The 60,948-nt window shown below is 47.9% G+C and overlaps 3 protein-coding genes across 3 annotated transcripts; 1 reads left to right on the top strand and 2 right to left on the bottom strand.

Annotated features, from left to right (window-relative positions):
- Nucleotides 1–13,582: 13,582 nt before the first annotated feature.
- On the top strand, nucleotides 13,583–15,343 carry LOC306805059 (C-type lectin domain family 2 member B-like; the record flags this gene model as incomplete). Its single annotated transcript, XM_079312374.1, has 5 exons — nucleotides 13,583–13,751; nucleotides 14,129–14,224; nucleotides 14,327–14,505; nucleotides 14,687–14,787; nucleotides 14,878–15,343. Coding segments are annotated over 5 exons (660 nt in total), but the record flags the coding sequence as incomplete, so codon positions are not given.
- An 8,265-nt stretch (nucleotides 15,344–23,608) lies between these two features.
- On the bottom strand, nucleotides 23,609–24,552 carry LOC306804948 (C-type lectin domain family 2 member B-like). The gene is made up of 3 exons (XM_079312178.1): nucleotides 24,395–24,552; nucleotides 24,113–24,213; nucleotides 23,609–24,022 (listed from the first exon to the last, which is right to left on the bottom strand). Exons 1-3 carry the CDS (start codon nucleotides 24,536–24,538, stop codon nucleotides 23,908–23,910), a joined length of 360 nt encoding a protein of 119 aa, XP_079168304.1. The 5' UTR covers nucleotides 24,539–24,552; the 3' UTR covers nucleotides 23,609–23,907.
- Nucleotides 24,553–50,112: 25,560 nt separating this feature from the next.
- LOC306805429 (uncharacterized protein) lies at nucleotides 50,113–52,003 on the bottom strand (the record flags this gene model as incomplete). Its single annotated transcript, XM_079313166.1, has 6 exons — nucleotides 50,113–50,554; nucleotides 50,645–50,745; nucleotides 50,927–51,105; nucleotides 51,208–51,303; nucleotides 51,681–51,855; nucleotides 51,914–52,003. 6 exons carry the CDS (start codon nucleotides 52,001–52,003, stop codon nucleotides 50,440–50,442), a joined length of 756 nt encoding a protein of 251 aa, XP_079169292.1. The 3' UTR covers nucleotides 50,113–50,439.
- Nucleotides 52,004–60,948: the final 8,945 nt, after the last annotated feature.

Genomic DNA, 60,948 nt, shown 5'->3' with positions numbered 1-60,948 from the left:
ATCTGGGGTTGGAATCAGATATGACAAACACGAGAAAGATCACAGGAGCAGAAATACAAATTTCCCAGCTCTCTCCCTGGGAGAGCAGTATCAGTTAGGAATAGAAGCAAATTCCCACATATGATAGTTCAATATGGCTGCTGTGAGTGTGCAGCATGGAGGACAGCTGGATTAAACTAGAATATATCCCAAAACTGTAACTATTTGGCCTTGTAACTGCAGGTGAGGTTAATAACCCTCACCAAATCAAAAAAGGGAAATCTGCTCTGAACTAATTTAGATTGCCATCCCTGCAGCCATTAGCTATCAGTGCTCCTTTTCCCTACCAAACCACAAAGACTTGACTGGAAATCTCTCCTTTTCTGCTTCCTAGCTGTGCCAGTGCTGCAGTGGCCTGGGTGATTTCTCTGAAGGAACTGAGCTTTCCCTTGGCAGCAGCTTTGCTCTTCACTCCCCAGCCTCGTAGCCTTGTGCATTCCCATCTAGGAGCGTTGGCCTGCTGAAGGAGAGGCTCTATTGCCAGCAGAGATCCACAGCTGACAGGAGTAACACAGCATGGGATGTTCTCCTGCCTGCACTAATCCCTTTGCTGCTCAGCTGCAGCTGGAGCCCAGAGCCCTGGCAGTGGTTAAGGACACACTTTGCCATGGCATGGCCCAGCCAGGCTGATTGCTGGGCTGGCAGCACAGCGGGCACACATTCCTGCACCTGCCCCTTCTTCCCATCCCGTGTCCAGAAGCTGTTCCCGTGTGCTCCTGGGAGAATCCACACCCAGCTGTGTGTGGGATTTGGAGGGGCTCTCTTGGGGGAATGTGGGGGTGCTCTGTGGGATTGGGGTGGGGGGCCTGAGGTGTGTGTGGGTGTCTCTGGGATTCCTGGTTTTCCCACTTAAATTCCCTATCCTTCTTCTGCTCATGTTTCACACCCTTTTCTCCTCTCCTTTCTAGTGCTTTCCTTTTTCTTTAACACCACGTTCTTACTATTATGTCTTCTCCATTTTCTCACTCTTCCCAACCTTTTCCCCACTGCCTTTTCTCCCCATATTTTGGCCCTATTTTTTCCCTTCTTTTTTTTCCCCACCCTTCCCCCACTTATTTTTGCTTTCTTTTTCCACTAATTCCTTAATTTCTTTTTGATTTTTCTCTCTTAACCTTTTTTTGCCAAGTTTTTTTGCTGCCTTGTGTCACTGCACATTGTTGCTGTCTTTTCTCTACCCTGCACTTGACTTTATCTCCCACCTTTTTCTTTTGCTGCCTGGAGTATTGACCATCCAGGTGACCTTTGCCAAGTTCATTTCCCAATCCTTGAATGTCCCTCCACCAAGTGCCTTCAGGGCAGTCCCAAGTGCTCTGTTGCACTGTTCTACTTTCCCTGCAGCTGGTGCAGGATAAGGGATATGATACATCCATTCAATGCCATGTTCTCCGGCCCAGGTGTTTCTGAGGAGAGATTGAATGGATTCAGGCTGTGGGAGAGGCTGATGTAAAATTGAACAGTAACATTGAATACAGAAAGGGGCCAGGGAGGAGCCCAACAGGTTCAGCTCTTGGGGTTCCTCTGGTGCATGCAGCAAAATCCTTGTCCCCCATCCCAGGTATGCACTGGGTTGGGTTTTTTACCTGCAGAGGGATGGTCTCTTGGTGTCAGTGGAATTCCCACCAGGCACGTGGCTGGAGGGTCACTGAGGTCACCCATGGCCAGGCACAGATTGTCCTGCTGTAGAGTTTGTTGCAGGGTCACCACACATTTAGTTTGGGCTGAGGGAGGATCCATCTGAATGCCGCTGTCAGGAGCAGGAGCATCCAAAGCTGAGCGGTGTTGGCTGGAGGCAGCAGCATCATTGGGTTCATGGGCTCATGGAGGGAGGGGCTGGACATGGGTTACTCTGTTGGGATCAAAGAATACTTAAAATCCAGAGGTGTGAAGTAGTAATGTGCAAGTGGATCTTACAGGGTACAGGGATGGGATAAGAAACATTGTTCTTAGGGCAGAGGGTAAGAGGGAGGGTGTGTGACTGTAGGAGACAGGGTGAGGGGAGAGGCAGGGTGGGGCAGGGGCATAAAGAAATGGATAATCATTGTAGAAAAATCTTGTCCATTTTCTTCTTAGCTCAGTCCAGTAATGACATAAACCAGGTAAGTTTGGTTCCCTTTTCTTCTGTTGTGGTGTCCATCCAGTTGGGGTCAGGCAGGTTTTCTCCTTCTCCTTGCCACATACATCTCATCTTTCTGAGGTTTTTTTCTTGTTCTGGGCTCTCTCTGGATGCTGTGTTCAGTGCTAGAGACAGGGCTTGATGTTCTCCCCTAGGATCCACCTTGGGCCTGATCCTGTGGAGACACAGGCATACCTATCCCCCAGGGGATGAGTGGCAAAGGCCCATGACCTACTTGGGCTCAGGGTCCTTGATCAGCACCAGCAGCTTCTCTTCCAGCTCAGCTCAGGTGTTATTAGAGAAGTGCTGGCTGACAGGGGGGCTTGGCTCCATAAATTAATCCTTTAAATAATTGAAACACGGATCACCTTACAGAGCCTCTCAATGGGAGGAATGGTCTCTGTCCCTCCTCTCTGTTGATCAAGGAGCCTTTGGATTGTTCCATGGGCCCTCTCTGCAATGGATTGTCCTGTGGGACAGTGGAGCATACCTGTGTCAGGCTTCACTCCACACTGATTTAGAAACTGATGGAACTTTTGGCAGGTGTAGGTGGGACCATTATCTGTTCTGATGTTCTGGGCAATGCCCAAGGTGGAGAGCACAAGGAGGAATTGCTGGATCACATCCTTGGCCTTCTCTCCTGCCTGGGCTGAGGCAAACACAGCCCCAGAGAAAGTGTTGATGGGCACAGGTACATATTTGAGTTTTGTGAATGGGGTGCAGTGTGTTACATCCATCTGCCACAGCTGGCAGTTCTCCAGCCCTCAGGAATTTCCCCCGGTGCCCACGGATGGCTCGGCATATTGTTGACAGCTGGGGCATGAGGCCACCACTGCTCTGGCTTGCTCTCTGCTTAACTTAAACACTCTTCCCAGGGCAGGGCTGTTCTGGTGGCAGAGCTGATGGCTGAGCTTGGCTTGGCTAAAGGTGTGTGGCAGGGTGGAGCTCTGCACTGCCATGGCCAGAGCATCAGCTCTGCAGTTCCCTCCTTCAGTGGGGCCTGGCAGATCACTGGCTGACCTTACATGCATTATATGGCAGGGCTGCTCTCCATAGCAGAGAAGATATACTAGTTACAGAGCAATTTATACAAATTTGGACTCACAACCTCTTTTAATAAAGCATCTTCAGCCCTTTCAGCTACACCTGCAGCATCAGCCAAATTGGTGACCAAATTAATGGTTCTTTGAGAAGCTCTAACGACGGCTGCCAGTTCTGTGTTTTGTGGGGATCCCTGAACAATTTCAACATCAGACTCCCACTTCTGAGTGTTGGGCTTTTTCCAAGTCATAACTGACTTGTGGGATCCTCCAGAGCAGTCACTGTAAACAGTCAGAGCTTTTAAAGGTGTATGACTTTTTTAGAGGTTTTGGTGTCAATTTGAAGACTGAATTAAGGAGTTGATGTTTTGGGAGGTGAATGGAGACTTGTCCAGGGCAGCTGTCGAGGGTAATCTGGAGGTTCTCACTGGTATGGAGCAAAGATCCAAGGTCCTGACAGCCACTGGTGAATAAAGGTATGTCTAGACACTAAACAAGGAGCCTGTCACTTTAAAACTCATCCAAATACTTGTCAAAAACTATGCTTGTATATATCCCCCAAGGCTGTGCATGCCTAAAAACTGCTTGTGCTTTCATAAAAATAGATAACAGCAATTATGTAACTTTGCCTAAGAAGAATCACTCAAATATTTGTATTTATCATTTTGCTGAAATCGTTAGATTTGACTTGTCATATTTTACACCCACTATATCCCATGAACTAACAAGATCAAATTACACAATGTATGACGAAGTATTACCTGCAACTATTAAAATAAATCTTACAATTGTAAGACAATTAACCAAACATCAAAACTTGACTAAAATATTTTAAAAATCAAAAAAGTAGACAAAAAACTCTAGTTACTGTCTCTCATAAGAGGAAAAGATTACACAAAGTTATACAAAAACTAAAACAAAACACAAGTTATCACTAGTGAGATGCACTTTAAATAGTCACCAAAAAAAAAAAAATTATACACACTATAGAACTCTATAATTGTAATATTAATAGTAGTTAGTATAAGCTTGGTAGTATCTATTATAATATGTGTTTGAAATTAAAAAAATTTAAAACACATATCAATTTTAACCTTGCTGTCAAAAGTGCATAAAAGACCATTGAAAGACATCCATCATAATAATTAGCTAAATAAAGAACGTTTCAAGTAATGAAAAGGATTTACTTTAAATTTCCCAGAAAAGGAGGGAAATAAAACAAAAAGTTAAAGAATATTTCATCAATATTAGCCAACCAAAATAATGAAAAATGCCTGACATTTACCATGCTTGCAAAAATCAAAAAGAAAAGAAAACACCCTTGCAATAAATGAAGCCAAAATTTTCAAACAAAGTAAAGGGTGCAAGGCTAACTGTAATAAGTAATAAACCCAAAACCTTAAACCAGCAAAAACTCATCTCAAAGTCTAGAATGTGCCCAAAAAACAAAGACACATGCTCCCAAAACAATTTTGAAAAGTACAAATGCAATAAAGAATTTGAACACCTTTGTCAAAAACCCCCAATAATCCCCAAACTGGGGAAGCACAAGCACAAGAGGAGTTTTGGTTCATTTTAATCTCAAGTGAATATAGGCAAAACTAAGCAAAACTAAGACATAAATATGTGTAAATAAGATCTCCCAGTCCACCTCAGCCTTCCTTAACATAAGCAGCCACTGCCTCCCCTTTCTGATCTTCTTCCCTTCCATCATCGTCTTTTCCTCCTTGTGGGCTCTGGTTCCTCCAGTGTCCAGTTTTCTCACACAGTGCACATTGGTCTGTCCCTGCCTGGGCTGCTCCCTGCCCTGGTGGCTCTTGTCTACACCTCCCTTTGCTTCTTCTTCCCTTCCTCCTGCTACCAGTTTCCTCATCCTTTCTTTGCACCCTTCTTTCCAGCTGCTAAAATCTTTCCATGCCACTTCTAGCCAAGTCCCTAAACCTTGGGATGTCGGGCCCTGTATATTCTGAAGTTTGTGCTTAATGTCTCCTGTAGATTGTCGTAGAAATAAATCCACTAGTTGTTGAATCCCTCCCTCAGATCTCTTTACTTTGGTTAGCTCCCATCACTCCTCCTCCCCTCAACAAAACCAGCACTCTAATTCTTATTATCTCCTCCTTTGCTTCCTGTCTCTCCCACCCAAACCGAGCTCCACAGCTCCTTACAGCCCTTTCCCAGCCTTCCTCTCACACAGCCACAGCTCAGGTACTCAGTGTGACTTTCCACACACCAGCTTTAAAATCCTTGGTTCTAAATCAGCTCCATCAGGGAGCTGGTGGCCCTGAGCACACTCTCTGTACAGTTAGCAGAAGAACAAGAACAGCATCCCGTGCCAATCTTACACTGCAATAGCACCCACGCACCATGCCAGCCTCTAGATGCACCAGAAACTGCAGGAAACTCCCCACAAATACAAACTATTCCATTCACCTCTTCTTGACTTTCTAAATTCTCTACACACGGTTGTTCCTAATCCAAAGCCACCAGTTTTCCAGCAGACATTTGACAAAAACCTTCGAAATATATTCTTGAATTTCCCCTGTCTATCCTCCAGTTTACTGAATTCACAAACTCCCACGAGTCCAGCCCAAACCACTGAGGGAAGGGAACTCCCTCTTTCCGTGTGCCTAGGTTGGATTCTCAGACACAAGTTACCCTTATTATTTACAAACAATCTCTGAGTCTAGAATCACAACTAAGCCCTTATTAAACGCTTTCACTCTGCTCTGCTAAATCGTTCCTGTCCTTTGTCTGTACTAATTTTCTTCAACAACGTCCATGTCTCCGTTCCCAAAAAACCCTACCAACTTTTAACTCAAGATGGCAATGTTACATCAAAGAGACACGACAGGTCTGAGGCACACGAGTCTCCGTCACTCACTGACACGCAAACGAACATCTCTTCCACGCAAACCAGCATCACAGCCTGATTATTCCCGCGGGAAACACTCACAAACACCCTGTACTAAAGCCCCCCCAAAGTATTCCAGGTCAGCTGAAGTACACACACCACACACCACGGTGGGGAGGGGGCTTTCTTTTCCTCACAACCCCTCTCAGAGCCACGATACATTCACAGCAGCATAATGACCATAGACAAGGGTTTGTCCTTAAAAGTGCTAGCCCCGAATTGGCAGCAAACTGAGCCCTTTACGGCACAACAAATGGCAAAATCCCGCTCTGGCGGCAGCCAAAGGCCGAGCCCGGCACAACAGCCCCGACACCAAATGCAGCGGGCAGCTCTCAGGGACACGGCACAGGCACAGCTTGTGCAGGGACGCGTCCCACGCCTTCCCAATGGCCTTTCCTCACCACGCCTTACAGATCACTACTTAAAACTGTTTCAGTTTTGAAACACACGGTTCTGTCCGGAGTTCTTTGCTTCTGAACGGACACTCCAGGCAGCGGAACCCTCTCTTCCAGGAATATCCCGGGGGCAATTGAGGTGTTCACCTCCCCCCACCCCCCCCCGAGCTGATCTTACAGCCGAGAGAACCTCGACCTGCCGTGGTGGCCAAATGGAATCGTTAAAACCGATATGTTCACGGACAAACACTCTCTAACTAGGCAAATTTACAAAGTGGTATGTTAATTAAGACCCCGGCGGGTAATCCCCTAGAGATGTGGCAGCCCCGTACAAGGTTCCATGTCCTCTGTTTATTTCCCAAAGTCTTACATATACATATGTATAATCCCAGCACCTCCCACCCCCGCTCTATACTAAAATGAGGCCAATAGTCCATGACGGGTGTGCAGTTCTTCTCTTGGATGTGTTGGTCTCGAGTTGAGTCACTGGTCTTGAAAATTGAAGTAAGGCAAATCTTCATCAGGTTTCTGTGACCCCCTGACACAATCCGGAATATCCCCTGCTTCATGACAGGTTGCTATAAAGTCCAGGTGTCAGCCAGTGTTCTATCGGTTTCAATCTGTTCTTATAACAGTTCACTTACTCCACTTCTTTCTATAACGAAAACTGAAACAAGCTCATAATGGCAAACAAAACATCTATTATCTCTAGCTTAAGCATCAAAAATCTTTAACCTATCGTTTGTTTTTCTAACTTACATACCGATCATTATGAATCGCTTCTAATCCTTGGCAACAACTTTAACTCTTTAAAATCACGATTTATTTCGCCGCCGCCCGGACGCTGCGGCAGCACCCGCGGAGACAAGCGCAGCGTGCGGGAGCCGGGCAGGGACACCTCCCGCCTGAGCAGCGGCGCCGAGCCCGGGGCGCCACGGCCCAAACTGTGCCGGGCACGGAGCAGCCACCTCCGGGCTAGCGAGAGCCACCGGGATGAGCCATCGCTGCTGCGGCACCGGCTCGTCGCCAGCGATCCGCGGCAAGGAGGAGACCGCGGGCAGCCGCTCCCTCCGCCAGCTCAGGCCAGGGGCACACGGGGGAAGCCGGCGCAAGGAACTCGCCAGAACCGCCCCGTTCCCCTGAGCGCGGCCCCTCCGGCCGCAGCGAGCCCGGGCTGGGGCACAACCGAGCGGGGTCGTACCTGTGCTGGAGCCGCTCCGGGGTCGCCGTATGCCTGAACCGCCGTTTCGATCGCATTTCTCGGTCCCGCTGAAGGCGACACTTGCAACGTGTCATTAATGACTAAATCCGTGGAGCGGTTTTTGTTCCTTTTGTCTGTTCATCGTGCCGAGCGCAGCGGAGTTGGGCGTCCAGAGGAATCCACTTGGAAATAAGGTCAGCAAATCGCTTAAGCTGGAATTACAACAATGTCAAGATGCAATTCTTTTGATATAGATATGAGGAATGTGAAGTTTGTATGGTGCTTACTTCTGTTAAACTCAGCTCCTCTGAACTACAGGAGCAGTTATCTTATTGTAGACATCAACAGAAACAATTAATTCAGCCTCTTTAATACTCCCTTTTTAACTTGTTTTTGCTTTAATGTCATCTATATCCTCAGAGAAAAGTGGAAAATATTCGTTTATTCAACGGGCAAACCCCTACACCTCTCGGAAGATATGAAAATTTCACAAAGTTTCTCTCATGTGGGTGGTAATGGTAACTGCTTTTCTCAGTTCTCAGTTTCTCCAGCGCTGGGAAATGCCGCTGCTCAGGCCAGACCGCGGTATCCACAGGTGCAACCTCCTGCTTCTCCCTCCTGATTCCCAGTCCAGAGCAGGTTCATGTAATTCCAGGAAAAACTGTTGGTGGAACTTCTGTGCTTCATAGTCAAAGACGAACTAAAAGCGAAGGAGAGCTCCTCCTGCTGTCCCCCACAGTGACACAGTCCAATGAAACTCAGATCTCCGTGTTTTGAAGACAACCCCCTCAGACATTGTGCCGCTCCCGCTTGCCCCCCTTCACTCTCAAATCCAGTCTTAAAACTACAATCCCTATTTCTGGGCTGAATAATCAAACGGGAATATGTTGAAACTATCTTATATAAGTACTGGTGAGCTCATTTAAGGCTGTGGGAAAACCCTCGCGGTAGTGATGAGTAAAAATCACCCTCAGAATCATTCAGTTCCAGTATATTGATCATTGCCAGAAAGTTCTCTGCTTTCCTTGTTGTAATTAGTTCTTTTTTTCTGCAATAATGTTAATATTCCTAATTATCCTTCCCTCTTGGATCTGCTCCCTAAATTCCACCCTAATTCCTCTCCTTCCCCACATTTATAAATACTCCTGACATGTTTTAACAATTCTTTTTGGCCATTTTACCCCTGTGAATGGAGCTGGTGTCCCTGTACCATCTTTCCCAGTTTGTTCAGTAGAAACTTTTCAGTTTGCTGTTTGTTATTTTCTAGTATTACAGTTTTTTAGTTCTCAAACAATCGGGTCAGATTTTCTTTCTACATAAAATCGCCGAATTCAGTGCAGCCACTGACCCTAACAGCTGGGCTAGGATGGGTTGGAGGCTACAGGGACACAACAGCACAAAGTCAGCCCAGCACAGCACTCCAAGCTTCAGTGTGGCCTTGCATTGCTGTGGAAAAGCACAGCTACCAGCTGGCTCTACAGCACGTAAAGCCTTTCTCACAGCGCTCTTGGCATCTCCTGAGGCAGCTCTGGGCAGCACAGCCTGATCCTGGCGCTTGTCATACGGTGAATCCCCAGCCAGCTGAGCAACTGGGAGCTGAGCATTGGCACTGCCAGCACAACTTTCTCTGAGCCTGCAGAGACACCTTTCCACTGCAAGTCCCACAGGAGATACTGAGGATTGGTTAAAGTCAGGGAAGCCACATTATGACAATCTGCAGGAGTGAGATCACAGGAATTAAAAATACTTTTTATCGTGTTCTCAAAATCAGACAGACCATTCTCCTTTATAGCTTGTCTGAGTTCTTTGATTCCATGATGAGAGAGGGCCTCCTATTGTGGATTGAGATCATTTCTACCATATCTCACAGGCAGAGCAAGAAATTGCCTCTTTAAGGAATCAAAATCCTTATCTGGGTCAGGATTCAGTCTGATTTCTGACTAATTAGGTAAACGTAATGGAGTATTTTCACTTTGGCTCTTAGAATCAGTTTTAGGGAAGGCAGTATTTTCGTTTGCTGTCATTCCCAGATCTACTGTTTGAACAATGATCCCAGACTGTGTCCCAAGTCTGGCACTGTCTGGAACATGTAGTACTACTCTGAAATTCTGCTCCTGAAACTTTTACCTGCCGAGACCTGGGCAGTCTCCCTTGTATCTGACAAGGAGGAATCAGTGTCAGATTTTTAATATTGACACCTTGTTATACCAATAAGAAAGTATATGCATCTGTGTGAAACACTCATGTAAAGCCAAAAAATCCCAGCAAAGCTCTGTTCCATTTCCAGCCTCTCCAAAGAGAACTGGCCTGGCTGGGCCGGGGCAGGGGGGGCTGAGCCGAGCTTTTCTACTAAATGGAATGCAGCCAAGAAATTAATCACCATTTGCTGGCTGAACCCTTACAATCCTTGCCCCGCCAAGCATGGCCTTAGAAAACTCTGTTATCTTAAAGTAACCCACAGCCTCGGCCTGGAAGAGATCACAGAACTGAATCATCTGCTGCCCCCGGAGGGTATTCTCACTTTCAATGAGGAGAATAAAACTTTGCAGATACTTTCTTCTCACTCATAAATAAAAAAAATAAAAAAAGAAAACCAAGACAATGATACACACAAACCCAGCAAAAGAACAAAAAGGACAAACTAAAAACAAAACAGAACAAAACAATCAAACAAAAAAACAAACTCTAGTCTCAAATAAGGAAAAGAGCAAAGTCATAACCTGAAATTTCTCTTTTTTAATGCTATAGGAAAGAAACCTCTTGCTTCCCGGTAACACATAACAATATCATGGAGTGAATATAATTGTTCTAACTTTAAATATGAGCAAAGGCATTAGTGTTAAAGAGAGCAGATAATAAAATTGCTTTAATCCCCTAAATTTAAATAGTAAGAAAATCCCTACTGTTTTCCAGGGAAGAAGAAGAAGAAAAAAAACCCCCTCTATTCTCAAATATAAAGGAACCTTTGTTTGAACTGTTATAATCCTTACTGTCTGCCTCATAAGGTAAGAAAGTCCTCGGTAATAATTAAAGAAAAAAATATTAATATGAAAAAAAATTTTTTTTGCAGAGTGATCAGATTTGCATTCTCCCGTGCAGTTAATCACTGTGACATCACAGCCATGGAAAAATTGTTTCTTCTAAAAAAACTCTAAAAATTAAAAAAAAATCCAAAAAACAAAAAACTTTCAAATAAACCAAACTTTCAAATAAATTAGTAAAAAAAATATTTTAAAGGCACTAAACTAGCTGATTTGTTTTGTACGTTTTCAGTGTGAAATAGAAGATGCGTGAAGGAAGAAGGAAAGTGATCTAAAGCTTTATTCTCAGGGGTTTTTCTTATAGTTTCTACCAATAAAGTTTTTCTTTGCACCATTTAAAGTTGAGCCTGTTTTTGCCTTCCTCCTGATCCTATCTCACAAGAAAGTTTCAAATTAGTAAACCAAAACCACTGCATTAATAAGTATTTCTGCCCAGTTTTGATCTAAAACCAAAACAGGAATAGGTTGAAACATTCTGTGAAAGTGGAGGAGGAGAGACGCTGAGCTGAGGGAGAAAAGAGAATAATATTCATTTATAATCCAAAAGGATCATTCCACAGGTGTCCCTTTCAAGCATCTGGGGATTCCAAGAGTTGTTTCATAAAACAAAACAGGGCAGCACACGGGGCACCAGCACTGTTGGGTTTTTCTGGGATATTTTTTCTTTTACCTTATATTTACCTGTATCTATGTGCACAAACAACAGGTGGAGAATGCTGGAGCAGCTGTCTCAGAGCTTTATTGCATCACAGTCATCAGCCTCATTTTACAGAACCAAGCAAGGGAGATGGAACAGCTCCAGCTGCCTGCACTGCAGAAAAAGTTCTCTTTGTGACAAAGTCTTTTAACAACTTTCTAGCCAATAGCATAATATTAAAAGCTGACAAGTGTTTGCTCATCCTGCTTTGAACAAATCTTGCCTGTAATAGATTCAAGCAATGGATAAAGCTCATTATTAACCTTCCGTATTTCTACTGTCTTGCTTAAGATATTTTCCTGAGGCCTGTGTCTACATAGCCCTGTTGTTTCTTATCCTTGCATCTTCAGCATTCTTGCATTTCTCCATCCTGAAATTTGCTTTCACTCACCTTTCTGAGAGTTCTGTAACTTCCCTATTTCCCACAGAGCCCCGCAGGGTTTTGCCGTCGGTGGGAGCGCTGGAAGAGATACTGGGAACACTGGGAGGGAACTGGGAGCACAGGGAATGCTGTGAGGGAACTGGGAGGGCGAGTGGGAGCAGCGGGAGTGAACAAGAAGGAGCTGGGAGGGGATGAGGAGCACGGGGAAGGTGCAGCGCTCGCAGTTCCTTGGCAGTGCTCTCCCCATCGCTGCCGGTGCTTGCCAGGCAGAGGGACACTGCGAGGGGCTTCTTTTCGGGGATTGTGTTTGAACTGGAGAAAACGCCGACTCACCTATTATTTGAGTCTTCTCATTTGAGGTAAAAAACCTCTTTTTTATGACTTTTGGGGTTTCAGTATGCGGGACATCACCGTTTTCCACTAATATCATGTTTGAATGGCAGGAGAATGGCACCGGCACTGTACAACGGCTTCAAATTGAGGGAAAGCGCTGGATTTTACTGACCGTAAGTGTCAAAGGCCGGCAGACTCCGAGGTCCCTGGACGATCTCCAGCATTCTGACATTTATGGTGCTTTCGCCAACCCTGGCTCAGCCCACCTAGGGAAAAGCCCACAATCATCCAGAACGCAGAGAAATGTGCATGAGCTCTACGGTTCCCGACAATTGCTTTGTACAGGATTCCCCGCACGATGAATGATGAAAAGGTCACAAAGCCCATGAGTCCCCAGCTGGGCTTTCACGCGTGGCGCCCACGCCTGGAGGGTCTGATCGGGTCAGAATCGTCGGTGTCGGTCCTGGCAGGCGGCCCCAGAGCTGGGAGCGGCTCCAGCACAGGTACGACCCCGCTCGGTTGTGCCCCAGCCCGGGCTCGCTGCGGCCGGAGGGGCCGCGCTCAGGGGAACGGGGCGGTTCTGGCGAGTTCCTTGCGCCGGCTTCCCCCGTGTGCCCCTGGCCTGAGCTGGCGGAGGGAGCGGCTGCCCGCGGTCTCCTCCTTGCCGCGGATCGCTGGCGACGAGCCGGTGCCGCAGCAGCGATGGCTCATCCCGGTGGCTCTCGCTAGCCCGGAGGTGGCTGCTCCGTGCCCGGCACAGTTTGGGCCGTGGCGCCCCGGGCTCGGCGCCGCTGCTCAGGCGGGAGGTGTCCCTGCCCGGCTCAGGGCTGGCTCGGCATGAACTTGAACGTGCCTCAGAGCCCAAAGCACTGCAGGCGCCGAGTGGAGGCACAAAGCGCCGCATCCTGCCTGCCTCGGGCTCTGGAGGCTCCTTGGCGCTGCCTTCTCGCCCAGGAGCCGCTTCCCGTTCCCCGGCAGGGACCCAAAGCGGCGGTGACAGCGCTCGGTGTCCCCGGACTGACAGTTCTGGTGATGGTCGTGAGGCAGATCAGATAAAACTTCAGACCGACTCTTACACTTGTCTCCGCAGGTGCTGCCGCAGCGTCCGGGCAGCGGGGACAGCGCGGGACTGAGATGGCAGCGCCTTCCTGAGCATCGGTGTCCCGCAGGGCCGGGACCAGCCGGGACCTGTCACCATGTCCCTGTCCAGGGACCATCCCCGTCGGTGTGCAGCTGTTCCCGAGGCCGATCTCCAAAAGGCTTTTAGAGCACACCTGATGTGTCGGGAGCACGGGGCTGATTGTTCCGAGCAGTTGGATTCCGGCTGTGAGCTGGAGCAGAGTGAATTCTGCTCTATTCATCGGCGTCTGAAGGAGCTCTTGTATATCCTGGAAGGGCGATCAGATAGGCTCACAAACTTGCTTAAGACACAAGAAGTCGCTTGTCATAAGCGGAGCGATGCCACTTGTGAGCGTGCAGAAGGTGAAAATGTGGAGAATGGAATCCGCAGCAGGGATGGCAGAGTGACAGAGCCCCTGGCTCCCCAGGGCACATCAGCAACCGGCCATGGGCACAGAAGCATCCTCAGAAGATTGCCGGGTGAGTGCAGGGCCACGCCTGTGGCCTCTAGGGAGGGCCAGTGTCAGCTGGCAAGGACAGGGCTGGCAGGTGTGTGGCTGTTTCCCGATGTGTGGAAGAGGCCTCGTGCTGCGCTCGGCCCCAGCAGTGGCCGCAAGCGGCAGCCGCAGCTGCCCCCAAGGCTGTGCAGCTCTCCTGCTGCAGCCTGTCCCCAGCCCGGTGTCCCTGGCTGTCCCCACAGCTGTGTCCCTGCCTGTGTGCAGCCTCTTGGCTCTCTGGCTGCAGCTGAGGAAGGAGCAGACAGGCTGAGAGCTCCCTCCTGTGCTCCCCGCCCATTGGGGGAGCAGCTTCGAGGGCCGGCTGTGCTTCTGGCAGCCAGCAGCTCTTTCCTGCTCCAGGCCAGTGGTTCAGCTGCCATCCCGTGCACATCTTGGTGCTGATCCTGCTCCTGTTGCTGCTGCTGGCGTTGGCGGTGGCCTTGGCTGTGCAGTCAGGTAAGGGAGGGGCAGCAGGCTGGGCCCAGCCCCTCGGGGCAGAGCGGGGTCCCTGCTCCCTGCACAGGGCAATCCTCACACCTTCTCCTCTTGCCCCTGCAGCACCACAGGTTCCAGATCCACCTTCAACTTCACTGATGCTTTTGGGCTGTCCCTCTGGCTGGGTTGGATACAATGGAGACTGCTACTACTTCTCAAGGGATAAAGGCACCTGGGATGAGGCTCAGGAGCGGTGCTCCGAGCTCGGGGCCTCCCTGGCCATTGTCAAGGATGAGGCAATGGTGAGTGAGGGGCTGCGGGCGCTGTGGGGTGGCTGAGGGGAGCCTGGGGGTGCTGGTGGGCCGGGCTGGGTGCTGGTGGGGCTGGGGCTGCAGCCCTGTGCCGGGGCCTTGCAGGGAAGGAGCCCCGGGGCCGTGTCCCCCCGAGGGGCCGGGGCAGCTGCCACTGCTCTCTCCTTGGCAGGATTTGCTCTTCCGCCTCCGCGGGAACGGCGATTACTGGGTGGGGCTGCGCAGATGGGGCGAGCACCTGCAGTGGGGGGACGGCAGCAGCTTCAGCTCCGGGTGAGTGCCGGGGAGCCGGGCAGGGCATGGGGGGACAGGGGCACAACGTGTTCCCCTGCGAACCAGCGCTGCCTCTGCTCCTCCCTGCAGGGTTCCTGTCCTGGGCAATTCCGAGTGTGTGTGCCTGGCTGAGGAGAAATTCAGGAGTGAGAGCTGCTCGAATCCGCAGCCGTATCTCTGCAGCAAGGCCCGAGCTCCCCTGTAACAGGGGCTGGAGAAAGGAGCTTCTCCACACTGGGCAGTCCCAGCTTCCCCTCTCAGCCCGGCACGGGGCTGTCCTTTCTCAGCTGCACCCTGTGCCTTGCACTTGCTCTCAGGGTCACCTCAGTGCCTGTTCATCCCCACTGCCAGCGCTGGGCTGGCTGTTCAAAGGAAAAGTCTCTGCAACCCATCCTGCCAGCCATGCTAGCTGGAGTGCATGGATTGCCCTCTTTGCACAACAAGCTCGAAAGGGAAATGCAAATGGCCCTGGACTCTTGGAAATCATCAGCAAGTGGCCTGAAGGTGAGACTTTTGATCTGTCCTTTGAAGAAGAAGAACAGCTGGCATGTTCTGAGGAGGAATCCCACTTTTGGTTACAGGCACCTGAGTGTGAAGTATTGTCTGTCTGCCTCTCTGTCTGTCTGTCTATCTGTTTGTCTGTTGCAAAGGGTCACACTATTCTGGTGTGGGAGAAAAACCATGCTGGATCTGGACAAAGATTTCTCTTCCTGTGGGAGAAGCAATCACACCATGTTACTGTAACCCTCATCCCTCTTTGGGGTGTATGAAGCAGAGGCCTGTCTGAAATGTTCAGAGATAGATCAGAGCTCAGAGATTGAATTAAAACCATTAGATAGATTAATGCATATTAAGCCACTCATACATGAAATGGAGATGTAAATTTTAAGTAAGTATGTTTGTTTATGTTATTATTGTTTATGTTATTATTTTTTACTAGATATATTTTAAGTTCCTAAAGAAATATAAGCCTTAGAATTTAGTGTTAAAAACAAATTTTAATGAGAGCTCAGAAACAAAAATATGTCTCAAAAGCAAGTCTCAGTGAGACTCAAAAAACATATTTTAGACATAATAAAAATAGAGTAAAAATAATGATTACATTTTTCAATTATAACAGATAAGTTGTATATGGAGATTATATGTATAAAATTCTATTAAAAAACTGTAACACTGATAGTTTTAAAAGAATTGTTTCAGATTGATGCGTTTAACTCACTGCATAATTTCTAAATATGAATCAATGCATTGGGGAGAGACTCTCTCTCTCCCCCCCCTCTCTTCTTTCTCCTCACCCCCATCATCATCACCCAGCAGAAGACAGGAGCTGTGGCTGCAACTTCAGCCCTCCTGGGGCCTTGCACCACAGAACTGCTCCTGCTTCTAATGGGGTCTTTACTTCTGTTTGGGACTCTATGCTGAAAGCTTTTAGCAAAAACTTGAACAATTGGGACTCTGTGCCATTTGAGCCTGCTGTGCCTTTACAATAAACAACTTTATAGCAGCTAACAACTGTTGAGCTCTTTGGATGATCCAAACTGACAAAAATCCTGACACATCGAGCCTTTCCTGATGTGTTCTGTTCCCCACCCAGGGTGAGCAGGAGAGGGACAGAGCGGTTTTGCTGGCACCGGGCACCTGGCCAGGCCCAGCCCAGCCCAATCATCCCTGCAATAATTCACTCCTATCCCACCATTACCCGCTGCCACGGCGGCTCTGGATTCACGGGCAGGTGCCTGGAGTGAGAGGAGGCAGCTGGTGCCAGGGGGTGAAATGTCTTTGCTGCGAGCTGGCAGGGAGAGGAGGAGGAGAAAGTGGAGCAGAGTAAAGGGGAGAGAAAGAGGGACAAGGCTGGAGCGGTGGGAAGGGGCGGGGATGGGCACGGGGCAGGCGGGCATTTTGCTTTGCAGCTCTGAGGGAGGAAATGGAGAACTGTCAAATGCATCCAGGGTACGAGGGGAGAAACAGCAGGTGCTGGATATCGCCGCCAATTGGGGTTCATTGTGTGCCTGAGCTGCCAAGGCCGGCAGGCTCCGAGCAGCGCCGGACGCCGCCAGCGCTGCGCTGTGTCTTGCCCTGGCCCTGCCCTGGCTCAGCCCGCCTGGCCAGAGCCCCCAGAAGCTCCCCCGGGGCTGCTGTTCCTCACCTGCTTCTCCAGTGCCTGGTACTGTTTCTTACTGTGTTTTTATGGGACAGGTGTGACCGAATTGTCCACGTCCCCCTCTCCCCCTCCCTCTTCTTTGCCGCTTCCCCCCCGCTCCCTCTCCCTCTCCTCGCAGCCACTGGCAGAGTGACGCTGGCCTGGGGCCCGTTCCTGTCACACGGTGACGCCGGCAGCACCTGCAGCCCTTCCATGCGGTGCCACCTGGAGCTTGGAGGCTCCTTCAGCACAGGTGAGACCCACGGGCGGTTGTGCCCCAGCCTGGGGCTCCCAGTCACACACCTGACTGTAAAAAATGGTCTCTATGTATGTCCATCTATCTGCTGCAAAGGATCTGACTTTTCTGCTCTGTCAGAGCCCTGGAGCCTGCCCGAGTGGCTGAAATTTTTATGCCCTGGAGGAAAACCCAAGTCTCTCTCTTCCCTCAGTTGTGAGATGACACTAAGGCCATGGAGAAGGACAACTTCCTCCTCACAGTTCTTTAAAGTTTTATATTAATACACCCCAGTTCCATTTCCCATGTTGGACCACTTTTCTCCCCACCTCTTTTCCCCTTATATTTATATTCCCTAAATGTTCTCCCTTTCTTGCTTTTCCATTGTCATCATTTTCCCACAATGTCCCTCCCCCATTTACCCCGCTGGTTCTCACCCTTAGCCCTGAGCTCACACCACCCTTGAGCCCTCAACCCTTTGGCCCTGATGCTCTGCTCTGTTCCCCTTGTTCCCCATATTTAAACCTGGACCCTGGATTGATTCCAGTCTTTGACCCTGCACCCTTTGCTTGTGCTTGGAATTAACCTGACCTGCAGAACTCCATACAACAAACCCTTCTTGCCTCTCCTTTGTTCATTGTCAGAGTTATCCAGAGCATGTGTTTTCTTCCCCGTGAGTTACCATGTGTAACTGAAGTGACTCTTTGCCACCTGAGAAGCTTTCTAAAGGTTGCAGCATTTCACCATCACACTGCCTGCAGCAACAATGTATGGCCAGGAAAGAAATGATAACCAGGGCTAGAGGGGCCCTGCCTCTAGCCAGGAATGGCACAATAAAACTGGGTCTTTTGGACAGTGTGGATCCACTGGCCTGACACATCAGAGCCACAGAAATATGAGGCCTTAGCTGATACTGGTGCACAGTGTCAGCCAGTGACACAGGGACATGTGGGGACAGAACTTGTTTGCAGTGCCGAGGTGATGGGGGAATTGCAGGAAATGACTCTGCTGGAGGCTGAGGTGATCCTGACTGGGAGAGAGTGGCAGAAACATCCAATGGTGACTGGCCCAGAGGCTCCATGTATTCTAGGCATAGATTCCCCTGGAATGGCTATTACAGAGAGCCAAAGGGACTCAGGGTGGGCTTTTGGAATAGCTGCTGTGAAGGGAGAGGACATTAAGCAATTAAAGCCCTTTCCTGGGCTATCTGTACACCCATCTGCATTGTGTTGTAACACTGAACAAGGTTCAGACCCCAGTGGACATGTCTGTACAAATCTGGGCCTGGTGTGTGTGTACACCAACCAAAAACTGTATTTACTTGCTTTGTTTTGCTGTCCAGTTATTTCTGTATATTTTGCTGTTCATTCACACATTTCTTTCACACGCTCACTGTTTTTGTGTATTTCTTAATTTAGACCAGTGTTTATAACAGGTGCACCAGCAGCTGGGAAAGTCGAACGGTGCAATGGTCTCCTTGAAACCACCTTGAGGGCACTGGGTGGGGGCACTTTCAAGAACTGGGAGATCAATCTACCAAAGGCCACGTGGTTAGTGAACACCTGAGGTTCCACTAACAGAGCAGGCCCTGCCCAATCTGAGCCCTTGGGAACACCAGCTGGAGATCAGGTTCCAGTGGTAGACATGGGAGGTATGTTAGGAAAAAGTGTTTGGGTGAATTCTGCCTCCAGCCAAGACAATCCTGTCCGTGGGGTTGTCCTCACTCAGGGACCAGGTTGCACCTGGTGAGTGATGCAAAAGGATAGAGAGACACAATGCATACCTCAAGGAGACCTTGTTTTGGGGTGAACCACCTATGACACTGTGCCTGTATCTGTAATTGCATGTATGTATATAATTTAAGGATTTTAACTTGATGTAGAATATTGGTATGGGGAAAAAAAATCAGGGTGGATAATATTGGGGGTTGGTTTTATTCCTTTCCTTTCTGTCTGTGGAATTTTTCCCCATTGACCTGCTAAGGAGCACTGATGTCTAATGACAGGGGGATGAGGAGACTGCCTGTTTCTTTTTTTGGAGTTTCTGTTGGGAGTTGCTGGACTCACTCATTTTTGGCTCTGGGAGGAGGAAGGCCACTGGATAACCTCGCCCCACCATCCCAGTGCCAGGGGCTGCCTCTTCTGGTGCTGGGCCCTGCACCCTGCCAGGACACTCTCCTGCTTCAGCTGCCATCTCCAACCATCCTGTTGGAGCAGCGGGCCCAGCACTCTGAGGATCCATGAGCAGAGTCTCTCCTCCACCCTTCCCATCCAGGACACAGCCACCATCACCCCCAGCATCCCTGCAGCCACCAGGGATCACCACATCTGCCCCTGCCCCCGGGAGCTGCTGGCACTCACTGCCAGCTGTGACAGTAACTGCACCTCAGGGGAAAGTGCCCACAACCAAAAGAATTGTTACTGGGTTCCTCTCCTGTTTGTGCTTCATTTCACAGTTGTTGGTGTTTCGTTTCTCTTGTTATATATTTTTATATATAAAAAATATATATTAAAGAACTGTTATTCCTATTTCAATATTTGTGCCTGAGAGCCCCTAATTCCAATATTGTACTAATTCAGAGAGAGGGATGTATCAGCCCAATTTTAAGAGAAGGCCCTGCCTTTCCCCAGCACACACTTGTCTTTTCAAACCAGGACTCTGCTCTACTCTGCCTCTCCCCTCACCCTGTCTCCTACAGTCACACACCCTCCCTGTTACCCTCTGCCCTAAGAACAATGTTTCTTATCCCATCCCTGTACCCTTTAAGATCCACTTGCACATTACTACTTCACACCTCTGGATTTTAAGTATTCTTTGATCCCAACAGAGTAACCCATGTCCAGCCCCTCCCTCCATGAGCCCCTGAACCCAATGATGCTGCTGCCTCCAGCCAACACCGCTCAGCTTTGGATGCTCCTGCTCCTGACAGCGGCATTCAGATGGATCCTCCCTCAGCCCAAACTAAATGTGTGGTGACCCTGCAACAAACTCTACAGCAGGACAATCTGTGCCTGGCCATGGGTGACCTCAGTGACCCTCCAGCCACGTGCCTGGTGGGAATTCCACTGACACCAAGAGACCATCCCTCTGCAGGTAAAAAACCCAACCCAGTGCATTCCTGGGATGGGGGACAAGGATTTTGCTGCATGCACCAGAGGAACCCCAAGAGCTGAACCTGTTGGGCTCCTCCCTGGCCCCTTTCTGTATTCAATGTTACTGTTCAATTTTACATCAGCCTCTCCCACAGCCTGAATCCATTCAATCTCTCCTCAGAAACACCTGGGCCAGAGAACATGGCATTGAATGGATGTATCATATCCCTTATCCTGCACCAGCTGCAGGGAAAGTTGAAGAGTGCAACAGAGCACTTGGGACTGCCCTGAAGGCACTTGGTGGAGGGACATTCAAGGATTGGGAAATGAACTTGGCAAAGGCCACCTGGATGGTCAATACTCCAGGCAGCAAAAGAAAAAGGTGGGAGGTAAAGTCGAGTGCAGGGTAGAGAAAAGACAGCAACAATGGGCAGGAAAACAGGGCAGGAAAAAAAGTTTGCATAAAAAAAGGTCGAAGAGAAAAAGGAAAATAAATTAAGAAATTAGGGGGGGAAAGAAAGCAAAAATAAGTGGGGGAATGTCAGGGGAAAAAAAAAGCAGGGAAGAAATAGGGCCAAAATATGGGGAGAAAAGATAGTGGGAAAAGGTTGGGAAGAGTGAAAAAATGGAGAAGACATAATAGTAAAAACGTGGTGTTGAAGAAAAAGGAAAGCACTAGAAAGGAGAGGAGAAAAGGGTGTGAAACATGAGCAGAAAAAGGATAGGGAATGTGAGGGGAAAAAATGGAAATCCCAGAGACACCCACACACACCTCAGGCCCCACACCCCAATCCCACAGGGCACCCCCACATTCCCCCAAGAGAGCCCCTCCAAATCCCACACACAGCTGGGTGTGGATTCTCCCAGGAGCACACGGGAACAGCTTCTGGACACGGGATGGGAAGAAGGGGCAGGTGCAGGAATGTGTGCCCGCTGTGCTGCCAGCCCAGCAATCAGCCTGGCTGGGCCATGCCATGGCAAAGTGTGTCCTTAACCACTGCCAGGGCTCTGGGCTCCAGCTGCAGCTGAGCAGCAAAGGGATTAATTAGTGCAGGCAGGAGAACATCCCATGCTGTGTTACTCCTGTCAGCTGTGGATCTCTGCTGGCAATAGAGCCTCTCCTTCAGCAGGCCAACGCTCCCAGATGGGAATGCACAAGGCTACGAGGCTGGGGAGTGAAGAGCAAAGCTGCTGCCAAGGGAAAGCTCAGTTCCTTCAGAGAAATCACCCAGGGCACTGCAGCACTGGCACAGCTAGGAAGCAGAAAAGGAGAGATTTCCAGTCAAGTCTTTGTGGTTTGGTGAGGAAAAGGAGCACTGATAGCCAATGGCTGCAGGGATGGCAATCTAAATTAGTTCAGAGCAAATTTCCCTTTTTTGACTTGGTGAGGGTTATTAACCTCACCTGCAGTTACAAGGCCAAGTAGTTACAGTTTTGGGATATATTCTGTTTTAATCCAGCTGTCCTCCATGCTGCACACTCACAGCAGCCATATTGAACTATCATATGTGGGAATTTGCTTCTATCCCTAAGTGATCCTGCTCTCCCAGGGAGGGAGCTGGGAAATTTGTATTTCTGCTCCTGTGATCTTTCTCATGTTTGTCACAGCTAAGTCCAGCCCTAGTTTTTCCCACTGTAATGATTCTGAACATCTCTGAGTGTACCTGCTGCCCTTCAAAATACCACTGGTGGTTATTTAGATTGGAAAAGACAAGTCACCATTTCCAGGTTGGAAGCCCAGCTGTCCCTCTGTGCCCCTCTTTCAATGACAGCATTAAGTGGCCGCTCCTGGTCTGGTTCTTTGATTATTTTATCTTATACCATTCTCTCTATTTTATTCCCTTCACACTTCCCCCAGCCCTTCCCAGGCCTCTCTTTTTAACCAGCACTGCCACCCCCTGGTCTCTTGCTGCAGCTCTTTCAGTCGTTTCACAGCGGCCACTGCTGGAGCAGCACTTGGAGAACATTTCACACCAGTCTCTCTCTGTTCTATTCCTGTCACTCCTCCCAGCCTTTCCTGCTGCTCTTTCAGCACCTCCACTGCCCTGACAGTCCCTTGGTGCAGCTCTTTTGGGTGACACTTTGGCAGCAGCCACTGCTGGTGCAGTATTATTAGACTATTTTATACCATTCTCTGAATTTTATTCCCTTCCCATTTCCCAGCCTTTCCCGGGACTCTTTTTAACCAGCACCGCCGCTCCCACGGTGGCTCGGCCCGGCTGCATTAGTGACAGCGGGCAGAGGAGACCCGGCAGTGCAGCTTTTGATTCTGTTTGTTTTCTTCTCCTGATGCAGCTGCAGCAGCTCCCCAGCTGTGCCTCGGTGCAGCTCTGTCAGTGACAAGGGGCTCTGGCCAGGCGGGCTGAGCCAGGGCAGGGCCAGGGCAAGACACAGCGCAGCGCTGGCGGCGTCCGGCGCTGCTCGGAGCCTGCCGGCCTTGGCAGCTCAGGCACACAATGAACCCCAATGGGCGGCGATATCCAGCACCTGCTGTTTCTCCCCTCGTACCCTGGATGCATTTGACAGTTCTCCATTTCCTCCCTCAGAGCTGCAAAGCAAAATGCCCGCCTGCCCCGTGCCCATCCCCGCCCCTTCCCACCGCTCCAGCCTTGTCCCTCTTTCTCTCCCCTTTACTCTGCTCCACTTTCTCCTCCTCCTCTCCCTGCCAGCTCCCAGCAAAGACATTTCACCCCCTGGCACCAGCTGCCTCCTCTCACTCCAGGCACCTGCCCGTGAATCCAGAGCCGCCGTGGCAGCGGGTAATGGTGGGATAGGAGTGAATTATTGCAGGGATGATTGGGCTGGGCTGGGCCTGGCCAGGTGCCCGGTGCCAGCAAAACCGCTCTGTCCCTCTCCTGCTCACCCTGGGCGGGGAACAGAACACATCAGGAAAGGCTCGAGGGACTCGATAAAGAGAGCGAGAGATCTGTCACCCATCATGTGTATGACAGGCCTGGAAAGGGGAAATAAGTTTAATTTATTATCAAGCAAATCAGAGCAAGGGTACGAAATGTATGAAAATTCTTATAACACGCCTCGCCCACACTATTGTCTGCTTCTGGGGCTTCATCTTATTCCCAGTTCCCTCTCTCCACCCCACACGGTGGCACAGAGGAATGGGAATTACAATCAGGGCATGTTACTGTTTCTCCCTCACGGAGATAGATCCTTCTCTTGCTTCAGCCCAGGATTGCTCCCACAGCAGACCAGTCAGATCCTTGGCAACAGACAGACAGGGAGAAGACAGAGAGATTATTCTTCACACTCAGGTGCCTGATGCCAAAAATGGGACTCGTCCTCAGCACTCCTCATTAAGTTGTTTACCTGTTGCAAGGACAGTTTAAAAGTCTCACCTTTCAGGCCACTTGGTGATGATTTCCAAGAGCCCAGGCAAATCTGAATTTCCTGTTCGAGCTTGTTGTGCAATGAGGGCAATCCATGCACTCCAGCTAGCATGGCTGGCAGGATGGGTTGCGGAGACTTTTCCTTTGAACAGCCAGCCCAGCGCTGGCAGTGGGGATGAACAGGCACTGAGGTGACCCTGAGAGCAAGTGCAAGGCACAGGGTGCAGCTGAGAAAGGACAGCCCTGTGCCGGGCTGAGAGGGGAAGCTGGGACTGCCCAGTGTGGAGAAGCTCCTTTCTCCAGCCCCTGTTACAGGGGAGCTCGGGCCTTGCTGCAGAGATACGGCTGCCGATTCGAGCAGCTCCCACTCCTGAATTTCTCCTCAGCCAGGCACACACACTCGGAATTGCCCAGGACAGGAACCCTGCAGGGAGGAGCAGAGGCAGCGCTGGTTCGCAGGGGAACACGTTGTGCCCCTGTCCCCCCATGCCCTGCCCGGCTCCCCGGCACTCACCCGGAGCTGAAGCTGCTGCCGTCCCCCCACTGCAGGTGCTCGCCCCATCTGCGCAGCCCCACCCAGTAATCGCCGTTCCCGCGGAGGCGGAAGAGCAAATCCTGCCAAGGAGAGAGCAGTGGCAGCTGCCCCGGCCCCTCGGGGGGACACGGCCCCGGGGCTCCTTCCCTGCAAGGCCCCGGCACAGGGCTGCAGCCCCAGCCCCACCAGCACCCAGCCCGGCCCACCAGCACCCCCAGGCTCCCCTCAGCCACCCCACAGCGCCCGCAGCCCCTCACTCACCATTGCCTCATCCTTGACAATGGCCAGGGAGGCCCCGAGCTCCGAGCACCGCTCCTCAGCCTCATCCCAGGTGCCTTTATCCCTTGAGAAGTAGTAGCAGTCTCCATTGTATCCAACCCAGCCACGTGGACAGCCCAGAAGCATCAGTGAAGTTGAAGGTGGAATCTGGAAGCCTGTGTGTGCTGCAGGGGCAAGAGGAGAAGGTGTGAGGATTGCCCTGTGCAGGGAGCAGGGACCCCGCTCTGCCCCGAGGGGCTGGGCCCAGCCTGCTGCCCCTCCCTTACCTGACTGCACAGCCAAGGCCACCGCCAACGCCAGCAGCAGCAACAGGAGCAGGATCAGCACCAAGATGTGCACGGGATGGCAGCTGAACCACTGGCCTGGAGCAGGAAAGAGCTGCTGGCTGCCAGAAGCACAGCCGGCCCTCGAAGCTGCTCCCCCAATGGGCGGGGAGCACAGGAGGGAGCTCTCAGCCTGTCTGCTCCTCCCTCAGCTGCAGCCAGAGAGCCAAGAGGCTGCACACAGGCAGGGACACAGCTGTGGGGACAGCCAGGGACACCGGGCTGGGGACAGGCTGCAGCAGGAGAGCTGCACAGCCTTGGGGGCAGCTGCGGCTGCCGCTTGCGGCCACTGCTGGGGCCGAGCGCAGCACGAGGCCTCTTCCACACATCGGGAAACAGCCACACACCTGCCAGCCCTGTCCTTGCCAGCTGACACTGGCCCTCCCTCGAGGCCACAGGCGTGGCCCTGCACTCACCCGGCAATCTTCTGAGGATGCTTCTGTGCCCATGGCCGGTTGCTGATGTGCCCTGGGGACCCAGGGGCTGTGTCACGCTGCCATCGCTGCTGCAGATACCACTCTCCACGTCTTCACTTACTGCACGCTCACAAGTGTCGTCCCCCTGCTTATGAGAAGTGGCTTCTTGTGCCCCTGGCAAGTGTGTTAGCATGGCTCCTGCTCCCTCCTGGAGATGCAGGTGCTCCTGCACAAGCCCATGGATGTCGCACAGTTCACTCTGCTGCAGCTCACAGCCCGAATTATACGGCTCGCAAAAAACAACGCCTTGCTCCCTTTGGCACATTAGGAGTGCCAAAAAAGCTTTTCGCAGATCGGCCTCGGGAACAGCTGCACACCCACGGGGATGGCCCATTGAAAGGGACATGATGAGAGGTCCCGGCTGATCCCGGCGGGACACCAATGCTCAGGAAGGCGCTGCCAGCTCAGTCCCGCGCTGTCCCCGCTGTTCGGACGCTGCGGCAGCACCTGCGGAGACAAGCGCAGCCTGCGGGAGCTCCAGGTACATCCAGGCACTCAGCAGGATGCGGCGCTTTGTGCCTCCACTCGGCGCCTGCAGTGCTTTGGGCTCTGAGGCACGTTCAAGTTCATGCCGAGCCAGCCCTGAGCCGGGCAGGGACACCTCCCGCCTGAGCAGCGGCGCCGAGCCCGGGGCGCCACGGCCCAAACTGTGCCGGGCACGGAGCAGCCACCTCCGGGCTAGCGAGAGCCACCGGGATGAGCCATCGCTGCTGCGGCACCGGCTCGTCGCCAGCGATCCGCGGCAAGGAGGAGACCGCGGGCAGCCGCTCCCTCCGCCAGCTCAGGCCAGGGGCACACGGGGGAAGCCGGCGCAAGGAACTCGCCAGAACCGCCCCGTTCCCTTCCCCTGACCAAGGGAGAGGCCGGATTCAGGCGGAACGCAAGGGGAGCACAAACACCTCAAGACAGTCCCTTGAGGTAAAAATAGGTTTCAATTCCAAACGACTCACAAATGTTCCTGTGGTCCACAAAAAACCAAAATCGAGTGAGTGAATGAATGAAAGAATTTATACGTACTGTTAATTTAAGTTTTGACTTTATTTTCTGAAAAGGTAGATTGTATTGTTAGAAAAGTTGTCTGTGTTGTGGGGAAGGTACCTGATGTTTAAATTATTAAAGAAACTAGTAAAAAGCAGGCAAAAGGCAGGGATAAACGAACTGGATGATATTCACCGAGAGGGTTAAATTTGCCAGCCCTTAAACGTATTTGTAAATTCAGACAAAAACAAGTGATCCAGCAAATGGGGAGTGTGCCACGTGTGGCAAGAAACGCAGAACGCCTAAGGGTAAAATGTTTGAAAATGTCAGAAATCCCACGGACAGAACGGGAAAAGAGGGGAAAGAGACAAGAAAAGGCTGAGACCCTCTAGAGATATTGCCTACCCTGTGAGCATCCCAGCTCCGGGGTTTCCCCAGACCCAGCGGCAGAACTACGGCGGCCCCCGCAGCCTAAATCCCGGCTGCCGCCGCTTTTTCGCCAGCTGTTCTGGCCGTGGCACTGGCTGTGCCGGCCCCCCTGGCTGTGCTCGCCCCCCTGGCTGTTCTGGCTGTTCTGGCCGTTCTGGCTGTTCTGGCTGTTCTGGCCCCCCTGGCTGTTCTGGCTGTGCTGGCCCCCCTGGCCCCCCCTGGCTGTTTTGGCTGTTCTAGCTCCTCTGGTTGTTCTGGCCGTTCTGGCTGTTCTGGCTGTTCTGGCTGTGCTGGCTGTTCTGGCTGTTCTGGCCGTTCTGGCCGTTCTGGCTGGTTTTGGCCGTTCTGGCTGTTCTGGCTGCTCTGGCTGTTCTGGTTGTTCTGGCTGTTCTGGTTGTTCTGGCTGTTTTGGCTGTTCTGGCTGTTCTGGCCGTTCTGGCTGGTTCTGGCCGTTCTGGCTGGTTCTGGCCGGTTCTGGCCGTTCTGGCCGTTCTGGCTGTTTTGGCTGTGCTGGCTGTTCTGGCTGCCCTGGCTGTTCTGGCTGTTCCGGCCATTCTGGCTGTTTTTGGCTGTTCTGGCCGTTCTGGCTGTTCTGGCTCCTCTGGTTGTTCTGGCCGTTCTGGCTGTTCTGGCCTTTCTGGTTGTTCTGGCTGTTCTGGCTCCTCTGGTTGTTCTGGCTATTCTGGCTGTTCTGGCCCTTCTGGCTGTTCTGGCTGTTCAGCAGTTTCTCAAATGCTGGAGTCCTCACTGCCCAGCCAGCACCTGGAGCGTGCTGCACTTAGTAAATCATAAAAATCACAAGATACAGAATGTGCTGAGTTGGAAGGGACACATCAAAGTTAAGTCCAACTTGTGTCTCTGTACAGGACACCCCAACATTCCCACCACATGCTGAAGGAATTGTGCAAATTTCTTCAACTCTCTCGGGCTCGGTGCTGTGACCATTCCCAAAGGAGCCCGTTCAGTGTCCAGCTACCCTCGGGGTAGAAAACGTTTTCCTGATATCCAACCTAACCTCTCCTGAGGTTTTAACCTCTTTCAGCTTCACAACTAAACCAGTCCTGGCTTTTGTGTAAGGTTTGCAATAATTCTCTGAGTTTTCCGTGAATGCAACGCCACAGATGAAAGTAAATAAATGTGCTGTGCTGTGTGTTCTAAGAACACCCTCCCTGAGCAGGGAGATAAGACCAAATAACCCACTGTGGTTCCCTCCAACCTGACACATTCTCTAATTCTCTGATTCCTTGAAATGTTTTAGTGTTTACAGGGCAGTGTGTGTAGAGCACAGTAGCATCTAGTGCTCTGCAAGCACATCAAAGTGATGTGGCTTATTCTGAAAACCAAATTAATGCCATAAACAAGAAAATGCTGAAGCAAAATTCAGCAGCAGCTGCCCCAAGTCAGGCTGAAAAGAATAAACTGTTATAAAAAGAATTTAAGGAACAGCAGTTAAAACTAAGAAAGGTCTCTGAAGTGTCTTGCTCCTGGCAGTGTATAAGAAAATAAGATATAGGAGATGCTGTATTAGCATAACATAGCATATATATAAACATATATAACACTGGCTATATATAAACTGTGATGGCTAGTTTAAAACAAAGTGACTTTAGCAGCTTTTGTACAGTAGTAAAAATTCTAAACAATTAGTGCTGTTAAATTGTCATATTTAGTCTTGTTTTATGTGTATTTATTCACTGTTTCAAATTTCTTTAGCCTCAGTGTTTGGGCAGCCTGACTGTTATGTGTACAAATAAAAAGACCAGCAGCTGACCTTAAGCTTTTGGATCTGAGGAAAAATATTTCCACTTCAAACAAGAAGATCAGGATGGTTTCAGTCAGAAAGTTCTCATATTCTGGTCTTAACCTGTGACTTAATAATAATTTTGCTTTGTAAATGGGAATTTCTAGTGATTGTTGAAGGGAAAATACCTAAGAAAGTGTAAAAACTACAGCTGAGAAGTGTCAAAGATAATTCGCCTGAAAATTAGCAAAAAGATTATCCATATTGTACTGAGTTGTGGTGTCATTCTTATGGTGGGTATTTCCCATTTGCATTATGTGTCCAATGAAAAGAAATTAATATAAGGAAACTGTTAATGCACTTAATACACTATAAGCATAAAGAAAAATCAAAATTGATAATCATAACTGGTGGGAGTTATTTGAGAATAGAACAAGGAAAAAAAAAGAGGAAGCCAAAGCAGAGGCATTGGCCAAAGAGTGCTGGCAGGGGTTGCATATACCGAGCTGTGACTGCTGTACCTGGCACTGGAGTGTTACAGCTAAAAGCTGAGACAAAATTAAGGAATGTTACCAAAAGAAGAAGACAAAGTGGGTGACCCCAGGACACACTCCCTGCTGCTGAGAAGATTAAACAAATCTTAGCTACTGGTAGCAGCCCCGTAGGCCTTGAGGGAGGCAGAGGGATGAAAATAGTCATGGGAGTCATCCTAGTGCTGATTATGACAAAAGGGAACAGTGCTGGTGCTTGTTGCAAGTGTTACAGCAATTGGGTAGGGCAGAGCACGGTACCCACCCCTGCCTTCCTCACACACATCAATTCAGCCTGTGCAATGAGCACAACTCAGAAACCTGCAACATCACGGGAAAAAGTTACCGGGTGGTCCCCAATTTGGGAAAAGGAGGGGGGGCTCCATCGGCACACCAGAGTTGCCCTGTAGGAGAAGCACAGCTCTGCTGCACAAAGGAAGGTGTGTGGGGATATTCACATCAGGGAGGAGTGCAAGAGCATTGCAAGGGAAAAATTATAAAGAATATAACTAGAGCATTCAAGGGAACAATGACAAACTCTGGGGGAAGTTTTAACTTGTATGAAGAATTAAAACAACAATTCAGCGAATGGGACTCACCTCAGAAAAAAATGATTAATGCAATTAATGAAATAAATGACTACTGAACTAAACTTAACTCACTGTTGAATCTGTGAGAAAAGAGCTGATAATACCCTACCAAAAAGATGGAAAGGGTCATATACTCTAAAGGTTATCTAGCCTACGTTCTTTTACGTAACCATAAAAACAAGGTAATAAAATGTTACAAGTTCCCTCCCATAAAACCTTGTACTGAAACAAAAGGAGCACCATCCTAGGGGGAACACAAATCTAGAAGGATGATGCCTGGGGCTATGACACTCCAATTTGTATGCTAAATAGAATTATTAGGCGCAAGGAACTTGCCAGAACCGCCCCGTTCCCCTGAGCGCGGCCCCTCCGGCCGCAGCGAGCCCGGGCTGGGGCACAACCGAGCGGGGTCGTACCTGTGCTGGAGCCGCTCCCGGGTCCGGTACCGCCTGCCCGGACCGGCACCAACACGGCCCGACAGCGGCGGTTCGGTCCTGGCCCACAGGCGGGTTCGCTGCCGCTCCCGTTTAGCGGATGTGACGGGGAATCGGCTGTGGCTCTTTCAACCCTTCCGGGTGTGGTGCGAGAGAGGAGGAGGAGCTCGTTGTGGCGATCTTATGCTAAAGGACAAGCAGAAAACCGCTGGGTTCTGTTTGGTTTAAATGCCTGTGGATATTTCCCAAGGCAGAGGCAGCCTGGGCTGGGGGCAGCGCAAGGCACAGCCCAAAGCTGGCGGGGGTTGGCGTCCTGCGGTGCTTGGAGTCTGTCAGTCTTTGAGGCCCAAGATCAGTAAAATGGAACGCTTTCCCTCGATTCAAACCCAGAATAGCATCTCCTTGGTTCTCCTTGATTGCATTCTCCTTCCATTCAAAGATGAAAACCGACTGTTAGAAACGAAAAGCCATGGAAAGGGTGCGTTACCCTCCAGTGGAGACCCTTCAAAGAGTTGGTGAAGGTGATTCCCCCAGTTCAGACACAACTACACAATTGTAGAGGTTTTTCTTCTTCATTTTAAATTCCTTTCCTTCTCGGAATGTCCCGTCCCCCACTCCCCTTCTGCCCGCTGCCGAGTGCTGGGAGTTTCCTCCCAGTCCCCTCGCAGTGTCCCTCTGCCTGGCAAGCACCGGCAGCGATGGGGAGAGCACTGCCAAGGAACTGCGAGCGCTGCACCTTCCCCGTGCTCCTCATCCCCTCCCAGCTCCTTCTTGTTCACTCCCGCTGCTCCCACTCGCCCTCCCAGTTCCCTCACAGCATTCCCTGTGCTCCCAGTTCCCTCCCAGTGTTCCCAGTATCTCTTCCAGCGCTCCCACTGATGGGAAAAAGAAATCATGGGACAAGATTTGTCTAATGAGAAATGGGACGTTTGTCACTGGCTAAAGACAATTATTACTGCTGAACCTTGTAGTAATATTCAGGGTGATTAATTGAAATAAAACTGCAATAAATTAAACTTTAGGCCGCTTTTCTTTCTTTTACACTCTTCGTTTTTTCACAGTAAAAACGTAAAAAACAAACTCAGTTTGCTATCTTTAAAATAGCTTGTTTATTAATTTGTTTAAAAGAGAAGATATATTTTTTTCGGGGTTTTTTTGAGATTTTTAAAAAAGAAACCGTTTTCTTATAGCTTTGATGACACAGTGTTTGGTTGCACGGGAGAATGGAAATCTGATCACCATGTTAAAATCTTTTTTTCAGATTAGTATTTTTCCTACAATTATTTTGGAGGGCCATATTAAATTATGAGGCACACTTTAAGGATTATAACAGTTTAAACAAAAGCTTTATTCATTTTTGGGAATAGAGGGTATTCCTCTTCTTCTTCCCTGGAGAACAGCAGGGGTTTTCTTACTATTTAAACTTAGGTGACTGCAGCTGTTTTAACATCTGCTCACTTTAGCAACAATGCCTTTGCTCTTATTTGAAGTCACAACAGCTATATTCTTTCCATAATATTTTTCTGTGTTATGGGGAAACAATTTTTTTTTCTATAGCGTGAAAAAATGAAAAATTTCATTTTGTGACTTCCCTCTTCTCCTTATTTAGGACTTGACTCTTTTTTGTTTTTGTTTGACTTTGGTGTTGTTCTACTGTTTTCGTGCTTATCATTGTCTTGCTTTTCTTTTTTACTTAAGAGAAAGAACAAAATATCTGCAGAGTTTAATCTCCACACTGAATAAGTTAATAATTTACCATTTCCCAGAGCAGGGAATGGTTTTGTGATGTCACTCAGACAGAAACTGGGGGTTATTTTAAGATACAGAGTTTTTAAGGTCACGCTTGGCCGGGCTAGGATTGTAAGGGTTCAGCCAGCACGCGGTCATGAATTCCTTGGCTGCATTCCAACCAGCCGGGGAAACTCGGCTCAGCCTCCCCCTCCCCGGCCCGGGGCCAAGGCCGGCAGCACCGACCCGGCTCCCCCTGCCCCGGCTCAGCCAGGCCAGTTCTCTTTGGAGAGGCTGGAAATGGAACAGAGCTTTGCCGGGATATTTGTCATTACATGAGTGTTTCATAAACTTCCTTCTTGGTATAAAAAGGTGTCACTCTTAAAAATCCGAAACTGATTCCTCCTTGTCAGATAGAAGGGAGACTGACCAGGTCTCGGCAGGTAGAAATTTCAGGAGCAGAATTTCAGAGCAGTACCACATGTGCCAGACAGTGCCAGACTTGGGACACAGCCCGGGATCATTGTTCAAACAGTAGATCTGGCAGTGAGATCAAACGAAAATGCTGCCTTGCCTAAAACTGATTAGAAATGCGGAAGTAATACTGCTCTGTTGTGTGTACCACAAATCAGACAGAATCTTGACCCAGATAAGAATTTTGACTCCTCAAACGAGCAATTTCTTGCTGTGTCTCTGACATAAGGTAAAAATGAACGTAATCCACATTAGGGGTCCTTCTATTATCATGACATCAAAGAACTCAGACAAGCTATAAAGGACAATGGCCTGGCTTCTCATTATTTTGAGAACATGATATAAAGTATTTTTAATTCCTGTGATCTAACTCCTGCATATTGTCATAATGTGGCTTCCCTGACTTTAACCAATCCTCAGTATCTCCTGTGGGACTTGCAGTGGAAAGGTGTCTCTGCAGGCTCAGAGAAAGTTGTGCTGGCAGTGCCAATGCTCAGCTCCCAGTTGCTCAGCTGGCTGGGGATTCACCGTATGACAAGCGCCAGGATCAGGCTGTGCTGCCCAGAGCTGCCTCAGGAGATGCCAAGAGCGCTGTGAGAAAGGCTTTACGTGCTGTAGAGCCAGCTGGTAGCTGTGCTTTTCCACAGCAATGCAAGGCCACACTGAAGCTTAGAGTGCTGTGCTGGGGTGACTTTGTGCTGGTGAATTGCATCCCCATTGGTCTGTCTAGCCCAGAAATAACTTTTGTACCTTTAAGGCTGGATTGGAGAGTGAAGAGGGGGGAAGGAGAGGTGGTGGAATGTCTCAGGTGGTTGTTTCAAAACCTAGAGACAGGAGTTTCATCGCTTCCTCTCCTGGACTGTGTCACTGTGGGGGACAGCAGGTGTGAGCTCTCCTGTGGTTTTAGTTTGTTTTTGACTAACTGAAGCAGAGAATTTCCCTGGACAATTTTTTATGTTTTTTTTCCTGGAATTATTTGGACCTGCTCTGCACTGGGAACCCGGGGGAGCACCAGGAGCTTGGAGCTGTGGCCACCAGGGCCTGTCCTGGGCAGAGACATTTTCCAGTGCTGGAGGGACTGAGAACAGACTGAGCTGAGCTGTCACTGACAGGAGAGGGACTTTCTGAATTTGTCATCTCTTCAGAGCAGGGAGAGGTTTTCTGTTCATTATTGTTCATTTATTTGTGCTGGCAGTGCTTTGCCTATTGAATAAACAGTTTTTTTCCACTTTGCCCTGAGGAAATTCCTTCGTGAACCGGTTCAGGGAGGAGCCCTTGGGTTTCCTTCCTGGTAGGGGCAGGGCCTTTGGAGGTTTTCTCCCAAATTTGCCCTAAATCAGGACATTAACCCATCAACAGTAACTTTCTTAAGAATTTGAGGAAATATTGTTTTAGACTTTTATGCACAAATGACATTAAAGCAAAGGAAAAATAAAGTGAAAAGGAAAGTTCACGCCTGGTGAGCTAATTACTTCTGTCTTATCTCTACAATAAAATAACTGTATCTTTTATTTAAAGGAACAGATTTTAACACAAGTTAGTACCATGCAAACTTCACGTTTCTCATCCCTATTTTGAAAGAAATGGACCTTACAATTCAAACATATTTTAACAAAACTTAAATCTCATTTCACTGAAACTTAAAGTGACTTGGATATAATAGAAGGTACATCTAGGAGAATGTCAAGTTGCTTTTACTGAATTGATTTTAGTAGCACTTAACAGAACTTAAAGGACCAGAACTTGATTTGAATAACACTTTGATTTAACTTTGCTTAGTCTGATATTTAACCTTAACAGAAATTAACTTAGCAGCACTTAACCATTAAACATGCAAGTAAATAACTTCATTGAGATAGTAACAACATGAATTTACCGTAGGAATTAAACTGCTGTAGTATTTAAATACTGCATGTATGATAGATTTGAACTTGGCCAAATAAAAGTAATGGGATTTAAATACAGAAGGCTAAAATAATGAGTTTTATACAAGTAACCAGGTTAGGTTAGTGGATATGTGAGATTGATCCTTGCATACAAAGAATTACAAAGTTAAGGGTTTAGTTTGTTCTAAAGAGTGAGCTGTTGTTTCCTGTATTTGTGCTCCTTCCATAGACTTAAACTTGGCAAGGAAGAATAATTACACTTGGATTATTAACATCTGGAAGGAAAGTTTCACAATAAAAACTGGAACTTTTCTATGGAGTAAAGAGCAAACAGCTGGTAATCCAACCAGTGTGACTGAGTCGAGGCGTGCCTTGGGACACTGATCTGTATCCAGGGGTGGCTTTGACAGCTGAGGCTGCTTCCCCCAGTGCCTGAAAGCGCCTGGGACACTCCAGCCAGGGCCCAGTGTGAGGGCATTGGGCTTGGGAGAGAGCAGGAGCTCAGCCCCTGTGCCTGGGAGACTGACAAGGGCTGTCCTTGCTCCTTTCAGTGTCCATGGGCGTGTGGGGCGTTGCTCTCATATCGGTGTCCCCAGCATGTTTGGGGTGTCACGCACACATTGTCCCAGTGATCCACAAACTGCAGTGGGAAGCAAATGAGCAGATGAGTGCAGGACCGTGGCTGTGCCCGAGGGTGCCAGGGCCAGTCCAGCGCTCCCTGTGCGGCCGGTTTGGATCAGGGACACTCTGGCCAAGGCTGCTTGTGGCAGCTGGGCTGGGGCTGGCTGCCCCTCGCTCTGCTTTGCAAGCACCACAGATTTCACAAGCAGAGCTTCTCACCCCCTTTCCACTGAGCACCAAAAAAGAGATACTGAGCTGGGGTTAATAGTCCCTTTAAATCATGAGGAGTCATAAGAGGAGTTGACAATTCAGACCATAAAAGATCAGCAAAGTAGAGAGATCCCAGCCCGTGTTCTGTAACCTGTGGTGTGGTTCCTTAATTCCCAATAAGCGAGGGGTTCCCACTGCGGGTTCTTTCCCCTGGCACTGTGAAGCCGGACCGGAGTGATGATTTTTGCTGCCATATCAAAATCCCCCTCCTTCAGAGCCTTTTTTAATCACACCCAGTTTTCACGAGGGTCAGGAGGGAACAGGTCAGGCTCAGCACCTGGATCTGCTGGTCCCGGGTGGAAGGGCCCCCTGCTCAGTGCTGGAGCTGCAGTCAGATGTGATGGATCGGCTGCTCAGCACCGTCAGACAGAATGGCTCCCCCTCCTCTGCTGGGCACAGGGGGTGATGCTGCGGCCGCTCTCCAGCAGCAGCAGCGCCACCTTCAAGGGGCAGGCAGAGTCAGAGCGGGGCAGGGCCAGCAGCATCCGCAGAGGATACAGCCTGAGACTGCTCTTGCTTTGTCTGAGCCCCAAAAATCCCCCTCTGGGCGGGAGCACAGCATTGCCTGCTCGTATCCTGTAGTAGCCAGAGCAGAGAGCTCAACACCAACCTTGTCCCAGAGGCTGAGGGGAAAAATAGAAGAAGAGACAACATGCATGACATACATGGTTAAAGTGATTTCAGACCGTGCTTTAGGATGGGGGAGCCATGCTTGCCCAGAAGAGCAACCATGGTTTTATTCTCATCTCTGTCCTCGGACATGTCCTGTCCCACAGTTCAGTTCTCTGGCTCACCTGTTGTCTTGGTCTGAAGGAGAGGTATCTGGTAATAAAGGCGGAAAGTTCTTTTTGAAATGGAGAATATAAACACTTTCATTTAAAATCATTAATGTAATTTTGAAATTAAGGGGCTCTCCGGCAAAGATAACGGAATTACGAATAACAATTCTTTACTAGGAAAATTAAAATAGAAATATAGTATTACAAAGGACAATCTTAACTCTGATAGGGTCACAATACAACTTGACACTCTGTCAGTCGGTGTTGGTGGCAGTCCCATTTAATAGTGCAGTGGCAGATGTGCTTCAGCTGAAGTAGTGGTTCTGTGGAAGGTGCAGTTTTCCTCCGAAGGTCCGCAGATAATGTGAAAGGTTTGGTGTTCCTCTGGAATCTAGTTGAAAGACCAATAACCTGCTGTTCAAAATCTCAGTTTTTTATTTAGGTAGGAAAGGCTTGGCTCTTCCTGCTTGCTGGAGCATCTTTTAATGGGAGATGTAATTTTATGAGTCATACAGTGGGACTTAATGGGCCATTAGCAGATGATATGTTCTTGGAGGGAGGATGGGTTGTGGAAAAGATAAAGATTATTTCCTCACCTTGTTTTAAAGATGGCCCATTAGCAGGTAATATGTGCTATGGAGATAAGGAAATCACTGCTTCACTGGGCTTCCACGGATTGTAATGGAATACACATTTCTGGCCACGTGAACCCAGCACAGCTGTCTCGGCGCAGCAGGACAGGTGATTGTGGCCAGACGTGGCTCTGTCACCGCCAGGATCAGTTCCGGGGCTCGCCCATCGCCGCCAGGGGAGCGGGTCCTTCTGCTGACACGGGAGCATCGGTGATGGACGACTGGGAGAGAGACGGGGACACGGACTGGAGACCAGAATGCAGATGTGCTGTGAGCTACAGGTGCTTATGGACCTTTTTGGGAAGGCTGGGAATGTTTTACTGCATTTATTGGGTTAAACATCACACACTCAACTTAAACATTTTACAACCCCTCTACTTGATTCCACTTTCCTTCCTTTTGACAGTCTAGAAATTTTTAACTAGGTTTCATAGGCTTGCTTGGTGTTCTGTTTCTGCTGGTTCTGGATGGACCTGAGGCTTCTTTGTGCTTTTGGTGCCCTGCAGAGTGTTGATGGAGATTTTTTTGAGGTTCCTGCCTCAAACCCTTCTAGAGAGACCCTCTTGGTGAGTGCTGTACTGCCAGTGCTGGGCCACCCCAGCTCATCTCCCTGAGCTGTGTGCTCCTGGGGGTCGTCCAAGGAGCTGTTCCTATTCCCAAAACATTCACCTCTTCCTCCTGCTTCCCCTTGGCACATGGCTCTTATGTTGGCCAGATGTGTTCTGTGACTCTTTGCTGTGCAGTAGTTTTCATTGAGGAGGTGTTTTGAGCACTTGAGTTCTGCCCTTAGAACTCCTCCCATAAATGGTGTGAGAGAAGGGGAGCAATGCTGTGCAGATGTCCTGGTTTACATACAAGACCAAAGCCTTAGGAGATTTCTCTTCCTGCCAAGCAGCCAATCACCTGCCCTGTGAGCAAGGAAAGTATGTTACTGGTGCTTGTGTTAACTGGTTAGAAACTGGATAATTTCAAGAAAAAAAGAAAAATATTAATTATGTCAGATAATTTTGGGTTCAAAGGATTTGGAACTATATAAACATATATTTACACGTCTGGTTTTGTATCCGACATACACATATATATTTGTGTGTGTGTATGTATTTTTAAGCCAGCTCACCTAAGCTGCGAGAGTAAAGTAGAAATGCCCCTTCCCCACCTGTGTTTTTAGTCCCCCCTTGAAATGCATGTGTTTTTGCACAATTATATAACAGTGCTACTTTTGGATAAAACTGGGCTTAGTCAAGACGAATGCGTGCAGAGAATGTATGAGAAATCTTGGAAGTGCTGCTGCTAATAGAGATTTGTCAGTTTCTAGAGTGAGTTTATCCCACTACTTTGCTGCTATTAAAGAATCTCCTATTTCATAATTTCCCCTATTACCCATAAATGCAGCCGAGTTAGAACTGAGTCCCAGCCTTTTTTCTCCTTCTCTCTCCCACCTTGGCTCATTTCCTTCTCTCTCCCTCCTTGATTTCTCCCTCTTTAAATTTGAAGACGCCTCAGCTGCCTCCCTATTTCCTTCTTCTCTCACCTTCCAGGTCCTGTTTCCCAGACCTTCTTCTTTCCTTATAAAACCCTTGATAACATATTTTGCCCTTAAGGCTTTGTTGTGTCCTTGTTTTTCTACCTTCTGGGTGCTGGGGTGAAGGGGTGGCTTTGAGGAGCACACCCTGCTCCCTTTGCTCAAGAAACCAGCATTACAATGATCCCAATCTCCTGCTGCTGAGGGCTTCCTTAGCCTCTTGCTGAAATGGAAAATACCCAGGAAGCTTTTCCTTTCTGGAGATTAGAATGCTTTCCACAAGTCCTTGAGATGTGACCATGATGGTTAAAAACCCACAGTGCAAATGAAGCTTTCCTCCTTCTTTCCCCAACTCCATGCTCTGTCCTTTCCCTAACACTATCATCTCAACAACTGCTAAGGAAACCTTTCTGCTCTTGTCAATTGGCAATGCAACTGCTTTTACATTCTGTTTTCAAATAGGTTTTAAACTCAGGCTCTGCCCATGCTAGGGATTGCAAGTTTTGAGGAAACTCCCCAGCAGTGGAAGCCTGCAGCAGCCCCAGGTGTGACCAGGAAAAAACAAAAAAAACCAAAAAAACAAAACAAAACAAAAAAAAACACAAAAAACCCAAAAACAAACAACAAAACAAAAACAAACAAACAAACAAACAAACAAACAAAAAAAAACAAAAAAAGAAAAGATGGGTGAGTAATGATAAAAAAAGGAATTTAAAATTACGAAGAAAAACTTCTTTTCGGTAATTGTGTTTGAACTGGGGAGGGCCCCCCTTCACAGACGTTTTGAAGGATCTCCATTGAAGGATAACACACCTTTCTCATGACTTTTGGAGTGTCTAAGTCACTAGGCAGGAAACCGCGGTTTTCCTCTAATTTCGTGTTTAAATGGAAGGAGAATGGCTTTATGGTGCTGTTGTATGGGTTTGAATTGAGGGAAAGCTCCAATTTACCGATCTTAAGGGTCAAATGCCGGCAGACTCCCAGCAGCGCCGGACGCCCCCAGCCCCAGCGTCGCGCTGTCTTGCCCTGCCCCTGCCCTGTTGCTGCAGAGCATGTGCTGAAAACATTCCGAAACAGCTACCGCGGGTGCTGCTAGTTACTTTTTCACAGGTAGAAAACCTGGAGAGTGCTTTCCAGGACACGAGCGGTCGATCTCATGTTGAGAACAATCCGAGGCACCTACCCCGGGTGCTGCTAGTTACTTATTCACCGGCTCCACTGGGAGATTGCTTTGCCGGACAGGAGTGGCCGAGCCCCCGCTCCGCCCCTGCGCCTCGCTGCTGGGTCAAAAGTACCAAAACCCGCTACGGCCCCTCATCCCCCGGAGCCGGGAGCGGCTCCAGCACAGGTACGACCCCGCTCGGTTGTGCCCCAGCCCGGGCTCGCTGCGGCCGGAGGGGCCGCGCTCAGGGGAACGGGGCGGTTCTGGCGAGTTCCTTGCGCCGGCTTCCCCCGTGTGCCCCTGGCCTGAGCTGGCGGAGGGAGCGGCTGCCCGCGGTCTCCTCCTTGCCGCGGATCGCTGGCGACGAGCCGGTGCCGCAGCAGCGATGGCTCATCCCGGTGGCTCTCGCTAGCCCGGAGGTGGCTGCTCCGTGCCCGGCACAGTTTGGGCCGTGGCGCCCCGGGCTCGGCGCCGCTGCTCAGGCGGGAGGTGTCCCTGCCCGGCTCCCGCACGCTGCGCTTGTCTCCGCGGGTGCTGTCGCAGCGTCCGGGCGGCGGCGAAATAAATCGTGATTTTAAAGAGTTAAGGTTGTTGCCAAGGGTTAGAAGCAGTTCATATTGATCAGGGTGGAAGTGAGAAAAACAAACGATAGATTAATGATGATTGGATGCTTCAGCTAGTGCTACTAGAGGTATTGTTTGCCAGTATGAGGTTGTTTCAGTTTTCGTTATGGAACGAAGTGGAGTAAGTGAACTGTTATAAGAACAGATAGAAAGCAGTAGAACAATGGCTAATATCTGGACTTTATAGCAATCCATCACGAAGCAGGGGATATTCCGGATTGTGTCAGGGAGTCACGGAGACCTGGTGAAGACTTGCCTTACTTCATCTTCCAAGAGCCAATTCGAGGCCGCCGACCCAATTCAAGAAAATAGCACACCCATGATGGACTATTCGCCTCATTCTAGTACAGAGGGGAAATGGGAGGTGCTGGGATTATGCATATGTATGGAATGTAAGATTTTGGGAAATAGTTAGAGGGCAAGGAACCTTGTACGGGGCTGCCACCCCTTACAGGGAATCCCCCCCGTGCAGCCCGCCGGCGTCTTAACAAGCACAGCACTTTGTAGCTTTGACTAGTTAGAGAGAGTTTGTCCATGAACCTATCGGCTGAAATGCGGTGACTGCGGTCGGCGAGGTGCTGCTGGGCTGATAGACAGACAGCTCGGGTGAGTGACGCCCTCCGGCCGTCCCGGGACATTCCTGAAGTGAGGGCTCCACCGCCCGGACTGTTCATCCAGCAGCACACAAGGACTCCTGACTGCTGAAACTCGGGACAGAACCGTGTGTTTAAAAACTGAAACAGTATTAAACGGGGATCTGTAAGGCGTACGCGTGGTGAGGAAAGGCCATTGGGAAGGCGTGGGACGCGTCCCTGCACAAGCTGTGCCTGTGCCGTGTCCCTGAGAGCTGCCCGCTGCATTTGGTGTCGGGGCTGTTGTGCCGGGCTCGGCCTTTGGCTGCCGCCAGAGCGGGATTTTGCCATTTGTTGTGCCGTAAAGGGCTCAGTTTGCTGCCAATTCGGGGCTAGCACTTTTAAGGGCAAACCCTTGTCTATGGTCATTATGCTGCTGTGAATGTATCGTGGCTCTGAGAGGGGTTGTGAGGAAAAGAAAGCCCCCTCCCCACCGTGGTGTGTGGTGTGTGTACTTCAGCTGACCTGGAATCCTTTGGGGGGGCTTTAGTACAGGGTGTTTGTGAGTGTTTCCCGCGGGAATAATCAGGCTGTGATGCTGGTTTGCGTGGAAGAGATGTTCGTTTGCGTGTCAGTGAGTGACGGAGACTCGTGTGCCTCAGACCTGTCGTGTCTTTTTGATGTAACATTGCCATCTTGAGTTAAAAGTTGGTAGGATTTTTTGGGAGCTGAGACATGGACGTCTTTGAAGAAAATTAGTACAGACAAAGGACAGGAACGATTTAGCAGGGCAGAGTGAAAGCGTTTAATAAGGGCTTAGTGTGATTCCAGACACGGAGGTTGTGTTTGTAAATAATAAGGGTAACTTGTGTCTGAGAATCCAACCTAGGCACACGGAAAGAGGGAGTTCCCTTCCCTCAGTGGTTTGGGCTGGACTCGTGGGAGTTTGTGAATTCAGTCAACTGGTGGATGGACAGGAGAAATGCAAAACTATATTTTGAAGGTTTATATCAAACATCTGCTGGAAAAGTGGTGGGTTTGGACTGGGAACAACCGGCTGTAGAGAATTTAGAAAGTCAAGAAGAGGTGAATGGAATAGTTTGTATTTGTGGGGAGTTTCCTGCAGTTTCTGGTGCATCTAGAGGCTGGCATGGTGCGTGGGTGCTATTGCAGTGTAAGATTTGCACGGGATGCTGTTCTTGTTCTTCTGCTAACTGTACAGAGTGTGCTCAGGGCCACCAGCTCCCTGATGGAGCTGATTTAGAACCAGAAATTTTAAAGCTGGTGTGTGGAAAGTCACACTGAGTACCTGAGCTGTGGCTGTGTGAGAGGAAGGCTGGGAAAGGGCTGTAAGGAGCTGTGGAGCTCGGTTTGGGTGGGAGAGAGACAGGAAGCAAAGGAGGAGATAATAAGAATTAGAGTGCTGGTTTTGTTGAGGGGAGGAGGAGTGATGGGAGCTAACCAAAGAAAAGAGATCTGAGGGAGGGATTCAACAACTAGTGGATTTATTTCTACGACAATCTACAGGAGACATTAAACACAAACTTCAGAATATACAGGGCCCGACATCCCAAGGTTTAGGGACTTGGCTAGAAGTGGCATGGAAAGATTTTAGCAGCTGGAAAGAAGGGTGCAAAGAAAGGATGAGGAAACTGGTAGCAGGAGGAAGGGAAGAAGAAGCAAAGGGAGGTGTAGACAAGAGCCACCAGGGCAGGGAGCAGCCCAGGCAGGGACAGACCAATGTGCACTGTGTGAGAAAACTGGACACTGGAGGAACCAGAGCCCACAAGGAGGAAAAGACGATGATGGAAGGGAAGAAGATCAGAAAGGGGAGGCAGTGGCTGCTTATGTTAAGGAAGGCTGAGGTGGACTGGGAGATCTTATTTACACATATTTATATCTTAGTAGTTTATGTAGTTTTGCCTACATTCACTTGAGATTAAAATGAACCAAAACTCCTCTTGTGCTTGTGTCTCCCCAGTTTGGGGATTATTGGGGGTTTTTGACAAAGATGTTCAAATTCTTTATTGCACTTGAACTTTTCAAAATTGTTTTTGGGGAATATGTCTTTGTTTTTTGGGCATATTCTAGACTTTGAGATTAGTTTTTGCTGGTTTAAGGTTTTGGGTTTATTACTTATTACTGTTAGCCTTGCACCTTTTACTTTGTTTGAAAGTTTTGACTTCGTTTATTGCAAAGGTGTTTTCTTTTCTTTTTGATTCTTGCAAGCATGGTAAATGTCAGGCATTTTTCATTGTTTTGGTTAGCTAATTTGGATGAACTATTCTTTATTTTTAATTTTTTGTTTTATTTCCTTCCTTTTCTGGAAAATTTTAAGTAAATTCTTTCACTTACTTTAAGCATTCTTTACTTAGCTAATTGTTGTGATAGGTGTATTTAAGTGCTTTTCTATGCACTTTTGACAATGAGGTGAAAATTGTTTTGTGTTTCAACATTTTTTATTTTAAAACACATATTATAATAGATACTACAAAGCTTATGCTGACTAGTATTAATATTACAATTACAGGGTGCTATAGTGTGTATAAAATTCTAGTTTTGTTTCTTGACTATTTAAAGAGTATCTCATTAGTGATGACTTGTGTTTTGTTTTAGTGTTTGTGTAACTTTGTTCTTTTTGCATTATGATAGACAGGAACTAGAGATTTTGTCTATTTTTTTCAATTTTCTGTAAGATTTTAGTCAGGTTTTGACGTTTGATTGATTGTCTTATTGTAAGGTTTATTTTAATAGTAGGCAATAATTTGTGATACATTGTGTAATTACATCTTATTAGTTGGTGGGATACAACGGGTGTAAAATATGAGAAGTCACATCCAACAATTTTAGAAAATTGATAAATACAAAAATTAGAGTGATTCTTCTCAGATAAAGTTACATAATTGTTCTTATCTATTTTTATGAAAGCACAAGCAGTTTTTAGGCATGCACAGCCTTAGCTGATATATACTGATATATGATATAAACACAGTTTTTTGACTAGTATTTGGGTGAATTTTAAAATGACAGACTCTTTGTTTAGTGTCTAGACATATATGATGGGCATTGAGTGTATTACTTCTGCAAATAGGTTCTTCCTAGTTTTGGGTTATATAAGATTTTAGGTTTATAGTTTGCTATTTTTTATTTACTTTTTGGGCTTATATTTTATGTTTTGAGGGGTGGAGCATTGTCTACTTATGGTTTAGTCTTAGTGCAATAATGGGGTGAATGACATGAATTGTGGCATTACAGACAGAAAGCACAAAGGCACTGGTCACATTATTCATGGGATCATAGGTGAAGTTCATTAGGATCTACCACGAATGGAACTTTTTTCAAAATTTGTGTCATTATTTTAAATTACTTGTCGAGTTTTAATTTGAAAAGTTCCTTTTTTTTTTTTTTCTCTTATGATTAAAGTAGGTATTGACTGTATCTATAACTGTGCTTGGATACAGCTGAGAGTTAAAGATAAATTATCTTGAGCTATATGGAGTGCATTTATTATTAGCTTATGGTCTTGGTCTTTTGCTTTTTCCTATTTTGGTAACATCTTTGAAATTTGCTATTGCTTAGTTCTCAACATGAATAGGGATGACTGTAGGGGTTTTATTAGTTTTCTCAAATTATTATTGCATGGCTAGTTTATTCATTAATATTTTTAATTGATTATATTTGAAACTCTTAGTCTTGTTTTTAATATTTTAGTGAGGGTTTTTTATTTTTGCTTTTGAAATGTGCTTCCTTTTGTAGCTATGTTGTTTACCCTTTAAAGGATCTGTTTAGGAAAGAAGTGTAGACTGGCTGAACTTTGAGATATTAATTTGCATTAGCAATTCAGCACGTTTGAGAGATCGCTTTGGATTAAACAATATTTCATATTTCTAATATTACTTCTAATTACATATGGATCATCTTCATAGATTTTAGGTTTTAGCTTGGGTGGTGTGGTCTGGGTTTGAGACCTTACAGTCTAGTTGCTGCAGGGATGACATGTATTTTAAATTTGAATGAGAGTCCTGTAGTATTTTGGCCCTAAAGACACATTATCCTAGTTTGAATTTATGACAGTGCTAGTGGGAAAGGTTGTGGCCAGGATAAATTAGCAAATTAAAATTTGTTGTTTGATTAAATGATTAATTTTTTACCTGGCTAACATTCTGAGGGTGATATGGAGTGTGAAGCTTTCAATTTATGACCAGATGATTGTTGGTTTGCTGCATTATTTTTGAGATAAAATGTGGCTCTTTATCTGAGGACATGAAGGTTGGAACTTCAAAGTGAGGTATTATCTTTTGTGATTGTACTTTTGTTACTTCTTGAGCTTTTGCAGGTTTGGTGGGGAAAGCTTTTGTCCATCTTGGAAAGATATTTGCTAGCACTAGCAAATATTGATACTCCCCTTTCCTTGGAAGTTTGGAAAAATTAATTTGCTATTGTTGCCCAGGCCCTTGGGCTTTTCTGATTTTATCAGGTTTTGGTCTGGGGATGGTTTTGGGTTTAGTTTGGAGGCAAAGATCACACTGTTGAGTCACTTGAGTGACAGTGGCATGTAATTATTTAGCAACAATTCTTTTAATTAAGTAGTTATAAAAGGCTTTGACTTCTTAGTGGGTTTTTTTTGGTTTTTTTTTTACTAGTGACTCTAATAATTTAGAGGGGATGACTAGCTTTTTTCTCCTTTTTTTTAGTAACAGCCCATCTCATTTAGTTATAGATTTTTTTTTAAATTTTTAATTAGTTACCTACCTATATTTTTTATATATTGGCTTATTTTTAGGGGAAATTTGGCTCTTTGGAATTAAGGCTTTTTTAGTTTTTACTTTACATTTTGTTTCTTCTTTTGCTTCTCTGTCTGCTAGCTCGTTTCTTTCCTCTAATTTTGAGATTACTTTTTGGTGTGCCCTAATGTGTATGATTGTTACTTTTTGTGGTGGCTGAAGTGCTTCTAGTAGTTGTATTATTTCTTGTGTATGTTTGATGGGGGGTTTTTTTGTGAATTTAACTCTCATCTTTTTGTTTTTCTAAGTGGCTTTGTGTTTAGGAACCACTTTAAATGCATGTCTTGAGTTTGTATAAATGTTTGGGGTTTGTTTTTTTGGGTTTTTGTTTTTGGTTTTTTTGTTTTTTGGTTGGTTTTTTTTTTTTTTTTTTTTTTTTTTTTTGTTTTTTTTTTTTTTCTATTTCTAAGGCACAGGTTGGAGCAATTATTCTTGCATTTTGTGTAGAGGTGCTTGCTGGTAAAGGTCAGGACTCTATAACCTTTTTTAGGTGATAACTGCCTACTTAGCATGTCGCTTTCCACTGATGACGTAGCTGCTTCTAGTAGTGAACTAGATTTTTGCATTATTAAGAGGTGTCTTTTAGGTTTGGGTGGCTGGAGTAGGTGGCTTCGATGGTTTCTGGGTAGTTATGGTGTATTGGTTTCTTTTGGTTTTCACTGAGGAAGGAAGCTGCGTTGACCATGTTAGTTATTAGTATTTCTACATAGTCTTGTTTTGCTCTAATGGCTTGGTATTTTAGGAATTTTTGTGGGGAAAGCCGGTGGTAACTCTTTTCTTTTAGCACTGTGGACATTGTGTAAGACACTAGCACAGTCATGTTCTGGCCCAAGGTGAATTTGGGTGCTTCTTGGATGTTTAGCACAGCTGTTGTTACAGCTCAGAGTCATCCTGGCTGCCCTTGGCCGTCACTGCTGCCCAGTAAGCAACTGCCCTTTGTTATGGGCCCAGATCTTGGGCTAGTATTCTTAGGGCAATTTTTTGTTTATTATGGGAAAATAGGAAGAATGGTTTATTTACAGTTGGTAGTCCCAGAGCTGGGGCTGACATAAGAACCTTCTAAAGTTGGTCAAAGGCTTGTGTGGCTTCTTTTGTCTATTGAAGGTCTTTGTTCCTAGTTGCAATGAGAGCAGTGGTTTCACAAGGAGTTTATAATTACAGATTTACAATTACAATTACATAATTACAATTACAATTACATAATTACAATTTACAACTACTTTGTCATTCTTAAAAAGGTTTGCAGTTCCTTGATTGTCTCAGTCTTTGGAGTTTGGCATATTGCTTCTTTACGATTTTGCCTCAAGCTCCATTGTCTAGCAGTGATTTTGTATTCTAGGTAGATCGCTTTTTGTTTCACTACTTGAGCTTTTTCCTTTGATACTTTGTAATTTTGGAGTTTCAGAAAATTTAGGAGGTTTACTGTCTAGGCCACTGTCACAGTGTGCCAACCTTAATCTATGTAATTTCTTTTAGAGACAGGACCCAGGAGTACAGACAAGGCAGGCTCAAAACTTCAAAGGGTACAAGAAGAAATTTATTAATAACACAAAAACAATTCAGGGTAAGATTCCTAGATTATTCCCTCCTCCGCTTTCCTTCATTCCACATTCCTTAACAACAACATACAGAGAACAGTCAGTTATGTACTTAAATGATCATTCCAGGTCTCTTAAGAGAGAAAGTTCCTTTTTGGAGTTTAAGCTTAGGGGGTGTCTTCACCTTTACAATCTACATTTGCCCAGGAAAATATTGCAGAGTATGACTCTCCTCGCATTTCCACAGTCCTTCCTGAGCTGTGCTATGGGTTATGCTACACACTTGGAGTACCACTTTGAAAGGCAGGCTGCTGAAAAGCAAAATTCTCTTCATCTCCTTCTCTAGCAAATGTCATATTCCAGTCCCAAAACAGAGAGCTCCATTTCCCCGAGGCAAAAAGTCTTCTACTCAGGCATCTAAACCTCCCCATGTACATTTCACAGTTTAAAGGAATTTTGGTGTAGTCACTGTCCCCTTAACCCACAAAAAGGTTTTCAGCTACTGATCAGTTGCATCTTTTCAATCTCTTCCCACCAGGAACTTTCTCTTCATTCCGCCGACCTCTGTACTCTCCACGGTTTATTCCTTCTCATTCAGGGGAGCTCAGGAGATGGAGAATCTTATGCAGGCATTAAGAAGTTAAAATTGTATCCAGATGGTGAAGAAGCCACATGGGCAGCTGGAGGCCTCTTCTGCCACGGTGAGAGCCGGAGCCAAGGGAGCCGGGGCCGCCAGGCAGGGCCGGGGCCGCCCGGAGCCGGGGGCTCGGGGGGTCGGGGGGCCGGGACCCTGCGGCCGGGCCAGGACCCCACCGAGCCGGGGCCGGGCTGCCAGGCCGAGCCCGGAGCCGGGCCCGGGGCCGAGCCCTTTCCTTTCCCTGCGGCGATCCCAGCCCTCCCCGCTGGCCCATGAAACCGACACAGCCGCACACACTTTTTTGGTTGGGTGCCTATTAGGAGGTCATTTATGTACTGCAACAGCCTTTTTTCTCTTGGTGGGGCTTTGCAGGCCTTCAGGTCTTTTGCAAGTTTTTCTCCAAACACGGTGGGTGAGTTCTTAAAAGTTTGACGCAACTGTGTCTGAGTTGTGTTTTGTGCCTGCTCTTAGGGCTTTGCTATTTAAAGGCAAAATTTTTTTTGGCTGGCTTTGTCGAAAGGGAGGCAAAAGAAGGCATCTTTCAAATTTTAAATGGGAAACCAGGTTAGCTCAGGTGTTAAGCATGTCAATAGAGTGTATGGGTTGGCCACTATTGGGTGAGGATCTTTGGTTATTTTATTGATAGCTCGTAGATGTTATACTACTGGATGTGAGCCATTAGGTTTTTGAACAGGTAGAATGAGAGTGCTGAAATTAGATTGGCACTCTTTTAACAATTCTAATTGAAGGAAGTTCTTAATTATTGGGCTAATAACTTTTCAATTTTATTTTTTTAAGGGGCATTTTTTAATTTTAAGTGACGGTTTTCTTCAGTTAGATTAATGAGAGAGGTGCTTTTTTGCCATTTTTGGTGTATTAGAAGTCTATACTTTAGGAAATACTTGGCTTATTATACTTGCACAAATTTCCCCTTTAGTTTTGCTTGTTGTTAGTACTGAACTTCTACATATTTTTCATCATTTATTTTCAGGGTAATTACCCCACCCCCCTATTTTTTTTTGTAATATAATGATTACTTGTAATTATGCCAATAAATCTTTCCCTGAAAGTGTATCTGGGGACCTGGGCATATACAGAAACTTATGAACGCTGAATTGGGTTTCGTATTTATACTTTAAAGGTTTACAAAAATATGTTTTTTTACTTTGGCCAGTTGCCTTTTTCACTACTACATACTTATATTTAGTAGGTATTAAAACGTTAAGAATGAATATGTTGCCCTCATGTCAAGTAAAAATTCTACTTCTTTCTCTTTTTTCCTAGCTTCATTTTCTATAACAAGTGGATCTACTGCAGAAAGATTTACTGGTTTTCTTCAGGTTTTTTTTTTATATGTGTGACCATTAACGCCATCTTTTCTTGGTTGCCTTTTCCTTGGTTGTTTCGTTTTGGGCACTGATTTTTCTAGTGATTCTGGATGAGGTTTTATTCCCTTCCCATTTCCCAGCCTTTCCCGGGACTCTTTTTAACCAGCACCGCCGCTCCCACGGTGGCTCGGCCCAGCTCCATTAGTGACAGCGGGCAGAGGAGACCCGGCAGTGCAGCTTTTGATTCTGTTTGTTTTCTTCTCCTGATGCAGCTGCAGCAGCTCCCCAGCTGTGCCTCGGTGCAGCTCTGTCAGTGACAAGGGGCTCTGGCCAGGCGGGCTGAGCCAGGGCAGGGCCAGGGCAAGACACAGCGCAGCGCTGGCGGCGTCCGGCGCTGCTCGGAGCCTGCCGGCCTTGGCAGCTCAGGCACACAATGAACCCCAATGGGCGGCGATATCCAGCACCTGCTGTTTCTCCCCTCGTACCCTGGATGCATTTGACAGTTCTCCATTTCCTCCCTCAGAGCTGCAAAGCAAAATGCCCGCCTGCCCCGTGCCCATCCCCGCCCCTTCCCACCGCTCCAGCCTTGTCCCTCTTTCTCTCCCCTTTACTCTGCTCCACTTTCTCCTCCTCCTCTCCCTGCCAGCTCGCAGCAAAGACATTTCACCCCCTGGCACCAGCTGCCTCCTCTCACTCCAGGCACCTGCCCGTGAATCCAGAGCCGCCGTGGCAGCGGGTAATGGTGGGATAGGAGTGAATTATTGCAGGGATGATTGGGCTGGGCTGGGCCTGGCCAGGTGCCCGGTGCCAGCAAAACCGCTCTGTCCCTCTCCTGCTCAACAGAGGCCCCGGGAGAACAGAAGTTTCAGCTGCAGCTCCTGTCTTCTTCTGGGTGATGATGATGGCAGTGAGGAGAAAGAAAACACAGAGACTCTGTCCAGTCATTGATTCTTATTTACAAATTACCCAGTGAGATAAAAACATGAATCTGAAGCACTTCATCTGCACCTAGGAGAATTCAAGTTTTTTAACACAAAGTTTACAAGTAATCTGCACATAGAGCTCACCTGTTCAATCTGAAAAATATAAGCAATATTCTTACTATATTTTTATTATGTCTAAAACTTTGGCTTTTGAGCTCTCACTGACACATATTTCTGAGAGTTGTTTTTGCTTTTAAACGCTCACCCAAACTTGTTTTTCACACTCAATACTACGGTTTTTACTTCTTAAGGCACTTAAAATACATTCTTACTTTAACTTACATACTTAGGATTACACATCTATTTCATGCAGGAGTGGCTTAATATACTTTTGTCCATCCCAAGGTTTTAATTCAATCCCTGCACTCTGATCTCTCTCTCTCTCTCTCTAGAATTTACAGAGGCCTCTGTTTCACACACTCCAACACAGAGGGATGGGGGTTACAGTCACATCGTGCCACTGCATCACCCCCAGGGAGACAAATCCTTGCCCTGCTCCAGCCTGGCTTCCCTCCCACAGCAGAGAAATCAGATGCTTTGCAACAGACAGACAGAGAGACAGACAGAAAGAGAGACAGAGACAGAGCGTTCTTCACACTCAGGTGCCCAATGCCAAAGTGGGATTCCTTGTCAGCATGTGTCACCTTTTGTTCTTTTTCCTCTTTCAAGGGCAGTGCAAAAGTCTCACCTTCAGGCCACTTGCTGATGATTTCCAAGAGTCCAGGGCCATTTGGATTTCCTATTCCAGCTTGTTGTGCAATGAGGGCAATCCATGCACTCCAGCTAGCATGGCTGGCAGGATGGGTTGCAGAGACTTTTCCTTTGAACAGCCAGCCCAGCGCTGGCAGTGGGGATGAACAGGCACTGAGGTGACCCTGAGAGCAAGTGCAAGGCACAGGGTGCAGCTGAGAAAGGACAGCCCTGTGCCGGGCTGAGAGGGGAAGCTGGGACTGCCCAGTGTGGAGAAGCTCCTTTCTCCAGCCCCTGTTACAGGGGAGCTCGGGCCTTGCTGCAGAGATACGGCTGCGGATTCGAGCAGCTCTCACTCCTGAATTTCTCCTCAGCCAGGCACACACACTCGGAATTGCCCAGGACAGGAACCCTGCAGGGAGGAGCAGAGGCAGCGCTGGTTCGCAGGGGAACACGTTGTGCCCCTGTCCCCCCATGCCCTGCCCGGCTCCCCGGCACTCACCCGGAGCTGAAGCTGCTGCCGTCCCCCCACTGCAGGTGCTCGCCCCATCTGCGCAGCCCCACCCAGTAATCGCCGTTCCCGCGGAGGCGGAAGAGCAAATCCTGCCAAGGAGAGAGCAGTGGCAGCTGCCCCGGCCCCTCGGGGGGACACGGCCCCGGGGCTCCTTCCCTGCAAGGCCCCGGCACAGGGCTGCAGCCCCAGCCCCACCAGCACCCAGCCCGGCCCACCAGCACCCCCAGGCTCCCCTCAGCCACCCCACAGCGCCCGCAGCCCCTCACTCACCATTGCCTCATCCTTGACAATGGCCAGGGAGGCCCCGAGCTCCGAGCACCGCTCCTCAGCCTCATCCCAGGTGCCTTTATCCCTTGAGAAGTAGTAGCAGTCTCCATTGTATCCAACCCAGCCAGAGGGACAGCCCAGAATCCACAGAGGAGTCGCAGGTGGAACTGGAACCTGTGGTGCTGCAGGGGGAAGAGGAGAAGGTGTGAGGATTGCCCTGTGCAGGGAGCAGGGACCCCGCTCTGCCCCGAGGGGCTGGGCCCAGCCTGCTGCCCCTCCCTTACCTGACTGCACAGCCAAGGCCACCGCCAACGCCAGCAGCAGCAACAGGAGCAGGATCAGCACCAAGATGTGCACGGGATGGCAGCTGAACCACTGGCCTGGAGCAGGAAAGAGCTGCTGGCTGCCAGAAGCACAGCCGGCCCTCGAAGCTGCTCCCCCAATGGGCGGGGAGCACAGGAGGGAGCTCTCAGCCTGTCTGCTCCTCCCTCAGCTGCAGCCAGAGAGCCAAGAGGCTGCACACAGGCAGGGACACAGCTGTGGGGACAGCCAGGGACACCGGGCTGGGGACAGGCTGCAGCAGGAGAGCTGCACAGCCTTGGGGGCAGCTGCGGCTGCCGCTTGCAGCCACTGCTGGGGCCGAGCGCAGCACGAGGCCTCTTCCACACATCGGGAAACAGCCACACACCTGCCAGCCCTGTCCTTGCCAGCTGACACTGGCCCTCCCTAGAGGCCACAGGCGTGGCCCTGCACTCACCCGGCAATCTTCTGAGGATGCTTTTGTGCCCATGGCCGGTTGCTGATGTGCCCTGGGGATCCAGGGGCTCTGTCACGCTGCCATCGCTGCTCCAGATTCCATTCTCCACATCTTCACTCACTGCACGCTCACAAGTGACATTCTTCTGCTTATGAGAACGTGGCTTCTTGTGCCTCTGGCAAGTGTGTCAGCCCAGTTGCTGCTCCCTCCTGGAGATGCAGGAGCTCCTTCACAGGCCCATGAATGGAGCACAATTCACTCTGCTCCAGCTCACAGCCGGAATCTCTCTTCTTGGGAGAAAGAGCTCTGTCCTCCCGACACATCAGGAGTGCTCTAAAAGCCTTTTGGAGATCGGCCTCGGGAACAGCTGCACACCGACGGGGATGGCCCCTGGACAGGGACATGGTGACAGGTCCCGGCTGGTCCCGGCCCTGAGGGACACCGAGGCTCAGGAAGGCGCTGCCAGCTCAGTCCCGCGCTGTCCCCGCTGCCCGGACGCTGCGGCAGCACCTGCGGAGACAAGTGTAAGAGTCGGTGCCAAGTTTTCCCTGCTCTGCCTCTCGACCATCCCCAGAGACTGGGCCCCGAGATTGCTCCCCTTGCCCTGACCCGGAGCTCCGGCCTGGCCCAGCTGATGCTTGCGGCCCAAGGGCTGTTTGTAGCTGTGCCTGGTGCTTGCCATGGGACGCTGCAGGGTGCTGCTTATCGACCCTGTCCCGCACCTGCGCCACGGGGCCACCATCTGCACACACAATAGTCCATAAATCTCCCCACCTTTCGGCCAGAGGCCACTCGCTTTGGGAAAAGGCTATAAAAAGTGACTTTCCTAAAAAGACTTGGAGATCTCTTTCTCCCCAAAGGATTGAGGACGCCTCTCGTCTCACAATGTCGGATGAGCACGAGGATGCGTCCTGTCTCTTGGTAGCCATATCCCATCCTTTTCCTCTCTCACCCTCTCTGTCCCTCTCACTCTCTCTCTCTATTGCAAAACTTGATTGTTAGCATACAATAAACTGCATTAGTACTTTCTGCTAAACAAACCTGAGTCTCTTGCCTTTTGTCTTTTGCACCCTGGGGTTGAACGAACCATCACGACTCCCGCTCGGGTTGAGCAGATCGTGACATCAATTGGCATCATGGACAGACAGAAGGGTGTCTGACAGACAGAAGGGTTCATGATAGACAGGAGGGTTTCTGACAGACAGGAGGGTGTCTGACACACAGAAGGGTTTCTGACAGGAGGGTTTCTGACAGACAGGAGGGTTTCTGAAAGACAAGAGTGTGTCTGACACACAGAGGGTTTCTGACAGACAGAAGGGTTTCTGACAGACAGGTGGGTCGCTGGTTGTGTGGAGTCTGTAAAAGGGCAAGGACATCTTGCTCCAGCTGTACCTAGCTGGACACCTCGACAGGGTGAGCCAGACTAGAAAGCAAGGGGGGCATTTCAGATTTCCTGCAAACTGCACACACCATGGTGAAAAGCATCCCTACACTCGTTTGAGGATTCTGTCTTCAGAAATTCACTAAAGATCTCTTGGTGCAGAAGGCAGAACTCTGCTGTTCTTGTTCTTTCTTACTGTATGAATGTGAACTGACCTCACTGAGTTAGGGAGGTCACTGCACAGGCTGAGGAGTGCATGTGTAGCTCTGTATATGTGAACTCACCTCTCCTAAAAATTAGGGGGGGAAAAACCTGCACAGGCTGTGTGTCTGCCTGTCCTGAAAATAAGGGGGAGAAAACTGCATTGGTTGTGTGTGCATGTGCACTGACCTTTCCTAAGAAGTTAGGAGGGGGTACTGTGCAGGCTGTGTGTCTACCCTGCCCAAAATAAGGGGGTAAAACTGCATTGGGTGTGTGTGCATGTGTACTTTTCCCTTTCCCAAAAAAAACTGTGCAGGCTGTGTGTCTACTCTTCCTGAAATAAGGGAGGGCAAACTGCATTGGGTGTGTGTGCATGTGCACTAACCTTTCCTAAGAAGTGTCTACCCTGCCCAAAATAAGGGCCTTGTGGACAGCAAAAGCTCTGTGTGTAAATAAGTGCTGTTCTCCCTTGAGTGGCTTTACTTTCCTTCTTTCAAAATGACTGAAAATCATAGTGCAAAAGATAAAGCTGCATTTTTTTGCTTTGCTAGCTAAGTATAATGCCAGAGCCTCCCAAGAGGGAGAAGATTGGGTGCACAGTAACTGGTTTAATTTAGAAAATGTGATTGATAGGATACATTCTTTGCAACATGAAACAAAATTCAAACTGGGCAGAAATAAAACCACTCTCTGCTCAGTTTTGGGAGCCTCTCTTACAGCAGTTGTAGAAACTCCCTTTATGTGCAGAACTGAAGAAAGAGCAATTATTGACTCTCTACAAAATTTAGTGGAAATTTTGCAAAAACAATTAGATGAAAAAAGGAATCAGAATCATGCTTGGAGAGATGAGAATCATTCTTTAAGAGCTGCCCTAAGACAAGAACACACCAACACTTTAAAACACACTGATTCACCAAAAGAAACAGAAGAGAAAGAAACTAATCAAATATATCCTCAAAAAGAACTAACTCTGAGGAAAAACATTGGGGAACATTGCTGCCCGATCTTAAAACCTGTGGTTAAAACAGAATACAATTGTATCAATGATGAGAATTTTGACCCACAAATAACCACTACAAAAATCCTGTACACTGCTACTAAACTATCAGAACAGCAGCTAGTGGGTGCTGGGGACATGGGACATCCTTAACAACAGAAGCCAAACGTAAATTATGGTCCCTAACTCAGCACGCTGCTTTTTGGGCAGGCTGAGCCCTTTGGAATGGGGAGACCTTGTAGCTTTAGTTGGTACCCCTGACCAACCCCTAGAAAACATTCACAAAGCTGCCTGCTTGCAAATTATACATGAAATAAAATTCACTGGTGGCTATAAATCACCTATGCAATTACCTGTAAATGTAAAACAATACCCTCTTCCCTCTGGTGCCAAAGAAGGGATCAAACTGGTTATACAGGACTTGAGAAACTCCCCTGTATGGCCAATCCAAAAACCCAAACCTGACAATGGGGCTGTTTATCAATTTACTGATGATACCCTTGTGGGAGGAGATGAGATAGAAGTAGTGGGGGACAACCAGCAAAAATTAGTCTCCCATTTGGAAAGTCCTAACTTGCAAATTGTCTCAGAGAAAATTCAAAAACCTTCTGAGGAAGTGAAGCTTTTGAACACAGCCACTACTGGGACTGAAATCCTCAGTAATAGAAGGAACTGTAAAAAATCTGGCAATAACAGAAACTGAGAGCTTGAGTAGCAGCTAGACAAACCTGCCTCAGTAATTAAAGTAGCCTCTGCTTCCTGCCCCAAACAATCTTTGTTCACTAATTCTTTGTTCACTGATGTTTCTACTGAGCAAATTATTGCTGGGGGATGGGGTGGCTCTTGGGTTGGGCACTGATGGTTGTTTGGGGTGTTTTCCAGCCTGAAGTGTGGAGTGCCTCCTTTGTTGGCAACTACACTGACTCTTATGCTGTGTTTAGAGGAGGTACAGAGTGGATTCCTTCTGGGCACCAAAATGATTGGGAAGTTAAGAGAATTCCAGTCTGTGTTACATGCTGGACTGTTCCATCAGTTTAACCTCCTGCCTCTTCGTGGCAGATTCCATTGTGTTTACTTTTCACAGAATAATACCATGGAACTTGAGGATTAATTGCTGAATCCCACATGGAACCTGCACACAGTTACAGCACAGGACCTTACAGGTGGTGTTTTATTTTGTGAAGATTCAAAATCAAAATTGAACTGTTGTACAATTTTCCCATAAAATTATGTGTGGGAAAAACAATAGAAAATACTGAGGGGAACTCAATGTTAATGTTGTAACACCTACTACCCAACCACTGGTTATACTGAGCTTGAACATTTCTGAAATTGGACATTGGGTAATTCGGAAAACTGGCCAACAATAAATATTGTTTAATTCAGCATGGCCTTCTAAACAAGTCAAATTGCCAGTGCAAAACAATGTCTCAGTAATTCAGCCAGCTTGTTCACCTTCTCTAGGGGTGGACAAACAACCAGGTTGCAAAACCAGGAGGATCCTTTCAAGAAACAAACGAGACCTAACCGGTGTTGTGGGAACAAGATTGGGAATTTTGAATATTATTGATTAAGAAGTATTAATGAATAAATTGGTAACATCTCTCTAGCTCTCTGCTGTATCCAGGCTCAATTGTGGATGCAGTCAGTTGCTGCCTCAATTATACAAGAAGCCGAGGAAGCCACTTTTCCTACTGAAATTGGGAGAATAATTTGGGATAATGGCCATGATCTTGAAAATAGTTCCACTCCTGAGGAAAGCACTCCCCCAGCATAAACACAGCCACAGCCTTTGCACTGACCACATGCAAGGCTTCAGTACATTCAATATTCCCTATCACTGCACTAGGACTGAATCACCATGGAGCTGTTCTCTATCCTTTGAGCACAGAGAATGGACTCGGCAAATTGCTGAAAAGTAACAAACCATTAATTTGGAAACTTGCATTGCCTGGGAACAACAAGGGTTTATCTGTGAAAGTAATGCAATCAGAGCTCAAGATATTTCCTTAGACACAGAACAGAATGTCTGTAACTTTGAAAGTTGTCCAAAGGAGATTCCTGAAACACTGCTGGGGTATATGAGCAATGGCTGTGCATGCTTTAGAACTGCTTGTGATAGTATTTTCATACAAGATTTTGGTAGTGAATACTAAAAATCATTGAAATCTTTGTGTCTGTAACTTTACAAAAATTGCTGTTTTAAATTTGAAAATTGCTTGTTTTAAAATAGCTTATTTTAGTTGTGTTCCATTTTAAAATGAAATTAAGTATTTGATTTGTAATTTGAAAATTGCTTGTTTTAAAATTGCTTATCATGTTGTATTGCATCATGAATATTAAGACTGATTTTTAGTTATTATTTAATTATGTTGCATTTTCTTTAAGTATTCATTCAAACTGATTACTATATTTTCACCAAGAAATTATTATTATTAAATCAAAAAATTGAAATTGAAACATGGATTTAAATTATTTGCCTTTTGTAATCAGAAATCGAAATTGTTAAATTGATTAAAATTTATAAACATTGATTTAAATTGCTTACTTATCACTTTGTAATCATAAAATTAAACTGAAAATTGATTAACTGACGATTTTATTTTAATCAAGAAATTATTATTGTTAAATCAAAAATGGAAATTGAAAACTTATTAACATTGATTTAAATTTTTCATTTGTCTTTTTGTAATCAGAAATTGAAATCGATTTTTAAATTGATTATTTATTTTGTTTTCTCTCTCCTTTTACCTTTCCCTTATCTTTTTCCTGCTTTCCTATTCTGTCCAACACTCTGCCTCTGTTTTCTGGGATACGCTGCCAACTCCGACAGTCCTGAAGACTTCACCCCCCAGGAAGGAAGTGCTGCTGCCAATGATCCTGACTCAGGGGGGTGTAAGAGTCGGTGCCAAGTTTTCCCTGCTCTGCCTCTCGACCATCCCCAGAGACTGGGCCCCGAGATTGCTCCCCTTGCCCTGACCCGGAGCTCCGGCCTGGCCCAGCTGATGCTTGCGGCCCAAGGGCTGTTTGTAGCTGTGCCTGGTGCTTGCCATGGGACGCTGCAGGGTGCTGCTTATCGACCCTGTCCCGCACCTGCGCCACGGGGCCACCATCTGCACACACAATAGTCCATAAATCTCCCCTCCTTTCGGCCAGAGGCCACTCGCTTTGGGAAAAGGCTATAAAAAGTGACTTTCCTAAAAAGACTTGGAGATCTCTTTCTCCCCAAAGGATTGAGGACGCCTCTCGTCTCACAACGTCGGATGAGCACGAGGATGCGTCCCGTCTCTTGGTAGCCATATCCCATCCTTTTCCTCTCTCACCCTCTCTGTCCCTCTCACTCTCTCTCTCTATTGCAAAACTTGACTGTTAGCATACAATAAACTGCATTAGTGCTTTCTGCCAAACAAACCTGAGTCTCTTGCCTTTTGTCTTTTGCACCCTGGGGTTGAACGAACCATCACGACTCCCGCTCGGGTTGAGCGGATCGTGGCATCGAGCGCAGCCTGCGGGAGCTCTCCGGTGCCCGCAGCCCCGGCCCCTCGGGCTCTGCAGCCGCTGCAGCCCAGCTCCGTGCCGGGACAGGCGCTGACAGCGCCTGCGAGCTGCCGCCTGCGGGGACAGGACAGCTGCGCCTCGGAGTCCGCCTGCCCGGCAGAAAGAACCAGCAGCCCCGGGCTGCTCAGCATTGTCCCCCGCATTCCCTGCCCGCCGGCCCGGAGCCCGGGGACACCGAGCGCTGCCACCGCCGCTTTGGGTCCCTGCCGGGGAACGGGAAGCGGCTCCTGGGCGAGAAGGCAGCGCCAAGGAGCCTCCAGAGCCCGAGGCAGGCAGGATGCGGCGCTTTGTGCCTCCACTCGGCGCCTGCAGTGCTTTGGGCTCTGAGGCACGTTCAAGTTCATGCCGAGCCAGCCCTGAGCCGGGCAGGGACACCTCCCGCCTGAGCAGCGGCGCCGAGCCCGGGGCGCCACGGCCCAAACTGTGCCGGGCACGGAGCAGCCACCTCCGGGCTAGCGAGAGCCACCGGGATGAGCCATCGCTGCTGCGGCACCGGCTCGTCGCCAGCGATCCGCGGCAAGGAGGAGACCGCGGGCAGCCGCTCCCTCCGCCAGCTCAGGCCAGGGGCACACGGGGGAAGCCGGCGCAAGGAACTCGCCAGAACCGCCCCGTTCCCCTGAGCGCGGCCCCTCCGGCCGCAGCGAGCCCGGGCTGGGGCACAACCGAGCGGGGTCGTACCTGTGCTGGAGCCGCTCCCGGCTCCGGGGCCGCCTGCCCGCTCCGTCCCTGCTGATTCTCCGAGCACACCAGCCCGCGATCAGAATGCAGCTTTGCGTCAATTCAAACCCATAGAACAACAGCATTAAGGCACTCTCCTTCCATTTAAAGACGCAATTAATGGAAAACCAAAAATGATTACAACGGTGTGTTTTCCTTCAATTGAGACCCTTCCAATCATAGATGGAGGCTCTCCCCAGTTCGAACACAATTCCTGAAATGAAGTTTTTCTTCTTCATTTTAAACCCCCTTTTTGCTCATAATCCTTTTGTCTTCTTTTTTTTTTTTTTTTTTGGTATATTTTTAATATGTCTTTTTACCTTTTTGTTTTGTTTTGTTTGTTTCTTTGTTTTAGTTTATTTTTTGTTTGTATTTAGTTTGACTTTTCCTTTGGGGTTTTTTCTGGCTGAGGCGCACTGGACAGTGATTGGTGTCACTTCTCCCTCCTCTCTGGTCACACCCGGGGCTGCTGCCGCTGCCGAGTGCTGGGAGTTTCCTCCCAGTCCCCTCGCAGTGTCCCTCTGCCTGGCAAGCACCGGCAGCGATGGGGAGAGCACTGCCAAGGAACTGCGAGCGCTGCACCTTCCCCGTGCTCCTCATCCCCTCCCAGCTCCTTCTTGTTCACTCCCGCTGCTCCCACTCGCCCTCCCAGTTCCCTCACAGCATTCCCTGTGCTCCCAGTTCCCTCCCAGTGTTCCCAGTATCTCTTCCAGCGCTCCCACCGACGGCAAAACCCTGCGGGGCTCTGTGGGAAATAGGAAAGGTATAGAACTCTCAGAAAGGTGAGTGAAAGCAAATTTCAGGATGGAGAAATGCAAGAATGTTGAAGATGAGAGGACAAGAAACAGGGCTGTGAGCTGTGTAGACAGAGGCCTCAGGAAAATATGTTTAGCAAGACAGTAGAAATATGAAAGCTTAATAATGAAGATTTATCCATTGCTTGAATCTGTTACAGGCAAGATTTGTTCACAGCAAGATGTACATGTGGCTTTATTAATTGGCTGAGCGATCTCTTGTCAGCTTTTAATATTATGCTGTTCGGTAGAGAGTTGTTAAAATACTTTGTCACAAAGAGAACTTTGTCTGCAGTGCAGGCAGCTGGAGCTGTTCCATCTCCCTTGCTTGGTTCTGTAAAATGAGGCTGATGACTGTGATGCAATAAAGCTCTGAGACAGCTGCTCCAGCATTCCCCACCTGTTGTTTGTGCACATAGATACAGGTAAATATAAGGTAAGAGAAAAAATATCCCAGAAAAACCCAACAGTGCTGGTGCCCCGTGTGCTGCCCTGTTTGGTTTTATGAAACAACTGTTGGAATCCCCAGATAGTTAAAAGGGACACCTGTGGAATGATCCTTTTGGATTATAAATGGATATTATTCTCATCTCCTCCTGGCTGCTGCACACCCTGGGATGGAGCTGAGGAAGGAGCCTTGTGGAGAATCAAGGTGAGCTCTGGGGAAAAGAAACCACGGGACAAGATTTGTCTGTTGAGAAATGGGACGTTCATCACTGGCTAAAGACAATTATTACTGCTGAACCTCATATCAATATTCAGGATGATGAATTGAAAGACCTTTTAACGTGGGTCCATGTGAACTATTCCAGCACAGACCTTAACTCTGTCTTCACATTCTCTTTTTGGGATGTTGTCCACTGGAAACTTTATAATCCATTCACTTTTGGACAGGATCAGAGCAGGTTAAAATTATTGCTGCTTGTCCAATGATCATGAACATTTTTCAACAGCTGACCCCGTCTGTGCTTTTCTTTGGACCCCAAAACGTATCTCCAAAACTCTCCCCATAATAATTGCCTAATTCAAACTGAGCATCCCACTTCTTTTCTCCCTCAGCTCAGTGTCCCTTTTCCTGCAGCACTTCCTCAGGATGTTTCAGCCTATTCCTGTTTTGGTTTTAGTTAGAGACTGGGCAGAAATACTTATTAATGTAGTGGTTTTGGTTGACTAATTTGAAATGTCCTTGTTGTGAGATAGGATTAGGGGGAATGAAAAAACTCAACTTTAAATTGTACAAAGAAAAACTTTATTATTAGAAAGTTTAAAAAAACCTCTCAGAATAAATCTTTGGACCACTTTTCTTCCTCTTACACACTCCTCTTTTTCACACCAAAAACGTACAAAAACCAATTCCGTTTTTTTACAATCTTTAAAATAGTTCTTTTGATTTTTTTTTTTTTTTGATAGAACTGTTTGGTTGGGCTGTTTTTGTTTTTTTTTTTTAGTGTATGGAAATTTTTTTACAAAAAGCCCTTTCTTATGGCTTTGATGTCACAGTGTTTATCTGCATGGGAGAATGGAAATCTGATCACTATGCAAAAATCCTTTTTTCAGATTAATAGGTTTATTTTGTAATTCTTTTTGAGGACCATTCTAACTAATGAGGCATACGTTAAG

The sequence above is a fragment of the Erithacus rubecula genome, assembly GCF_903797595.1.
Source record: "Erithacus rubecula genome assembly, chromosome: 9".
Taxonomy (NCBI): domain Eukaryota; kingdom Metazoa; phylum Chordata; class Aves; order Passeriformes; family Muscicapidae; genus Erithacus; species Erithacus rubecula.
The sequence above is the reverse complement of the archived record's forward strand: the minus strand, read 5'-3'. Positions and strand labels throughout refer to the sequence as shown.

Excerpts from the sequence above, each read along its gene's own strand:
- LOC306804948 (XM_079312178.1), bottom strand. The coding sequence starts at position 24,538 with ATGCTTCTGGGCTGTCCACGTGGCTGGGTTGGATACAATGGAGACTGC. Across the intron at positions 24,214-24,394 it reads TTGTCAAGGATGAGGCAATG|GATTTGCTCTTCCGCCTCCG; the intron begins GTGAGTGAGGGG and ends TCTCCTTGGCAG. Across the intron at positions 24,023-24,112 it reads GGCAGCAGCTTCAGCTCCGG|GGTTCCTGTCCTGGGCAATT; the intron begins GTGAGTGCCGGG and ends TCCTCCCTGCAG.